This window comes from Alosa pseudoharengus, unplaced genomic scaffold (genome assembly GCF_046254945.1).
Source record: "Alosa pseudoharengus isolate Yale_2024_CS ecotype anadromous, Long Island Sound unplaced genomic scaffold, YU_APseudo_1.1 YU_APseudo_1.1_scf_19, whole genome shotgun sequence".
Taxonomy (NCBI): Eukaryota; Metazoa; Chordata; class Actinopteri; order Clupeiformes; family Clupeidae; genus Alosa; species Alosa pseudoharengus.
Genome location: NW_027468657.1, coordinates 22,855,809 through 22,907,086, shown reverse-complemented (window position 1 = coordinate 22,907,086; position 51,278 = coordinate 22,855,809). Strand labels below are relative to the sequence as shown.

The window sequence follows — 51,278 nt, the reverse complement described above, 5'->3', positions numbered from 1 at the left end:
AGTAGCTGACAACATAAAATGTATACTTCAGCTGTTTGTTATCTGTTAAAAGCAGCTTACTAAATGGACACATTCAAACTAAAAACCTTTCTATGACAGTTGCATAACTACAGATTATGTAACCTGTTAATTTCCCATATAAGTCTAGGAATACGAATGATAATTTCTGTGTGAAAATGACTCATGGTCCTATGTTGCAATGATGGGTCATTAAAAAAGGACACATTGTGAGCTTTGTGAAGTCAGATCTGAAGCACATAAATTCTTAAAGACAACAAAAATAAATCAAAAGATATTCCTTGTCATACTACATCAAAGAAGAAAGCTTTGTGTTTAAAATGAAAACTCTTGCCTGATCATCTTCATTAGGTGCCTGAAGTTCTTGTTGACGTTTTCGTCTAAATTTGGTGGAAAGGCAGGTCTTCTTCCTGTTTTTTCTTGAGGCTCTGTTGTTCAGACAACCTTCTCTGCCAGGTCCTGAAAAAGAGACATTTTGATTCATTAACATGCAGTGAAAGTCTGTCTCCCACATCAAAAAATACAGATCAAGAGAGATTTCAACAGCTGTAGTCAAGTCGAACGATGAAAATTTACTGGCATGGAGAAAAACATGAAACCATCATACATTTTTCTAAGTGGGAGATATATTACTTACTTGATGGCCAGCTAAGGGTGAGTACTCCTATTCTGAGCCTCTCACTGGACAGCCAGGCCCCTCTACAAAGTAACAAAGCAGAGCCTTTACATGATACATTAAACTGTATCAGAAACCATTCAAATGGAAGCATACTTTATATCAGACTAGAATATAATAGAAATGGCCACCACAGTGTGATTTAACCCCTTACAAGCAAGAAGCTTAGACCAACAGAATATCACTATTAATTCTAAGACAACTGCTTTGGTCAAAACCGCCATGTCTAATGACTGGATGCTTGCTTTGGCTGTACAAAGAATAGTACACAGAGAAAATTCACAAATCACTCCCTACAACCATGCAACACTCATAAATGTTCATCAGAGGGAATGTCATATTTTCTTTTCCCTTCATTTTTTTGTTTGATGTACTGTACAAATCAACCCCAGAGCCAAGAACAGATCTGCTTTGCTATTAGGAAGTGTCAGTATGGTTGAGTATGGTCTCTGACTGCCATACCAAAGAGCCTGGATCTTCAGCGTTGCGGTTTGGGTGCAATTCTGTTATCCCGTAGATCTGGGTTTGAGACAGGGTGGAGTGACTTCTCTTACTCTGCACTAAGCCATTCAATAAATGCACCCTCTGTTCCTTTAGGGAGATGATTCCAGTATATGAGGACTTATATGTAAGAGAGAACTGCACAAAAAAAAAACAGCTTTCCTCCAAGCAATTGTATTAAATGCCTTTGCAATACCTCATTGCTATCCTGGTGTATACCATCCAAACAGTTGTGACCATTTGGCCACCTGGCCACTACACTAACCTGACACTGCTGGGTCTTCTTCAGGCAAAGAAGCCTGAAGAAGACCCAGCAGGGTCGAAACGTTGCAATAAATAATTGGGAGTCAAAAGCAGTGTTGCGGACATTATATTTTCTCAAATGAGTATAGTTTTCTTTTGTCCTGCACCTGCCAGTAGGTGGGATAGCACACTACAACTGTTTGCTGAACACTACACTAACCTGCTAACTAATCTCTACATGCATACACAAAATTACATGTCCATGGTGTCCACAGCTGTCTGTACGTGTGCCTATCCGCAATGGAGTATTTTAGGCCTAAAGGTGGGGCACTACTTTCGGCAGAGCTCCCGGGTAACACAAAGTTTGCCAACATTTATGCACACACAGGCATGATGCAGACAGGCCACTCCAGGGTATAAGCTGTAGTCATATTTATGCAGCTGTGATCCTTCCAAATCGCCCCCTCCCCAAAAAAAGCTTCTCATATATCAGTTCGCACTTACACTTGAGACCAAGTCACAGGATACAGTCATCTAGCAGCATATTGGCAAGTTCCTACATTTCTGACTTTGCATACAAGTGAAACTCCCACAGGCTTTTAGGATCTATGTAAAAACCCTCCTTCATGTTGTTTTAATTTATAACCCGTTATGGGTGTACGGTTACTGAATTAAACAGAGAAAAGCCAGGTTTGTTCACTCCCCTCACTTCATCCTCTATGACAGGCAATTCATGAACAAAGATGAATGGAGGACCACACAGGTTACAGAATAAAGACTTGTCAATGACAGAGGAAAATGCCTTAAAATGTCAGTGAAACAGGGTGGTCATATCAGTATGGAATGCAAAATATAGGAACAAGGGGAAGGATCAAAGTGTGGAGAGCTGAACACATCTGAAGCAATTAAAACAATATGCTGCCAAAAAAAACATCCTTCTTTTTTTTTAAAAAAGGTGCCTTTGATAAATCACTGATTACGCCTCGTGGGCCAACCGTTAAACGGGATGTCTAGAATCCATGTTCCTATGAGACCTACCAGTTGGGTTCATAAGAGAGAGAAAAAAACATCCTCCAAATGCTGGACCTGTTGTGAGTCTTATCCAGGTACAAAACAATGTCCAAAGGCCTCTTCCAGACCCTTCTCTCCTGCACACTCTCACTAAACACACTATCCTTATTTTCTTAAGTTTATCTAAAACATCTTAAGGAGGAACAAGCTTAAAATTTCATTGTGTAATCACTGCACAGAAGACAGACCTTTGCATGGGTTCCCCTGGGCCTTGGACCCCTTACCCTTTGTGCCAGAGGGAAACGTTAGTGTATTGTTGTGTGCCAGACTAGTAAGCTTATCTCACTGAAATTAAATGAAAGGAGATTGTAGGCTTGGCCAGGCAAACTAAGGGCTGGCTTGCCAAATGCTTATAAAACTGAAAATGTAAGAGATCTAACCACATATTTCAACATTTCTGAAGAGCCTACATGGCCGTCTGACATATTTCCACATTTATTCAACACATGACCATCCCTTAGTCACTAACTCATACCCAAAAAAACATAGTGTCAACTGTCAACTCAAAAATACAGAATGCAGAAGTTTCATGGTGCAGAGAGAAGATTGTCCACCAAACAGACCACAGACATAGCCAGGCCTTTTCCTGTCTGGCATGGAACACCCCTGTCAGAACAGTCTGGACAAGCAAATGCTACCCTCAAGTTTTATGAAGTGAAACATCCATTGTCTCACTCACAGGAGAGGGGGGGGGGGGGCATCAGGATACTGAATAAGTATACCAAAAGAGTGTGGATAAGGTTAATTCTCAGTGCATGGTTACAACCCAAGAAGGCAAGAGAGTTATATCAAAATATGCTCCCATAGTTTACAGAGCCTTGACATTCTAGTTTCCAAATACAAATTTTTGTATGGTCTAGCCTACTCTCAAATAGCCAAGAGAAAATGGATACCCATTTAGAACCCAACATCTACAACTGCAGTGTGTTTGCCGTAATGTAAAATTGTGCAGGTGTAAAAGGCTCTTAAGAAACATTGTTGATGTGTGAATTGACGTAGAGAGTACTGTCCAATATTACATCAAGGCTTAGGCTGAGTAAAGCAAGGTATGGTGCAGCCATCTATGGAGAGGGTGAAAGTTAATTTTGAGCCAACAACTAGTAGTTCAATCTGCTTTTGCTATTTAGTTTTAAGTAATTTTCTGTCAACCACACACTGATGTCATGAAGACAGCCAGGCGATGATCGCAGCAGGAGGAAGAGAGGCTTATGGACATGTAAAACTGGGTGTAATCAGCATAGCAGTAAGGATACTGCGAAGTGGGAGGAGATAGATGATGAACTACAAAGGCCCCAGAACTGAGCCCTTAGGGACCCCCTTTGTAAAAACAGAGAACTCCGACTTGCACCTCATGTAAAAACATGTGTCCAGTCAGTGAGGTAGAAAGTGAATCAATAAAGGACTAAGTACAATTCTTCCAGTCGTCAGAATTGTACTTAGTGATGAGACCAGATGCAGCTTTCAGTTGGAAGACTGAATTCAGAAAATTCATTGATTTGTGGTGAGCCCAGAGTAGTCATTGCCATCGTTCTTTTAACACAGGGGTTCTCAAAGTTTTGATTGGTGTGGGCCAATTCAGGAACCCAACATTGAACTGAGGGCCGCCAAAGGGGCGGGGGGAGAAAAAAAAAAACTGGAAAAATATCCTATTTGTAATCATTTTAAAGACCAGGTTGCATCTCTACAGTTTCTATTTATTGCATTAAACACATTTTCATTCATAACTGAGGCTAAACCTGGCAAAACAATGCACACAATCCCTGGGGTTCTCTACCCTCAACAGACAAATTTGGGATATAACAGTTCTGGTTGCAGCCCATTTCAAGTACAAACTTATTTAGAACAAACAGTCTCAGTGTGCCTTGCTTCTTATCAGTACAGGCCTTATTCTGGGCCAATTCCAGCTACCAAAGCACCACTGGAAAACCTGACGGCCACGAAACACCACTAAACGGAGATTCATTCTTTTCAAAGCGCACAGTACAGTTGTACAGTTTTAACAGTTTTACAGATGTTATCAGATGTTATCGCGGGCCGCCATTGGCCCCCGGGCCGCACTTTGAGAACCTATGTTTTAACACAATAATTGAACACATCAATTATTGGTGAATTTTCTCAATTGTAGTGTTGAAAATGTTCAGAAAGGCCAAACAGCAATTCTGAATGATGGTGTTATCAGGTGGCGTAAGCACACCATTTAAAGTGGAAAGAGAGCCATTGCAGCAATGAAGCATTAGAAGCAGGTCAAGGATAGGTGCATTAGAGAATTGAGTTCCTCTGGCTAAACATTTTTGATATTGCTATACCGATATCCAACCCAATAACAGCTTGTCAGGGCCCATCCCATTTTGGCTCAGAGCCAGGATTCTGTGAGCATATGGTTAATCAAAGTAGCCTACACGTTGACACTGTGGCGGATGCTAGTAGTGCCAATTGTGCAAATAATAACACCAATGTAGAAGCTTCAAAAATGTACAATATTGCAAGTAGCATAGCAGAGCAGGTGGTGGAGAGTGTAGCCTAGTTGATGAGGTTACACGATAACAAGAACTCTGATAGAGCTGTATGTGTAAGCCATGCTGACAATGATGATTATGATGACTTATTAATTGCGATAATAATGGTATGGTAATGATAACATAGTAAGGTTGTGCTGTGATCACAATAAAATAGCACAACCTAAGTTTTCTAAATGAATGATTTGCAAGCCCGGACAGCAAAAGAGTGTCAAATCGACATTAATTATTGGACAGATTGATCAGTTTCTGTCAGACGCCCAAAATTCTATGTTGACTGCAAGGGTGGTGGTAGGTCTCTAGTAGGCCTAGAGCACCATTTAGCAGGATTTTTGAAGGCACGGGCGAACGTCAACAATATTTCGAATTATGCTGGAAACGTGCTTATATATACACTAGGGGTGTAACGGTACACAGAAGTCACGGTTCGGTTCATACCTCGGTTCGGACATCACGGTTCGGTACGAGTTCGGTACAATGGAGGGAAAAGCAAAACAAAAATGCAAAAAGCATTTTTTTTTGTACATGTCTCAGGCTGTACCACCTAGTGTCATACAGTCTCTTCCCTGAGCTATCTGCAACAGCCTGAAGTGTGTAAGATGTAGGCTAAACAGTACAATAAGTACCCAGACTCCATCTGTAACTTGTAAACAAAATAAGACAATCAGCTAAAAACTGAAAATAGGCCTACAGCATCTCTTATTTCTGAAAGTGCAAATTACATACTTATTTTTTAAAATCCACTTAAGCAAGACCTTCAATATCTGTGTTTAGTTGTATATGGAAGGGTCTACAATTTGCCTCAATATTTTTTTTTATTGTGTGTAAAGTAATAATCTAGCCTACTAACTGTAAAAATATCACACTATTTTGCCTTTTTTAAAAAAACGAAATTGCTCCTTTCATTTCATAAACAGACTACAACTAGAAGTCACGTGACTGCCCTTTGACGTTAACTCACCATAGCATGGTTTGTTTATTAGCCTGGTTAGCGTTGTCACTTTATTTTACTGTCTATGCACTTAACACTACCAGCTCCTCATGTGAGAAGTTACAAGTTACCCCAACATAAAGGTAATTACCACGCGATTTACATAGCTTTCTGTCATTACGAAATCATTTAATTTAAGCCATAGTTTTTGGCCCTATTTGTATGTGTATCCAAAGGCTGCTGATGCGCAGGGGAAGTTTTTTCCCCTCGTTTCAGTGATTGGTAGCCTACATCATCTGGGTGATGGCTTCGAATATGTGTAGCATTTTTTCCACTCACATACCCAACAACTGCTGAACAACGCCGACACACAGTTTCATCTTATCCAGCACTCTTTCGCCTGTACTAACGTTCCTTCTAACTGAAGTTCTCAAACTTGCGATATTAAAGAGACCAGCGGATCCTCTAACTTTAAAGAGACAAGCGGATCCTCTTGTGGGTCTAACCTTAGTGCTGCTAATGACTGACGGACTCGACCTACGACCTGACAAAAAAAACATAGGCGCCAATCAGAGCTTCAGAGCTAAGGCGAGGCTACAGATTAGCCGTTAGGTGTCGCTAAAGAACTCTCGCTACTTAGCTGCTAACAGTAATTGCGCATGACATTAATTAATGCGCACACGAGTTTTATGTATTTTTATACCGTGTATTCTCCGTGTAAATTCATGCACCGAACCGTGACGCCCGTACCGTTTCGGTTCAATACGAATACATGAACCGTTACACCCCTAATATACACACAACATATATAACATTTCTTATTGTGTCATGTTAATGTTACGCATCTGTCATCCTAGATTAGCATGTGTGGTAGCATTAGTGGACTAGAATTCCAGAAAAACAAATCACAAGAGACAGCCAAAATGAGTGACAGAGACCAGTGTATGGTCGGACCATTTGGACATCGGATCTGGTTGTCAGACCCATGTCGAACCATTTGTCGGATAGTGACTGGTCGGAATAATGGAGTGTCGGAACAATCCAGACCCCCCTTCATGGCGGTAGTGCACTAAGTATGCAAACTGCCAATAAACCTTATAGAAGAAGACCGGCCTTCGCCTCGTGGGCCGCGCCCGCGTTTCAGTAGCCTGCCAGCCTACAATCAATGCAAGCGGAACACTCGAAAAATCTTTGGCCATGACCACGTGCAGAATTACGAAGTCCAACTTGCAGTTCTGCATTTGCCAACACGGAATTAATTTTGAGATCAGAAACATGTAGCCTACCTACGCCCTGAAAGAAGAAAGCTAACTCTAGCATAGCCTGCGTATAAAAACAACTGCTTGAACTTGTCACCAAATGGAAAAGGCTATCACAAAATGTTAACGTTAGCTAAATCTTCCATGATCAACCATCACCACAGAGCCCAGCGGAAGTATTTGACTGATTGGAGAAGACAAACGGCAACGAACCAGACGGGCTCTGAACTAACACAACTCAGTATCAGTAACTGCAACATAATCGCTGCGTTCCAACCGCCATACAAAACGAATAAATTGTCTTAGCTCATTCCATTCGTTGTCTGCAAACCAAACCACCTCCGCCGCCAAAGAAGAACGGCTCGATCAGACACGGCGTCGGTCAAATCTTGCTGGTTAGTAGTTCGAGGGTGTGTAAGCGTTGCAGGGTATGTTCTATGGATTTTCCAGCAAATAAGCGAACAGCTGACGTTTATGAATTGTTAAACCCTCATAGCGTTAACTTTGTCTGAACGAATAACAGTTTTCAAGGCGTAAACAAATAGATTAAGTGTGTAAGTTAACTTAGAAAGAGTCTCGCACACTGACCATTCCGCAAGCAATTTTTTTTTTATTAGAAATTCCAACGTTTCGGTCTTAGACCTTCATATTTCATCAGCTAGTGCTACCTGATAAGACCGAAACGTAGTAGTTTCTAATAAAAAATAATTGCTTGCGGAATGGTCAGTGTGCAGGACCCTTTCTAAGTTTCTTGATCTGCGACCTTTGGTCATGTCCTACACACCTGCCCGACAAAAGAAGTGTGCAAAAAGCCTTCCTAGTGTGTAAGTTATACTTTCATGCTTATTTCTCATAGTTTGTCATGTGAGTTGGCAAGTTAAACTAAGATTGAGCTAGCTAACACACCTGTTCTGACGTTATGTTAAATGTTAAAGCTAAATCAATATGCTAGTGGTAATCCAGCTAGTTTACGTTACCCCTCAACACGTGTTCATTTGCCAGGACAGTCAGCTGGTCCATCGGTGATCTCTGCAACTGCTCTGGTTAACGTTTCTATCCTGAGTTAACGTAAACGATGATTGTTTATATACGCTAAGGTAATTAGGTAAATGTTAAGGAAGTTGCCCACATCGTGAAACCTGTAAAACGGCTCAGAAAGAAAACAAGCAAGCGTGCTAACGTGCTGTGTTGCTAGGCAGAGGGATGCATCTCGAGTTTTAAATCCTTGCGATGATGGACTACAAGAGCTAGTTTAAGATGCAAGTTTAAATGTGAATACATTCAAACAACCTGGCACACCAACAGTTTCCTACCCCAGAATTTACACTACTGCACTCCTCACAAATATACATAGGTGTAGCCTACACCTGATTAACAGAAGACCAGAAGACCAGCTTTTACACTCCAAGATCTCTGATATAGCATGTGTAAGAGTCCAGCTGACGTCTCTTTGATTTACAAAAAGTGCACTAACTAAAACCACTACCCCACTGGTGTTCTCTCCGTTCCCACAGATCAGATTGTAATTCGTCACGCTACAGAAGTCAGAGATGATGATGTCTCCTAACGCAAGAAAAGAGGTAATGTCCGAAACTGTCAAAATTATTGAACGCAAGCTTCAGCCTGTCCAGTTAACCCAAATGTTGGCTTCAAAGTATGTGCGTGTGAAGCAGACAGCCAAGGAGAGTTACCCCAACCTTATCCAGAACTTTCCCACACACCTCATCGATGTGGGATTGGACATCCACTTTGAGGTTCAGTACCAAAAGCAAACCTCCTCACAGCTCATGGCCTTTCTGAAGACCAACTGTAAAGCTCAGTTCATCACACTGTTGACCTTCATCAGACGTGAACTTGGCATCAATGAAAGAGCCGACACCCAGACGTACCTGATGAAAGTGGCCTCTGGCCAGACGAACACAGGCTCAGCGGCAGATCCAAAGGCCGAGGTGGCACCGACAAGCCCTCCGAAGACAGAACAAGGTGCTGGCTCACTAGACATCAGTGGGCCCGTCTTCAAAGTGAAATGTGCAAGTAACGGTACATTGATCTACAGTTGCATCATAGCCACCCGCAATGAGCTGTGGGACCTCAGCGACATCTGCACAGGGGTGAGTCATGCTCTGTCAGAGGCTCAGAGCATCTGTGGGCCTTTTTTCCCTCAGCAGGTCACGAGCCTTGGGCGCAGCCCTGACCCAGAGATGCCCCCAGCATCCCATCACGGTGAAGGAGAGAAGAACGTCGGAGGTTGTACTGACACAGGGGGGGGGTTGGGGAGTGCCACAGTTTCTTCTGTGGCAATACCTCCATTTCAGATTCGCAAGTTCGAGGAGATGGCCGTGGTGGTGACGCATGTAGTGGACCCAGGCCACTTCTACATCCAGCACCAGGACTCCAAGCTAATGGAGCTCTCCGCCCACTTGGAGTATGTTCCCACTCATTCTGTATGTCAGTCTAAAATGTTCTTTCTAAACTCGTGTCCAATGTTTCCCATTTTAATTTAGTTTATTCTGAATATAGCCATTAATGTTTTAGGTCAGTTGATTACTGTCACTTATCTCACATTTTCCATATTGCCATCCATTTGCCCATATTTGTTTTAGACCACTCTGCTACCTGCATTAACCGTATATCACCTTTTTTTCCCCTGGGTTTGCATTGCAGCTTTAACAAGTGCAACACCTGCCTTGCCCAGATGGACAGGGTTCCTGACATCGGAAGCTACGCCATTGGTTGGTTTCCCCAGCAACAGCAGTGGGGCCGGGTCCAGGTGGCCAAGATATGTGGGGTGAATGGAGGTAATTATGCAAATCATAAAATAATTTTGACATGGCAGAGTCCCTGTACAATTCAGTTCAAAGACAATACTGTTATTTGATATTGCTTGATTTAATGTTTTGTGTGAAATCTTCACCAAATATGCTCTACCAAGTTTAATATCCATTTTGGCCTTTTGTACAGATGCCTTTCATTCTTCGACTGGTTATGGAAGCATCAAGAACATTGAGGTAGAGGTGCAGAGAGTCGATTTCGGAGATTCAGCTTGCCTCTCTCTGAAGGACCTCAGGGAATTGAGCAAAGAGGTGGCAGCCTATCCTGCACAGGCTTTACAGGTGGCTCTGACAAATGTAAGTAGTAGTAGTTCTTGCCTATCAGTAGTATAGCAATAAATTATAATGACACACCAGTACGTAGTAGAGTGTTAATGTGTTGCATATCTCTGTAGGTGAGGCCATTAGATGGGGAGGGGTGGACGGATCAGGCAGTGAGCTGGTTCAAGGACAAGGTGAGCAACAGGACTCTCTATGCCAGAATCTTTCCTCAGGACCCTAGAGTCACAGTGGAACTGTTCATGGAGAGGGGCAAGATTGGAGCTATGAGGTCAGTATTTGTGTGTGCGTGCGTGTACCTGCACTCTGTTTTCATAATGTTGAAAAAATAGCGGAGCATCCTACGTCTGTGTTTTGGGATACCATTGATCTTATTGGGTCAAAATCAAAACCTTGATTATGATAAGGTATTTTGTGTGCCCCTTGCAGAAGAGGAGCTTCACTGTCTTTGAGACTGGCTCAGAATGGACACGCTAATCATAGTCAGTTAAAAAACACTGGCCTGAAGAGAAGTGAGTGCTCTTTCATGTAGTATGACATGCAAACCACTAGAGGGCAATGTGTTCACTTTAAAAAGGATTAAAAATGGTCTTCGCTGTGTTCTGTTTTCAGGTCTTGCTCAGGAGCGGTCAAGGAAAGAGGCATTGGCGTGGGAGAAATACCTCATGACCTGCTATGTCCACAACAAGAAGTGACACTCCACTTTCTTCTTTCCACTCTCCTTTGTCATATTTAATACTACTAATGTCACCTCATGGTGGCCGACCAATTCAGCCTTGTCCCATTTCTTCAAAATGCATAACCCTGTGCTGTCCATGTTTCCTACAATCACTGGCTGTGATTGTAATTCACTAACATGAAGGGCTGAGCATGAGCACCACTAACTGTGAAGGTGTCCTAAAGCGTCAAACTAGATTAGTAGTACGCTGAGCCTAAATCCAGAGGTGCATTCAAATTTGGCAAACGGAGACAGACATTCTTGGCAATTGCTTTGTTGCCCATTTTTGTTTCTGGTTTATATTGAACAACTACAAATATTTGCACAAAAATGTTCAAATTTATAAGATGAAAGAAAACATATTCATCATGAATGCTGACTTTTGCATATTTAAATTCACCTCTGGCTTTTGACCCCAATCATTAATCTCACTTTGTAGTAGGCTATAACCCTTGGAAAAAACATTGTGAAATTCAAAGCTCAGGCTGCTATTCAGCCAATCTTAAATTGAGTCATTTTTAAGTATTGAGGCTCTAGCATCATTGGATGAGCATACAGGATCTAAATAATAGACCCTGTGAACAGCTGTATCTGTGCACACCATAGTCTGTGGGCCTAGGCTTCTTCTCACATATTTGAGGGTAGTGGAGGAAATCTGGGGAGAAACTACTGTGAATACACAAACATCAGTCTTATGCTGCATTCCAGACAACTTGGATGTCGGAGGTCGGACTTCAATTCCAACCTTGAAGTTGGGGTAGATCGACTTACCCCGAGTTCAGAAGTGGAAACTCTGACTTCAAGTGCTGTTCCATTGTACCTTTTCCCAGTAGGAGGTCAGAATTCTTGTCTGGAATGAAATTGTGAGATTCCAACTAGGAAATATGTGCCTTCCGAGTTGTCTGGAATGCAGCATAAAATGCACATGTCTGTATAAAACAAGTGATGAGCTTTTCTTTGCAAAAAAAACCTGACCAGTCATTAACCCAAGTTCAAGATCTGTAACTTACAATCTTCTTTTAATACAGCTGGCATTTTATCCATTTTAAAGTAGACATTGTGCAATTGTATGTTCTGTGACAAAAGGTTATGCAAGTTGATAAGGGCGAACCTCCCCCCGTTCATTGAATGATTGCGTGCCGATTCGGGCCATTGCAACAAAGAAATCTCCCTCGCTGATTGAGAAATATCTGGAATTACTGAAGACAAGCGGCGTCTTTGTGCTGAGCCGTGTGGTTCCCTATGTTGCCTCTCGCACTGTAAATCTTTGTGTGCTTTGCCCCGTGCCCCGCTTTCTGTACGGTGGCGTTTATCGTGAACCAGCAGTTGAATAAACTGACCGTTTGAAGCCCGTGAGGGCCAGCTTGTGCTAACGGCAGTGGAAACCCAGTCCCTGTTATGGGCGGGGGGGGTTAACAGACAAGAATCTATTTGCCATCACAGAGTGAAGGCTGATTTGTGCTTCTGCGTAGAATCTGAATGCTGGGAGGGTGATGCTGAATGTTAATGCTGGAGGGGTGCTCACACAACGCAGCTTGGTGCTACAGTATACTGTATGTGTCAGTGCTGTCGCAGCATCAGTAACTCACTGAATTTGCAGGCTGTTTTGTATGGTCCATGCCGGTTGAATTCTCTGCTGTGTAAATGCCCTTGAGCTGGCTGTATTTTTGTGCTGGTCTTTTGTATTTTGTGAAAATATATTCCAGAGTAGATTCATTGCATGTTTCTTTTGTTTTTCAATATTGTGAATTATTTTGTTGACTTGACTATACCCTGTGTGTGAGAGTGAAAATCCTTTTGATCACAATAAAACTGAGTTTGTTCCAGGAGTCTGCCTATTGTCCAATGAAATGAACTGATGTTTCCTCCCAATCCAAGACCTCCAGTAGGCCTATTGGAATTTTGTGATCACAGAATACAAAATGAATTTATTAGCAACTTAGCTAATTGCAACAGTTAATTAAGTGGCTCATTGTGGCCATCCTAGATTTCAATGACATTCTTCTGTTGATGAAATGACCAGAACTTGTGCAGTCAGATAACACTGAATATGAGTGTATGAACTGAAGACATAAGAGTGCATATAAATAAAATACATATGTGTTTAGTATGTGAATCACCAAAACAGCTACTCAAGGCATGTAAGCAGTTCATATAAATAAAATACATATTTGTTTAATAGTATGTGAATCACCAAAACAGCTACTCACAACATGTAAGCAGTTCATGTTGGAGTAAACTGTGGTTTGGGTCAGAATCACCCATCAGGTTCTAGGCCATGCCCTGCCAAGCACGATAAATAATGTTGCTCAAGGCCTTTTGTGACCACACAGATTCTTTCTTCTACGAAGGGTAGGCGGAAGTCGAGGCGTTTGATCTGAATTCTAAAGAGTCTTGTTGGGGTCTGTGAAGGCCTCCATTGTATGCAAAAGAGCATATGACTTCTACGGTGCAGGGTAGTGGCCAGTGTCATGACAGTCATTAGCATTTTTCAGAGGCATGGTGTTTTCAGTCGAGCCAGCCAGTCATTTAGCTAAGCTTATCTACCCATTTTCTGGACCTGTGTGTGTACCACCTCAACCGAAGGTAATATGGCTGCTTTCTCCACTTAGTTATTTTTTTTATTTTCCCTTCAGTTACAATGCTTCCATTACATTAGTTTCCTCAATCATCTAATAGAAATTCACAAGATGAATGTAGCTCATTTTAAAACTTGAGCCAAAAAAATACTAAAATAAATTATGCTTTATCCTTGACTGATTCAAAATGATCAAATAAACAGTCCCTCAGTTTTCAAGTACTTAGAGGGACACAAGCAGAGGAGTATTTCAAAGCTCAGAGCATCAAGCTGTGGTTAACAGGTGATTGAGATGTGGTTAGTGTCTGGTAGGCGTCTGATTTGCCGTAATATATGAGATGGGGTACAATGTCACGTGGGTTCGACGACTGGCGGCCATTGGCCTTGGCGGACCTCGTCAGGTGACTGCGCGTGGCTGTAAGCCATCGCCCATGCTCTTAAACAGATGTTGGGCGTCTGGGCAGCTCTTGCCTGGGTTTGCAACTTGACCTGCCTCAATGTCCTCACTAAACCCCACGGTCGGTGGGACAGCACTTGATGCTGTGAGAGCGGCTTACAACTCTGGCGTAGCCTGGTAATTTAGCCTCTTACCTTTTTTAAAAAAAATTGTAGATGCAGCATTTGTGGAAATGTAATGTCTTGTGGGTACTTGACATGAGAAAAAATTAAGAGCAAATTGTTTTTACCTCTTGTCAATTTCAACTTCATATTAGGTGTTGTGGCAGTTTTCTGCAAACTTTCTAGCTCAACTCATCACTCTGAATGATTGCTGCTTTTGTTAAAATAACATGTTTCGAAGAAAAAAAATATGCTTAAAATAGTCCATCCACAAATAGAATTTCTGGGCATACTGGAGGAAGAAAGGTTTTCATTTAAATTTAATTGAAACATTCTTGGCGCTAGATGAATTGTATCTTGAGGCAAAATTATTACTACAAATTTCACTGTGTAACCAACTGTCATCACAGTCAGTGAAAATATACTTTTCCTGAACTGTCCTTTTCCTGAATATGTTCCTGAACTCTCATCCCTCATGTTTCCCTTGTCCTAGACCTGGAATCGAAAATGAACTGGGGGACCTTTTATGCCGTGGTAAGCGGTGTAAACAGGCACTCCACGGGCATCGGTCGCGTTTGGCTCTCCGTAATCTTCATCTTCCGCATCCTGGTGCTGGTGGTGGCCGCCGAGAGCGTGTGGGGCGATGAGAAGGCCATGTTCATCTGCAACACACAGCAGCCCGGCTGCAACAGCGTCTGCTACGACCACTTCTTCCCCATCTCCCACATCCGTCTCTGGTGTCTGCAGGTCATCCTGGTGTCCACGCCGGCCCTGCTGGTCGCCATGCACGTGGCGCACCGTCGCCACGTCGAGAAGAGGATCCTGAGGATGTCGGGCCGGGGGAGCAACGCCAAGGAGCTGGAGCAGATCAAGAACCAGAAGTTCAAAATCGTCGGTGCCTTGTGGTGGACCTATACCATCAGCATTGTCTTCCGTATCATCTTCGAGGTGGCTTTTCTCTACATCTTCTACGTGATCTACCCAGGTTTCACCATGGTGCGTCTGGTCAAATGTGACTCCTACCCTTGTCCCAACACTGTGGACTGCTTCGTCTCCCGGCCTACAGAGAAGACCATCTTCACCGTCTTTATGCTGGCTGTCTCTGGAGTGTGTCTCCTGCTCAACATCTTGGAACTGGTGTACCTGGTGTGCCAGGCGTGCGGGAGGTTCTGCCAAGGATCTGACAAGGAGGACAGAGGGCCATGGATAAGTCAGAAGCTCTCGTCCTACAGACAGAACGAGATCAATCAGCTGATATCAGAGCACTCGTTCATGGGCAAGTTCAACGTGGGTCGGAAAACCCCAGAGAAGGAGGAGAGGTGTTCTGCCTGCTAGCCTTTAATGACACTCTCTCTCATTCTTCTTCTTTTACTCTTTCACTTCCTCTCTCTTTCTACTGCTCTCTATCTCTCTCTTTCTCTCTCTTTCTCTTTCTCTCTATGTCTCTCTCCCTAAACTCTAACTGGTCACTGCTAATCATTCTGGATTACAAGCCACAGTATTGACATCATTCATTTTACTGACAAGGGCAAGATGTTGTTTTCTGTGGCAGGAACCGTTCGCTGTGTTTCAATGTCAAAGCCGTTTTGAAGCTTAAAAAAATGAGTGAGGAGTCCCAAAATACGGTGCAAATGTCCATTACTTTCATGTGGCTCCTGTCAAGAGTGCTGAGATGTCAAAACGCATTACTGTGGAAGAACTGCAGATCAACAGAATGGATCAAAGGCGGGATGGAAACTGAGTAAATTATTTTCAGGGTGAGATTCCAACGTGCTCTTCACCATAAAAAACAAACTGCTGTCAAGATACAGTACTGGCACTTTTTGACAACAAAGGCACAGAAACAAGAAAGGGGAATTTGACTTTTTGCCGCTTGTTTGTGAGTCATTGTGATTCACTCTGTTATGCAAGTGAAAGAGAGAGGAGATATACAGTTTGTACATCACAGCACAGTAAAACTGCAGAGCAGGGCTTTTGGCATCCAAACAACTGGATGAAAGCACAAGTGTGTATTTTATTATCCATAAAACTTGAGTTTGTTAAAAATTATGTTTGGATGTAGTTTGAACTAATCGCTAGATGACTTTAGAAATTCCATGTAAAGATTTTGAATGGTATAAAGTATTGAACTCTGCTTATTTAATGATGTAAATGGCAAGCATGTGTTGGGAAATTCTACAAGGGAAATTCTGATCGTTCCTATTGCTCTTTACAAGTCAGAAGTTATCGCTAGCTAATCCATCTGTCTTATTCTAGCCAGCGCGACCTGTTGACCCGTGACTAAGGTCTGTTGTTTTTACAGTAGGTCACATGGGCTAAACGTATGAATAGCATAGGCTACAATGGCAGCACCCATTTTATCATTTCAGTAACGTGTCTCACTATGACCATAAGTATATGCCTCACTTTTGGGGCACTTCACTTAACGGGAATTCATTTTTTTTTTCATGCTGTAAAAAAGTGCTGCTTTTGTAGTTGACATTGTAACATTGCTCAGAGTATTTGTAATCAAGTTGGTCTCTTTAAGCAACACCAAGTGAGCCACACAATCACAAAACCCTGCTTGAATAAAGCAAGGGTGAGATATTTATTTACCGTTGTTTGTTTTAAAGGTGGTAAAGATGTTGGAGAGAACATTCTCCTTATTAGATTTGTTTTCTCTCTCTTTCCTCTTCTTGTTTACAACATTATTAATGCTACAGCACATACCTCCGTTTTTCACTAAAACTGTAAATATGGTACATCATTTATTGTTCACTTGTGAATAAAGATGCAGAATCATTTCAATTTCACCATTCATTTGTTTGAATATGTCATGTGGATTTTCACTTGAGACTCACTTTTCTGCTGTCCTTGGGTGTCAGCCATAATGACTGATGAATGGGCCCATTTTGTTTCGCAATTTTGTTTCAAATGCCACGGGTTGCTTCAGGGCCCAAATGTTGATGCGCTTCCAAGCCACCCTTTCCCCTGATAGGAGAGACCCTAAACTCTAAATTTAACTCTGCCCAGGGTTCATTAGGGCCCAGCCGGCATTGGCCAACCGACCTGTCACTCACAGCCAACGAGTGACTCCTGAGGTTGATAGTTTACATTAGGGAGTGTGCCTGGTGCCAAAATTAACCCTGGGTGGAGGGGTGGACACAGCAGGGGAGGGGGGGGGGAAGGGGCTAGTGGTGGCGTTGGTGGTGTTCGGGTGGCCTAGAGAAGAGACTCTCTCCCTAGTTTTGTTCCCAAAGACACCGAGGCTCCTCGTAAGAAGAGAGTTATAAGGAGCACGAACGCAGGTCCTGGACCGACACTGGACACTAGGCTGGATTTGTTTGTGTTGAATTAGAAGTGAAGTAGTGGTGGTGGTGGTGGTGGTGAGTTTTTTTTTTTTTTCCCCTCTCTTCCGTCTGACAAGACAAGAGTGGCCAGAGTCCACCGGTCATTGCCATTCAAGGGCATCCGTCTGCAGCCCCCGGCGGGCAGGACGGCAGTGCGGCCTCTGGGACTGATCCGTATGGGTGCTTCCTCCTGGACGGCCCTCCAGCGCCGGACATGTGTACATTGACGAGGTGAGTCCACTTAGCTGCCTCGAGAGAGAGAGCTACACACAAAACACACGCAGACACACACACGCACACACACACACACACAGACTGTCTGAGGACTCTTCTCTGTGGGATCACACATTAGTTTGAGTATTTAAATAGTATTTAAAAAGCCATTGTGATTTTAACAGCATCTGACTGGACTATTAATAACAGGGTGTAAGTAAAGGGTCAAGTTATCCTTCAAAATGGAAATGAGAATTATTTTGACAAACATTTTGTTTAAAAAAAAAAAGCCATCCCAGCCACTATAAAATGGTTCAGGAAATGCATAATTTATCTACTATAAGCTGCACAAGATTCCTTTGATATTAGACAGATCAAATCTGGACAGCCGCTGGGGAGTGCTTTCACTTTGAAGGATTGTTTGGTCTTAGCTCTGCCCGACATATCCAGAGTTTTAGAGTTGAGAGTTGGGGGATGTGTGTGTGTGTGTGTGGGGGGGGGGGGTTCATGGGTGACTGCACACCAGTTTGCTTTCCAAAATGGCTCACGGAAAAAGGTAATCGAGAGGATTCACAGCAATTGTTTTTTTTTGTGAAATGATAAATGACGCTGCTCTGCACTGTTCACCTGCACATGCTAACTTCAATGGAATGACTAAGATTTTTTTAAAAGGATTTGTGAAGTGATGGTCATCAACATTGCAATGAATGTATTTAAGCAATGTATTCTCTTGTACAGCACAAATTCTATAAATTAATATAAAGTAAAACATTAAGAGGAGAAAGAAAACACACTGAAAGCATAATAGATACTTATTTTTCATGAGCCAAATGCATGAATGATTTCCCTTAACATCTGTGTGGTCTAATATAATATGCTTTCTGAAGAAAAGACTAGTTCTCCATCAACAGTACACTTTTATGTTGCCAAAGTGGGGAGATGAGGAAATGCACAGTGGTTTTCAAAGCATTTTAAGACAAACATTACTAAAAGTTATGAACAAAATTTTTGCTGTGTGAATTTCTTTTAAGTTTGGAAGAGAGAGAGGGAAGGTTTTGAGATGTGTCACATCAAAGAGGAATCTGCTGTTAAAGCCATCTGAGTGCAAGTAAGAGCAGAACACTGAGAATCTGTCTGATCACAAAGGTTTCCTCTGTAGCTTTTAGTTTTGGCAGCACAACCAGAAATGGTGCCCTTTTAACGCTGTCTTAGGCCTGAATGTGGTGGCAACACAGAGAACCTCACCAACTTAGAGCATTTAGTGAAGCAGTACATGCTGTCACAGTTAGAATGCAAAGGACTTCTACCTCAAACCCATTAACCAAATGTTTCCAATTATATAAATGAATAATATGTTCAAAACAAGCCAATACAATTACAGCAGATGTCACCAGCCAATGAATGATCAGACTCTGCCTCAGTTAAATCATCAGACGAGTGGTTTCTTGTACACCAGGGAGCACCACTTGCTCTGAATATTCCGCCTCTGCAGAACTCCAAGCATCTCGCAGGGTCTGGATTCTGTTTTGATTGCCGCTTCCATGACAACAAGATAAAGGCAGAGAGCAAATCAATGGATACAGATGTACTCTGTTGAGCGGCGAACGGACCCGTCTGTCTTTCCAACTTTCAGTTCTCCTTCGGAAAAGGCTTGGTTGCTCTTGTCTCTCTCAGCAGCGAGGTTCCTGATGGATGGGGCAAACTAGGCGTTGAGAAGCCACTGTTAACATCATTATAATGGGTAATATATTTCCCACAGACCTCCCTGCAGAATCCTGCCACAAACTTTCCTTTTGAATTAGGGATTCAACCTTGCTAAACAGTTCATTCAACACCAGTATTATCTTGTCATTGTAACTTCATTATCACTTTGTCATTTTTACAGGGTTCCCACACTCTTAAAACGAATGTCCAGATAAGGACACAAAATGTGTGGAAAATAACTTGAAAACAACACAACTTGCGTTGTTTTTTAACATGTTTCCATTATGTCGCCACCACTTCTGTCAATATCCTATACATATGCCTTATTTACGTTGGTTAGAACTACACGGCCAGCGTGATTTCTGCGTGTTTTCCCGCGTGTAGTGTTTGTTGCCCAAATATTTAATTTAACATATTGATGAATAAACCAACAGGTTCATGGTAAAGAGTTTATTTCAGCTCAGTTTTATGCAAAAAACAAACATAAAAAATCATAAATCAAAAGTCATATGACCAAAAATAAAAGAAAACTGACAAGACAAGTATCCTTGGTCTGTTGAGGTAACATGATTTAACCATGCCCACCCTTGAAATTTATCGACACATTAGGTCCTTGAATTTGATCTTAATCAAGGTGTAGGAACCCTGTTTTTATTTAAAACAAATTAAAAGGGCTTTAGTGTATTATATGTGCTATGGCATGAAAACACACTATGAAACATCATTATTTGTACATTTAACATGCATGCTTCTTTGTGAAGCAACACAGTGTTTTGCTTAGTGTTGATGGTGATGAAGTGCCTTGTGGATTGTCATTTTTCATGTTTAATATTGGACGATTCACTTTCCCCCTTGGGTAGTTCTTCCAGTCAGCCAACCAGACTGTTTTCAACTAATCTTTAGTAAGATAATATGAATGTGATAGATCCCGAGAGTTGACCACACAGAAAGTAGGTATGGAAACAAACACAGGTTTTGGCATGAACATTTGGATGGAGAGGATGAGTCAGTGACAACAATAATCAGCAACTCCAAATTCACAGTTTACACTGAAGCAAATAAGCAAAGCCTCCATAGAATTAGTTCCATTTTCCACATCTCTGTAAAACCACACACCTTGTGTGACTTGTTTGCTAGTTTCAATCTGCACCACTCTCTGGATTGACTCAATGTCTTTTTTTTTAAGTATATTTTTTTGGCCTTTTTATGCGTTTTAATGACAGGACAGTGAAGAATGACAGGAAGCGAGTGGGAGAGAGAGTCGGGGTGGGATCCGGAAAGGACCACGGGGCAGGAATCGAACCCGGGTCGCCGGCGTATGGTGCAGGTGCCCCAGCCAGTCGCGTCACGGCCGGGGCCAAGTGACTCAATGTCTGACAATGTGCTTTCCCCTCTAGGTCCAGACCAGGGCATCTGCAGCAATGGGAGACTGGAGCCTACTGGGGAAGCTTCTGGAGAGTGCTCAGGAGCACAGCACCGTGGTGGGCAAGGTCTGGCTGACCGTCCTCTTCATCTTCCGCATCCTGGTGCTAGGCGCCGCTGCCGAGAAGGTGTGGGGCGACGAGCAGTCGGGCTTCACCTGCGACACCAAGCAGCCCGGTTGCCAGAACGTCTGCTATGACAAGACCTTCCCCATCTCGCACATCCGCTTCTGGGTGCTGCAGATCATCTTCGTTTCCACGCCCACGCTCATCTACCTGGGCCACATCCTGCACCTGGTGCGCATGGAGGAGAAGCATAAGAACAAGGACAAGGAGCTGCTGCACCACCAGTCGCTCCAGCATCACGCCGACGACAAGCAGCTGCTAATCGCCACGGGCGCCACCACCAACGTCAAGGTCAAAAAGGCACCCGTGCGAGACGCGCAGGGTCACATCCGCCTGCAGGGCGACATTCTCCGCACCTACGTCTTCAACATCATCTTCAAGACCCTTTTCGAGGTGGGCTTCATCGTGGCACAGTACCTCTTGTACGGCTTCGAGCTGAAGCCGCTCTACACGTGCGACCGGCCGCCGTGCCCCAACCGCGTGAACTGCTACATCTCCCGCCCGACGGAGAAGACCATCTTCATCGTCTTCATGCTGGCGGTGGCCTGTCTCTCGCTGCTGCTCAACCTGGTGGAGATGTACCACCTGGGCTTCACCAAGTGCCAACAGGGACTCCGCTACAAGCAGATGGAGCTGGCATCAGAGGCGCTCTGCAAGACGCCGAGCGAGAACACTGCTGTACCCTTCGTGCCCAATTATAGTTACTACCACCCGGACCCTACCCCTTACCCCCCTGCCCCCGGGTATAGCCTCTCGCCCATGAATGGGTCGGAGTCCTCCTTCCAGCAGTACAACAGTAAGGCGGCGTACAAGCAAAACAAGGACAACCTCGCCATGGAGAGAAATAGCAAACCCGAGGAATGTGACCCGAAAACGAAAAAGGGTTCGGGGTCTGTCCCGGGGTCACCCGCCTCCACCCGCCATGGCAGGTCTGCTCGACCCCCCCGCCTCATACCCCACAAGACCAGAATAGATGACCTCAAGATCTGACTCCCATTTCAGAGGGCGGGAAATGGATGAATTGACTCGCTTTTTTTGGTGTTATATTTGCAACCTCTTATTTGAGACAAAAAGACTGTCTCTTGTGGCTTGATCAAATGTGATCTTATTCCTGTTGTGTATTCTGTTTTTTTATGATGATAATATTGTACTTGTTTGTTACTTTGTGACACAAAAGAGGTTCCTATGTGGTACATGTATGTTGTTAAGTAGCAGATGTTCATTCACATACATTCATATTTTATTTCACAAGTTAAACCTGACATTTTTGTGGCATTTTAAACAGCATGCTCTTCATATTATGTTCCCAGTTGTAGATACTGTATAATACCACACATCATCATATGAAACCATATTTCAGTGTAGATGCTGGGTATGATTCATTCCTGATGTCTTAAACAGCCCTATGTTTCTTTCTCTGTGATTTGTTGTTTTATTACAACCTGCTCTGAGAAAGGAGTAAGAAACCAGAGAGCTGGAATTCAGCGAGTCTGTATTAGGGCATTGGAAAATATTTTATTAAACCGACCTCTGCCATTGACATAATTTACTTACAGCTGTGGACTGTGTGTGCGTGTGTGTGTGTGTGTGTGTGTGTGTGTGTGTGTGTGTGTGTGTGTGTGTGACATATTATGTGACCTTGGCTTAAGTGCAGTGATTTGCAGCTCTTAATTAAATGTCACACAGCTCATTGTTATACTTCAAATTCTGAGAGAATTATCTGTCTCTATCATTGCAAATGAGTCACATATTTGGAACAATGTGAAGACAGAACTATTAAGACAAACAGGGGAGGATATAGTCTGTATTTAGGCCTATGGCTGGCAGTTTGCATATGTTAATGTCCAAATGTAGGTTAAACTTCTGATGCGCAGTATACTGTTGCCGAGAAGTCTCTTCCCCACTGAAATAGCTTTCTGACACCTGATAAATTTTCATTGCGGCAGACACTGTGTCTGTTTACAGTGCAGGCTACAGAGAATGCTTACTGAAGCTTTCCGGTGCATGAGGCAACATGAGCAGTGTTGGGAAGTCACATAATACATGTAACAGAATTACATATTTAAAATACAAAATATGAATACAATTATGAATACAATTACAATTTAAATTGGTGGTATTCAGTTACACTAATCACTTGAGGGAATTACATAGGCTTGTTAAACTCAAATCCCAATATTTCTATAACCAAAACAAGCATGCATCTTTCAGGTGCCTTCTTTCTCTTTCTCTCTCTGGTTACATTAATAGCCTAAATAAAAACATCTCAGGGAATGTAAAATCAGATTGGTTGTAGGCCAATAGGGCTTGTGTCCAGTCAACATATTTTAGACCAGTTCAGACAAAAACATTGCTGTTGCAGGGTCTATGACACAATGATGTCAATGGTCTATCAAGTATTGAGTTTGCATTGGTTGTGGGTGTAGAAACCTCACATAACCTGACATGACTGTTTCTTGCACAGTGCACAGAGGAAATATAAGAAATTCCTGATGTATTCCTGTAATATGTGGCAGAAAGTAGCCTTTCCAACATTGGATATGTGCATGTGTCAGACACATCAATGGAAAACTTAACAGATCTACATCTAGGGTTTTTTTTTTGGGGGGGGGGGGGGGGGCAGATGGGCAGATAAAAAGTAATCAATCTGGTTATCGGTTGTACTCACATTTAAATTTGAGGTTTATGATCAATAATTTCTAGTCACTGTCTGGTAGCCATATGCTCCCTTAGGGAGTCTACTCCTAGCCTACTTTAGACACCCTGCCATAATAAAAGGATGTCTCTTAACTGCTGTTTACCACGAGCCTTGTGCAATCACTAATAATACTTAGCGTTGCACCATCTAGAACCTTTGGTTTGGATAAGTCATTCAGCATGGCATGCGCACGTTGGCTATCAGAGCTTTGAGATGCATCATATTTTAAAAATATACGTTGCGAATTGGAAAGAGTGCGCAACGTGGTGTAAGGTTACTCAAATCTCGTTAGGTCTTTAACCTCTCCGGATCTCTCTTCGTCACTGTCCAGCCAATTGAGCCAAAGGGTTAAAATTAGCTGTCTTCACAACCATTTCTAAGTTGCATTCCAACTCGCACCTCCTACACAGAGTAGCACTTCAAAGATCTGCACCGAGTTAAAATTAGCTCACCCGACGCGCGCGGGGGAAGCAGAACGCATGCACGGAGTTCTTTCTGTCTGTCTTGTCGTAAGAGTGTCAACAGAGTGCAAAAGGTAGTCATCACAACTGTATTGATTTCTATGAGCTCTGTGTCAGTTTTCACGCTGGACAATATTGGCCTCTGGGGTCAGTAAGAAATGACCCCATTGAGACGAAGCGACGGTTAAATATGGAAGAGCTAGGGCCTGAGTCCTGGTGTCACGGATACAACCACCCACAAGGATGCCGCTGGTTTTAAAATAATTTCCCTAAGGGAAATGCATCCTTGACGTCTAGAATTCAGATAAACAGTCAGATATTTAGGGATTACGGAATGTAAATTACCCAGTTAAGCACATGGTTTGTAGTTTTATATTATGATGCACTAACCTCTAAATGAGACTAGGGAAACCCAAACTATTTAAATCAATGGCTAAATACATAGTTAGTGGTTTCATGTCTGAAGTGATTCCAGAAGGCGTATTTATTCATTCATTAACTTATTTATTCATTCATTTATTTATTTATTTGGATTTCATATTATACAAGCATATGTGACAGTAACTTAAAATTTTATAGAAAACTCCATGGATCTGTACAGGTAATCTGTAGATTCTCAGAATCTGTAGATTTTTTTAAACAGGAAAATAACTCATTTAATGAAAGAGCAAACTCAGCCCCAAGCCACTCGCACTGTTCTTTCTTGTGTATGGAAGTATGGGCTGATAATCAAACCAAGCCCACATGTGAACCACAAAGACCATAGTCTTAAAAGTGCAAATCTCTTCATACTTATCTTGATTTGGAACATTTCCCTTTTACGTTCAACATTTAGTTCTGAAATATCATTCCCAGTTTGTTTTAACTGATTTCCCCCTTCCACAAGCCCTGCTTGTCGTAAAATGCATCAGTTCCATCTCACTTCAAATCCATTTTGTTGGACTCCCCTTCAAAAGCAAGGTTGTCGTAGATCTGGTGAAACTCTGTCGTGGAACCCTGGTTCTGCTCTGGCTTCAGTCCAGCCTCAATGGGTTCTGCAGTTACAAAGCAAAAGGAACCATGTCATGCAAGCAACAAGTTCTTCATTTTGTGTGGGCCTGCCATGTTCATAGAGCAATAACAAAGTAATGTGGGGAAAGAGTCTTTTCTGCATCTGAACTCTGTAACACTTTATCTAAGGCCATATAGCAATGTGCTCAATATTGGCCAGAACGAGGCTAAAGGGTACACTTGCCATTACACCTCAGTCCAGCAGATGGTGGTAATGCACTCCGTTTGCAAACTGGCAAAAAATAAGCTCACAGAAAAAGAAGAAGGGTTCGCTCATAGCCATGGCTCATAGATATAAGAAAGCTAGATACCGCATTGGGCTCCAGAACGAATGTAAATTGCGACGCCATGTTGGTGGGGGCAACAATCACTGGAGGCCAATGGTGACTGACTGGAAATCAGACAGGTGTCTCTAAATGCCGGCAAATGTTGCCCATAGACAGTAAAGGTGTTGCCCCCAGCAATATGGCGGCCGCGTTTACGATGCCACCTAATACAACTCGAAAGACAATGCGGTATCTAGCTTTCTAATATCTATGGGTTCGCTGGCCTGTTCTTCTTCTTCAGTGAGTTTTTTAGTCAGTTTGCAAACAGAGTGCATTACCTCCACCATCTGCTGGACAGAGGTGTAATGGCAAGTGTACCCTGTAGCCTCGCTCTGGCCGCCAGGTGAATAAGGCGAATGGTGATCTGAGTGAATGTTTACCGTTATAGCTAAGGATATGCAAAGTTTGATTGTTGGTAGTGCAACCATTTCATGAGATAAAATTGTCTCCAATCTGCAATGAAACTGAATAAGTCATTATTCATATGCCAAAGCAAGTGATTGCTGTTTAAAGGTGCCATGTGTAAGAATTGAGGTAAAAATATCCAAAAAATTAGCTACACGCATCAAAAGAATGAGAAGAAATGAGGGCGATGAAGGTATAGTGCTGCAGAGATAACAACCTGAATTAGCATGCTAAATTTCTAGCCACAGCCCGACAGGTGTCATAATACCAGTTTCGGCCATCGGAGGCGGTATGCGGGCAACATAACCGCCAGCCAAACTGCATTACACGTTTCTCGGTTGTTACTGTAGGGTAGACCAACTCACTTTCTGGAGGTATACTGCCCCCATCTTTTATGGAATGTGGAGTATGAATTGATTTTTTAGCGGACATTACACATGGTTAATGTGTTACACAGGTCATAGGGTTAATGTGTTACACAGGTCATAGGGCTGTAAGGACCGGCTGCCTATAATGGCTTAGGACACTCACCCTGCCTCGTCTGCTGTGCTGGTGGAGTATCCTCCTCAGGGTCTGACAATGCCACCTCGTCAAGGTTTTCATAAAAAGGGCTCAGCCGCGAGTCTGGGTAAAACCTGACATCTAGTGGTGAAGGGGTGGCCCCGACACTGACCTCCTCATCCACCGTCTAGAAAAGAAAGCGCAAGAGAAAAAAAAGCATGAACAGAGTTAGAAGAGTTAGGGTGGAAGGAAAGTTTTGTGTTTAAGAAAAAAAAACAGGAGATCTGTTATTTTTTTTCTTCTCAGGTGGCATTTGCCTCAATGGAGCTGCCTGTCACCGTGGTAGCTCGGGTGGAGAACACTGACCTTCACTCCAAGGATGTTGCATTTACACATGGGACAGGTGCGATGCTCCAACAGCCACGGCTCAATGCAGGGTTTGTGAAAGAAGTGACTAGTGGGGGAGAGGAAGAAGAGGAAGAAGCAGACATTTCACTACCCTCTCATAAAGTGCCCTTCTAATGACATCATAAAACAGTGACGAGGCCCATCATAATAATAATAAAAAAAGTCATTCCTGTCTTCTTGCTGAGTCATAGTGCATATGAATAGGTGTAGGTGAGACTCTAGAATAGGAGGCAGAAATGAAGTGGCCATTCAAATGACTACAATATTATTGTGATCATGAAGGTTGAAAGGAAGAGGTCATGAGAAGCATAGGTCATAAGGCCCATTTTGTGACCTGAAGTAAAGGAACTGAAGCTTGTTCCCGCCGAGCAATGTAAGCCTTATCTGAGTCCTACAATAGGTAACTTTATCCTGCTGGGACTATCAGCTGAGGCAACGGCCAGAAACCACACACCCAAACTTTCCAGCCGGAGAGCTGATAAGAAGCCATTGGTCAAGGGGCAGTGAGTTATATGACGGGACGAGAGGCCATTACAGTGCTGTTTGCCTTGTTTTGAATATAACAGCACAGTGAGGCCTTTCTGGGCCACTAACCCAACCCATGATTGTGTGTGATAAAATAGTATTTTGTGTTTTAGAACAATTATAATGTCATGATATTCTCATTTCTTATGTCTTTGGCTATGCTCAAAGTCAGATAATTTTGGTCACGTCAAATATAGCACAAGAAATTGCCACATCTGTTGTTGATTTTTTACATGTTGAATACATTTGTGGAAATCATTATGTCACACTGAACTTTTCTGCAATATATAAGGGCAGATTAAGATACATATATGACATACTTATCTCTTTGCCATGAAATGTATAAATGCCATAACAAAAGGTAGAGAGCAAGTTCTCTGGGAAGTGGAGCTGATATAAAGTAACATACCCACAGGTTAGGATCATCACTGTTTCCAAATGCTTGTAGCCCTCTATGCACACAGCGCAGGTATGGTTGTCTGACCCTACCTCCTTTCAATACCAATACACACACACACACACACACACACACACACACACACACATACACACACACACCACACACATACACACACACACACACACACACACACACACACACACACACACACACACACACACACACACACACACACACACACACACACACAATACACAAGGAAGTTAGAGGAATCCACATGATTGATGATTGCTTTCTTTGTTTACACTTAATAAGTTTTCGTTAACAAGAATGTTGTCTCAGTAATTTTACCGAAGAGAAGAAATTCCTGCCATGATACTATTGCACCGAACAGCTACTTTCATTAGTAAGGTAAGAAGAGAGTGTCACTGTTATTCTAGACACTTGTTTTCAGGGGGAAGTTAAGCACAGGGATGCCACACAAACAGGCACAAAGGCCTGTGGCTGTGGTGGACAGGTAAAATACCATAGTACTGTACCTCATCTCCTTTCCTTAGAGTTCGAACCTTTAGCTTCTCAATCGCTTTCTGGGCCACAGATTTCAGTTGTCTCTGGGAACACACAGGCAGTTAGAGTTAGGTCACTGGCTGCTATGGGATTTTATATTTCATAGAATAATCACTGGGTTAAAATGGAAAAACAGTGGTGTACAGAATGTTGTAAAATCTACAATAAAAATTGTACTGTCTGTTATCTAAGTCTCTCCATAAAGTAATTAAATTAACAGCTCAAAAACACAACAAAGAAAGAGGAGATTGACATTTTGGAACAGTGGTCCAACCTCTTGCTCAAACAAATCCTGTTCCACATGTGACACATTGAAGAAGTGGATGGCTACAAGAACAAATCAGCACACTCGCTCTTAACCAGACACACAGTGTGCTTATTCAGACCACAGGTGTTAGTCTGAGCAAACACTGACCACCATGCCTCCACCCGCCCGCCCGGAAACTATTTCACGAATTCTACTGGAAAACAGTGTCATAAAAAAATGCAGTTGTTCAGAATCAAGAAGCTTTATCACCACGCTGATGGCATAAATATTTCAAAGAATCAATATAACCATAAAGGTGCTGTTTTGTGCCATCTAGTTTATAGTCCCTACATGTTGTGGTTTATTCATGGCTGTGTAACTACACTACACACCTCATCTGTCGTTTTTTCTAATCTATACAGTATAACCAGATAACAAGGAGAGATCTATAGCCCTGATGTACGACTCACTTTACTTTTGTTTCACTCCAGTAGACTGTGAAAAGACTGGAAGATACACGGTTTCAGGGCAGCGTTTTTATGAAACCTAACTGAAACTGTCTAATTCAGAGCCTACCTGAAAAAGCTTACACTGATAATAATCAAAGCCATTTCTATGGAGGGTTAGCAATCAGAGAGGAGCAGAATTGTTGGTCACACACAACAGCAACAACAACAACAACAACAGTGACCTTGGAGTTCTTGTTGCCCGATAGGGAAAGAGCCCTGCGACTTGTAACTTCAAGGTACGGTCTGCAATTCTGGTGAAAATGTGTTGAAGATAGATAGATAGATAGATAGATACAGTAGATAGATGGATCGATGGATGGATGGATAGATACATGCATACATAGATACATACATACATACATACACACACACACACACACACACACACACACACACACACACACACACACACACACACACACACACACATATACATACATAGACAGATTGATTTAACACGCACATTGGTTGAAATTGTTTGGTTTGATTCCCATTGACAGAGCTACCATGACTGCGTTCGAACAACAGCTGTCTTGAGCACACACGCACAATGGAAAGCTACGGTGTAAAAAAAGGCTGAAACCTGCTGGATTTAACTACCAAAGACAGACTGCACATAACGTCCCCTCCCCTCTCACCTGTTCTCTCCTCAGCATTATGTGCTGGTGGATTTTCTTCACCGAGAGGATGGTGAAGTAGGCCATGGTCACGGCGGTCACTGCAAAGAAGGTGAAGGACATGATGTAGATCCAGATTGGGTTGGCCCAGGGCCCGTGAGGGTTGCCCAACTCAATGTTCATGAAGACCTCATGCCCTGCATGGACCAGACTGGCGATGTCCTTGCCGAGTTCGTTGCCAATCATGACAACAACAACCCCTCCAGTGCCTGTGGAACAACAGCAATAGTGTATAAACACAAATTGAATATACTGTGTGATCATCAAGAACGATTTTTTGTCACATGTGCCATCTTAGTGTTAGCGGGCAGTGTTTGAGATATATATATGCTTGCCACAGAGGAAGTGGGTGACTTCACATGTGAAACACTTGAAGAAACACACACGCACGCACACACTCATTCACAAAGAGCCATTCTGCTACATATCTACATACACAGGCTCTGTCCCATGCCCTTTACATGCCAACTCTTGTCAACTCGTTATGTATTTGGCAATGCAAAGTGTTTTTGTTATGCCATTAAACACATAAGGACTGAATTAAATTGCATTCATTGATCATAATACGGCTTTATTCTGCACCCTTTGCCCCACCTCCCTTATTCTGGTATTGCTGTAGATCACTATTGATATAACTTATCACTGTAGAGGTCATTACAAAGGAGTACCCTCAAGACAAATGTCAAAACAATGTGATCGATGATTGATTACAGTAACTGATGAATCATCTCTTCCTCATGATTGAAGGCATTCTTGTTGATTGTGCATAATTTGTCGTGGATATGATATGAATATTCTGACAATGCTTAAGCCCTTCATGAAGGCCTGTCCTGATTCCTCAACAGTTAGTGTTACGCAACGTGGGAATTCTCTGACCCTGCATTTCTTAATGTAAGCAATATATGTCCTGCAGTTGGCCAGTAACAAAGGATTTATGAACAAAGGTTTCACAAAGAGTGACGCAATATTTGCATTTACGATAAGCCGCCATTTCAATACCAGCCTGGATTAACTAGTTATGAGCCGCCTCTTTTTTTTCAAGGTCAGTATGAACTGTACACTTAAGGTCCATACTGAATGAAATGAAAACCACAATCTCAAGTTAGAGAGAGTGGTGTGTTGGGTAAGTTTTTCCTATCTCGGCCTGACACAGATATGATAGCAGCATGTGTTAACAGCAACAGTCTTGCTATAACAGTGTTAAAGGTGACAGTGAATTGGAGTAATTAAACACTAAAGCTTGACAGACTCATTTGTACTTTAGAGTCGATTAGTAATCTTTACAGTAATACATCTACCTAGATGAATTCACGCATTGAGTGACCATTACAAGTAGGCAAGTTGAACTGTACAGTACTAAAAGTCAGTTGCCCTTTTCCTGTATGCAAGTGAGGAACTGTTTGATCAGCTAACACAGATCTCACATCACACACACACACACAACACACACACACACACACACACACACACACACACACACACACACACACACACACACACACACACACACACACACACACACACACACACACACACACACACACACACACACACACACAGACAAACAGAGACACACACACAGTGGTTCATTTTCCATGTTTCCTAATCAGCACACCGTGTTCGTTGATCCCTGCTGATACTCTACCTGAGTGGCTCATGGTGTTAGTCTCATTGCCGGTACCATCAAGGTTGTAGATGACCACCGCGGACGCGTTGTACTTTGTGGCAGCGCTGATCTTCTCTTTGTACGTACAGTTTCCTCGCTTGATGAGTGCGATCCAGGGCGACTGGGAGACGTTGAAGGTGGTATGGTTGCACGCCTGGGGGTCCTCGTTGGGGAGCACCACCAGACCACTCTCCCCGAGCAGCGGCGAGTCCTGGCCGTACAGGCCACACTCGCATGGCTTCGAGGTGAGGTTCCCCACTCTCACCGACACGTCGGCTGACCAGTAAAGCAGGGTGAAGCCGGAGCACTCCGCCACGCAAGCCATCAGGCAGACCCAGGCAAAAAATCGTCTCCCACTCCAGCTCATCTTTCTTTCTCTTTCTTTCCTTCCCCCTCTTTTTGTTTTCCTGAGACTATATTATGTTTGTTTGCTTTCCTTCCAGAGCTCTTTTTCTTCTTTTCCCTTCAGCTCCGGTTGCAGTGGAAATCCATGTAGCGACTGGCTGCACTGCCTACCTACCTGGCGAAAGGTAATAAGATAGGATTGTGTGGTAACCCAAGATCTCTTGACGTCAGCTCGGAGGTTGTGTTATCTCAGTGGACCTTGAACACCAGTGGAGGTAATGTGTTCTCAACCAGGGCAGGGCTCCTGACAGTCTCAAACTAAGGGACCAGAAGATACACTTTGTCAAAGAGAGATTGAGGAAGAGATTGAGAGGGGGCGGGCGTGGTTTTTTTTATTTTTTTATCATCTTTGTGGATAAACTGAGAATGCATGAAATGAAATTTTTGTTTGGTTATAGTAAGAATAATTGATTGTGGTTAGCAGTTTTAAAGAGTTTTAAAATGACAACCACAGGAATATACTTGAAGCCAAAAAGCATAATTTTTTTTTATATATATACTTATATTACTTTTTCTGCTGTAAGTGCATGTTGTGTGCGATGTCTGTATGCTACTGAGACCTTGAATTTCCCTTTGGAGATCAATAAAGTATATATCTATCTATCTGATGTGCTTGTAGTGTTTCAGTGTGGTGTGGGTGTGTAGGGGGAGGGTTAAGCTCAGCAGAAAGAGCAATTAAAGTCTCCATTTAGAGTAATGTCATTCCTTGTCTCATGGTTTTACTGACTTGATAAAAATGTTTAGTGTGGAATATTACTTGCAGCATCATAGGTCATGGAAGAAATGTTGACTAAAAAAGCAATAGGGTTTTACACTCTCGATATGGATGAGCTCTCAAAACATTATCATGTGGATGTGAAGCTATTTGAAAACGTGACATGAATCTTACAGCTGACTTAGCCGACACTATTCTCCCTGTATCTCCTCAAGAACGACATTCCCTCTAGTTCCTCGCGGAAGACAATAGAAGAGATAGAAATTACAAAACAAAGAAACACACAAACATTTCACAAATATACATAGAAATAGAAATGACAAAACAAAGAAACACACAAACATTTCATATACACTACCAGTCAAACGTTTGGACACAAATACTCATTTGACTAGTAGTGTATATATATCCTGTTCCCTTCCTCCATATGTTTTGCACTACAGGAACAATATGCAGTGTACCATATCTATGTATTGTTTAGCCTTTGTGTGTCTCATACAAGTCCTCCTCTAACAATTCACATTGCCCACCTAGTCAGTCCTACATTTACAGTATCAAAAATATGATTCTATACCTAAATCTATTTTAATTGAACATTGTATACATTCAAATAGGTTTTATATTTCGTGCCTGAGGTTGTGCACAAGCAAAAGGACAAAAACAAGGCAACAACTCTCAATACTATATCTGGTATATGTTTTTTTAGAGAGCCCTTATAGATTAGATTAGATAAAGTTGAATCTAATCTAATATAATCTATAAGGGCTCTCTAAAAAACCAGATACCAGAGCAAGATAATGTTCTGATAAATTTCACATCGTCATATGGCCCGTGAGTGTTTAGGGTTTCAAATGCCTGAGGTGAGCACACCACCAGAGGGAGCTACAGTACAAGTGAGTTGACAAGATGATCTCTGCCTTTTCTGAGAGGTGTGGGTATTAGGGGTGCAAAGGTACATTTGCCGTTTGTACCGTTAGGTACAGGATGTTAGGTTCAATACAGATGTGTACCCAATATACCAAATGCAGTCTTTAACAATAATCAACAGTAGTTTTTTTTTGCTTATGGACCTGTGTTTCAAATTCAAGTTCCTACAAAAACATATTAAGTGGCAGACCATATGTCAGTTTAGTCAATTAACGTCAAAACTACTATTTCCGTAGCACATCAGCAATATTGTCAGTAAATTTTAGGTTAGCAGTACCTACAGGCTTACCGTACCGAAAATGAACCGACCCATGACTTCAAAACCAAGGTACACATGCACCAAACCGTTATTTTTGTGTCGTTACATCTCTAGTGGGTATATATTTTTTTCATTTGCATTCTCAAAAACAATGTATAAATTCATACAATCAGGGCGTTGTGTAAATTCACATTTTAATTTACTGCTTTACATTTTCTTTCATGGTCATTGGTCTTGACACATTCATCAGCAACATCTACACACACACACACCGAAAAATATAACAGCACAGTACAGCTAGAACACAACTACTAGACTTAAAATGTCCACTTCAGTCAACTCTCTTTAGGCTATCTGAGATTCTTCAGAATATTGTGGTGTGCTGGGAAACAATGGCAGGCTAATGAAAAACAGATGAAAAAATATCACAACAGACACACACACACATACACACACACACACAATTGAGAACAATGTTTGCAGCCCCCGGGCAACTTCCGTTCCAGTAACAAACAAACAAAGAAACAAGGAAAGAACAAATGAAGAACAAGGATAGAAAAGACAAACAGCAAATGGTAAACAAGAGGTTGCAAATAAATAAACAAATGTGGAACTGAAGCCTCCTCTGCCCCTGTGCTGCAGACCAAAAGGTTTGCGCAAACAGATCTGGTGTGATGACAGAGGACAGACTGAGTTCGTGCTCAGGTGTGTGTGTGTGTGTGTGTGTGTTGTTTATGATGGTGTGTGTGTGTGTGTGTGCGAAATGATGAACCAGTACTGTACCAGATGGGCACGTTTAGGAGCAGTAATCATCTGAATCCCTTAAAGCTCGGGCTCTGGTCTACACATGTGCCTAAGTGTGCTTGCACACGCGCACACATGCGCACACACACAATTGGGTAAGAATGGAAGAGGCCTTGGGATTTGTACAGTAAACACACAGACAGACATTCAGACAGACACACAGACAGACATTCAGACAGACACACAGACACACAGACAGACATTCAGACACACATGCTGGGTAGGAAAAAATAGGGTTGAGGCTGAGACCTTGTTGACACAACACACACAAACAAACACACAGTTTGTGTATCCCCAGCAAATAAAATCCCCTACACTTCCAACTGTTAAATCCCTGTGAAATGCCAGCAAGGCAACCACACTCTGCTGATGGAGACCTGACTGAGAATCTTCTCTCTCTTTCCCTTTCCACCCGTGATAGGTTTGAGATCAGGGTGAGAAGGGGCTGCAAGGAATATCCTGTGTCTGTGTCGCGCGTTCTCTCTCTCTCTCTCTCTCTCTCTCGTCCGCCCATGTCTCCCTGGGTGAGTGTGAGAGGCCACCAAGTATCTTCCTTAGTCATGCTTGCCCTCCTTCCTCTTTGGTGGAGATCCCTCATTCCAGGCCACGTAGACGAACAGAGCAAGCACCACGTGCACGGCAAGCACAGCCACGATGGCTGCATAGAAGTAGCTGTCTGAACTAGACATCTGCATTGAGCCTACAAGAAAAAGAGGAAGAGAAAGTATCATGTTTGGTCACTGCCAAACCAAAAAATATAACACAGAACCAAAACAGAATCACTAGAAACACTATTCTAAGGAGTGGTGCATTTAGTTGAAATTATACTAAATAATGTCAGATAAATCATACATTTAGACCTACCTTCAAATATATATGCTTTTGATGCAAAGTATAGCCCAATTGGTACTGTGACCATTAGGATGGTAAAAAACAGCAGCGTCTTCAGCGCAGATACTAAGGAGCTTTCATTTCTGGATAGTGGAAGAAAACAAGAGAATTGTAGCATCTATTTACACCAATCATTGGCTCTAAGTTACTACAATAGCCTACTGATATTGAACTGTCTAATAAAATATAAAATCAGAACTATCATGCTAATATTTTGCGCTATCAATATACTCCCGTTGAATTTATTAAAAAAAAATACTGAATTTGATATGATCTGCTAAGATAAATGGTTTACTGCTAAAACTGGCTGCTAACGTTAGCTGACAGAGCATCCCTTCATAAGCAGACACCTCACCCTCTGAAGTCTGGAGCCATTGGAGTCGGTTGAGCCAGAGAAGATTTCCCGTAGTTGTCCATTATGGGGAATTATTTTCAAACGATCACCGATGCTACTTGGTACGCTTAAGACAACAGAGGCAAAAATGCTGAAAAAACTGATCCGACTGTAACCACTGCTGGTCCGGTTCCGTGTTCGCTCATGTGATCTGCCTCGATCTTCCTTATTGGTTGTTTTCCATTGTGCTGTGTCAACTTGCGCTTGCCATCTGCAGGGCAGGAGTAGCACCTGCAATACATGTGGCCATCCAAGTAGACGTGCTTTGAGACATTTAGTTTGTGGAGTACTAGGCCTAGTCTGTCAGCCCCATAAAGGATTTATTTCTCAATGGGCGAATTTACGGATAGTTTAATTTATCCGAAGCCTGTGTGTGTGTGTGTGTGTGTGTGTGTGCGTGTTTGTGTATGTGTTTTTTTGTGTGAGTGTGTGTGTGTGTGTGCGTGCGTAAAATTGCTCGCCACAACTTACAAACTTGTGTGGCTAAAGGCTTTATGACATGGGAGAATTACATGTCTGATAATGTAGGCCTATTGCCTCGACTCTTGCTATGCATTGATACAATGTGTTTTGTAGCCTTGGCCTAATTTGGATCTAAGGCCTTCACTCAAGTGAATTCCAATACAAAGAGCTATAGAACACTGTTTAGTGGCAGGATGAGACAAAGACAACAGCCTGTGCAGCCTAAGTAAGGCTGCCAACCGTCCCGAATTGTGCGGGACATTCCGTGTTTTGGGTGGTTTTGATTTGTCCCGTCAGGGACAGCTCCAGTCCCGATTTTCAGTCACAGCTCATCGGCCTTGTTACTGTAACTAGGCCACTGTACTGTAAACGCACAAAGTGTCCAGTGCCGCCGCAACCACGCGCATCTCGCACTGTGCGCACGACACCAAGGGACAGAGGGGCACCACAATGTACTAAGAGAAGCTTTACTGCAAACTACTTTTCACTCTTGATTACCATGTCAAAATGCAGCAACAGCATCTTACATAACGATGATACTTTTTGGGTCCTCTCAATCTCCATTAGCCTATATGCACCAGATCTAACTTGAAAGTTATGCTACTCGTTTTATTTGGGAACGAGAGGGAGAGGGGGTGGAAGTTTCCAGCTGGCTTGTCATTGTTGGTAATTGATTTCACCTTTTTAATAAGAAACTTTTAAAAGGAAATCATGAGAACAACAAAACCAACGCGAGGAGATTGCGGAGTTATCCGGTTCACACTAGGCTACTGACCATTTATAAAATGTGAGGGCACTTTGACATAGGCTGCAGGCACTGTGATTTGGACTGTGATAGAATATGAAGAGTGGTCTTTGCCTTTGTGCAATGGAATTGAATTGGTGAGTCTTGAAGTCTTCAATAATCCGTTTCCCTTAAACTAAGCATTTACATGAATAGGCTATGCCAATTGAAACACTTTCCAATCAGATAGCTAGGTGGCTATCGGTTGATAATTCACTTTTAATTGCAAACAGAAAATATCAAGCTAGCATCATTATATGCTTCTATTTCCACAGGAATGAAGGTTGTTTATACCAACTTAATACACTATCATTGTTAATAAATGTGGCATCAACAATGTTAGAGTTTGTGGACGACTAGCCAGGCTATATTTGAATGGAGCTGGCAAAATATTATGAATACCGACAATGCTCTTAAAGCACCATCAGCATCAAATCGGTAGTATTTCTTAAGAAGTGTATAAAAATAAAAACAAAATTACTTTGTCATTATTACCATTTGAACTGTATATATATATATATATATATATATATACACACACACACATATATATATATATATATATATATATATATATATATATATATATATATATATATAATTATTATTATTATTATTATTATTATTCTTTATTTATTTTATTTTAATTAATTTTATTTATTTATTTATTTATTTTGGGGGGGTCCCGCATTGGAAGTGAAGTGTCCCTCATTTGGGGTTGAGGAAGTTGGCAACCCTAAGCCTAAGTAGCATCAGACCTATCAGACCTACCCAGCTTCATCATGGACAGACAAAATAAGAACCAGTGTGCTTAAGGGTGTGCTTAAAATAAGAACCAGTGTGCTTAATCTGTAGTGTCAAAAATCCAGTGTTGCCAGGCCTATGGGCAGAGCAGAGGAATGTCATGGCAGAAATTAGTCCTACCAAGTAAATGCCCTCAGTGTCCTCAACAGGCTAAACGAAGACACATTCAGGAACTGAAGACCTTTCTGGTGCTTCTGTCTGACAAGTTTACTGTCCAAATGGATTTTGGTTCTCGATATGTTAAATTGACGCCAAGGCCCGTGTAATATTCATTCAAAATAGCCTACATAATAACAGCACTCCAAATGTCATAGCCTAAAAAGTCTTGTTTTGAGAGCTGAGGTTAATAGGACGTGCTGCGTTATCACGCTAGAGCAAACGAGCATTAAAGCTTATTCCAAGTCTTGGTTTCACCGAAGCAAACTGCTGGGAATTCATCAGGCAATTATCTATCCTTTTCTTTCTAGGCGCGATAGATCATGCGTATTGCGCACTACCGAGCCTATTTATAAACCCATGCGCATCCTTTGAGAAAACGGAATGATGATTGTCGTGTGGACTTTAATATTTTTAATATAACCATGTGACACATTGCACACAACCCTCATACTGCCCCGACAGCCACATCTTTAAATAATGTATACGAGCCTTGCTCCCCACCTAGGCTACTCTGCGTTTCGTGTCTAATTGTTGAAGGAACATGCTTAAAAGGCGGGATACCTTTCCCATGAAAGTGCTAAAGCAGAAGTTGGGGCACCGTGGGCTCTGCTTGTTTCTGCTTGGCGAACCGTTTCAGCACTAAGCAGACTTAACGGAGACGTGTTCGCTTTCTGCTCCAGTTGCGTCCATGCGCACGGCCCTGCAGCACAGCAGGTTTCAAGGCTGTTTCACGAAAGAAGAGGCAGTTTCGGATGGAACAGCCACAGCGCTCACTCAGCTCTCCGACTGCATTAAACCTTGTAAAAAATATAATCAGGATACAGGCCAAACTCTGATCGTTTTGGCTCTGGGTTTTTGCCAGTTTTACCCATGCGACATTTCAATTCCAGCCCATTTGTTTTATTGCCTGCAATTTGTTATCGATTATGTTTATTACAGTTATTTTCTAATGTTCTGGGTGACAGTCAGATAGGCTACCGGCTCATTGTCATCATATCAATTAAGCGTTAGGCTTACCGTGGTTTAGGAGACCGATTATTTATATCCTTCAATTAGCGGCGAATTTATATTCTCTGGAAATAGATACTGGATTAAAAAGTAATCAGTTGCGTTATTACTGTCGTCTGTGGAAATAAACGTCTAATTAGTCAATGCCACACATAGCGCGACAGACACGCAGTGCATTAGGAAAAGCCCGGGCCACGCCGACTGTCTGATGCCCTCCGCCTCCCCGTTGCTGAAAGAGGACACTATTTTTACAGTAACCGCGTTGCCATGCCAGTCGACTGAATGGAAACTTCCATTGCACATGCGAGTGAAGAATCTGTCGCTAAGTCTTTAGGGTCACATTTGGGACAGACTTGGAGAGGGGTTTCGGCGCTCTATACGAGTTTCTCATGAATAGGCCATATGAAGCATTTCCCCCAGCGACTTTTAGGAAACTCGTGTTTTATAGCTACTACGTGACTGGCAGCACAGAAGGGGCAGCAGTAGCATCTGAGCAAATAGTATGTGTGCTTCAAAATTCCATGACTTTCCCTGTTCCAATAAGCATTGATGGGACAGAAGAACTACTCACTGATTCCCTCAGCTCATGGCCACAGTCATCAGATCAATCCTTCAGTCAACACATGAAAGCCAGTTGCCTATGGCTGTGCACACTGAAATGTGCAAAAATAGAGTTTGGATTAAGGGTGTCAAGATAAATGCATGGGACTATAATTCTTCTCGAAGTGGAGGAAGACTTACATAACTGCCCTTTGCCACATAACAATCCTATATTTATATTTTCTGGTTTGCCCTCTTCATAGATTATAATGCCTCTGAAATGTGAGGTTACTATAAGCATGCAGAGAGCATGGGAAGTGGTTCTCCAGCATACACAAACAATAGGAAATTGTCTCTAATCCTTTGCCTTGCATATGATTTGTCTAAAAATAAATCCCATTCTGATGTAAACAATATACAACGCTCCCATTTCCTGTTCATGTTCCCAATCCCTTACCTAGAAAGACGAGCACCAGGGAGTCTTCCCTGACTTGCTGGGATTGTGGCCAGTGTATGCACTGCAAGGTGGAGGAACACGCTGTTCTGCAAACAGAAACAAAAAAGTGCATCATATCTGCTTATCAGAGACTTGTGTGGGTTTTAATGTCATGTGGGTCTGAGGGATGCTTTTAAAACTATGCATGTAGTGGCACATCCTTTTTTCATCCTTCCATCTTGACCGGCATGGACTACAAAGCAGGTCTTCAGCCACTGAGTAAGACATTCCATTACACACTGAGGGAAGCAAGTGCTCGGAAGGATCATGGATCCAATTTTATGCACGCGGGCACGAGAAAGAGAGAGGGAGAGAGAGAAAGAGAGAGAGAGAGAATGAGAGCGAAAGAGAGACATAAAGAGAGAGAGATACATTTTGTGCACACGGGCACGGGAAAAAGAAAGAGAATGAGAGCAGGAGCGGAGTGGCAATCGGGACGATCGGGAGTTCTCCCGGTCGGCCGACCGGGAAATGTGCGCAGTGCGGGCCGGCACAGAGCCTTTATCGCGGCCGTGAGGCGTACGCGGCCATCAAAATGATAGATTCATCATGAATTTTCCCCGAAAATCTCCATGATCTACACTTTTGAATCTTGGGAAGTCAAACCAATATTCATACCACTCGCTCACTGTCTATATGTCATTCATGATTACCCTGCACACTCATCTTATCTTAATTCATTTTTGTCTTATTTAGGCGTTACAGAACTTTCATGGTCACAAATAACAAAAAAAAAGACAATTCAATTTGTTAGTTTGGGACACCAGGCAACGTTTTCGTGTTAATTAATCATCTTCGTAAGTCGGTATATGGTAATGACTCATTATGGGGCGAATGAAGGCTCTCTCGCCCGCCCCTACTGCCTGTAGGAAGAATATCCCACTTGCAAGTTCGGTGTATCCTACCCGCCAACCAAAGCAGGATCAGTTTACAGCACAGAGGCAGGCTAACGAAATGCTAGAGCTTGTTGCAAACGTGTGTATATTGGCAGAGCCAGCGAAGAAGCAGCGAAAACCCTTGACGGAAGACCAAAGAAAAGGAAAAGAGCTTCAGACCAAGTGAGGGGGAGTTTCGTAGAGAAAAAGCATCAGGCTTGCCTGATGTCCCTTTAACGTAGGCCTAGGCTAGAATGGAGCAAAGCCTCCTGGGACTAGGGAATGTGTTTCTGGTTTATCCAATGAACCGATTGCAGGTCAAGTCAATTTACAGAAATGTAGGGGGATAAATGAGCGACCCCTCGTCTAATGGCACGACCCTACTAGCGATCAAGTTCGAGGAAAACTACAGGATTTTTGACAGTTGACGGATTTGCGTGGTTGCTTGCTGTTTTACACATGGATGGAAGGCAGAGAGAAAGTTATAGCGGAGCTAAACAATTGACGTTATTGCTAGGTGGAAACTAGCACAAGCTAGTCTTATGTTGATATTGGCCTAGTTAGTGGGCCACTCAGGCTGATAAATGGTTTGTGGAACTCGTTGGAACTGTCTATATGTAAGCCTATATAGGCCTACTTTAATAGTTCTCTACACACCTATTCACAGTGCCTGGTTTTCCAATTATTTAATTACCTGTGTTATTAGGTTGGCATTGTCTGTAGGCTAGGCCTAGGCTACTTCCTTTTTTAAATTTATACAGGTAACTATTGGAGTGCTATGATACCCAGATACATGTCCTTGCATGATGCTTGAAATTTCCATCCACTCACAAAGCTGTTTTTATACTGCACTTAAATATCTATAGTTCCTTACACATTTATTGAAAGTGCCTGGTTTGTGGTTGATTGGCTTGATGTTTTATTGCATTACTGTAGCACTATCCAGTTCCCTTCTCCAAGCCTATAGCCTATACGTAGCCTATGAGTATTTTAAATTGACATATATTTTGTTTGGGCTATTGAAGTGTGTGCATGTTGGGGAGGGGGGGTTGGGGCGTCGGGCCGGTGCTGTCAGAATTTTTCCAGTGGATGAGAGAGAGAGAGAGTGAAAGAGAGACACGAAGAGGGAGAAAGATAGATACAGAGAACAAGAGGGAGAGAAAACCCATTTTTTTCTGTGCACCAGGTGGACTGATCTGGTGAAATTGGAGCCATTTGGAGACTAAAGTCCCAAGAAAACAATTTCTCCATCAGGATGAGGGCAGAGGGAATATACGGTAGATTAAATTCCTACTGGTCAGCTAGCTGAGTATGGCACTAACGCCAAGGTGAAGGTCAGGCTGGCACCTCAGCCACACAAGGAGCAGACATATGGCCCTCCTTCCTCCATGTGCATCGTTGGAGTCGGATGGAAGCATCCACCTTTGTGATTACATGTAATGTATGGGGGATCATATGACAAATGAGTTCAGTTAGGCCAGGTAACTAAATGCACATGGGGCAAGGTAAAGGAGGGAACTGAAGATATGTGTGTGTGTGTGTGTCTGTGTCTGTGTCTGTGTGTCTGTGTGTGTCCAGGAATTCTTTATATAGCTGGTTGCCCCATTGTTGAGCGAACTGCAGTCGGGCGGATGCCTTTAAATCACCATTTTCAACCTGTGTCGGTCTGCAGCCTATGAAGAATGACCCATAACTCACTGGTTACAGAGAGCAGGGTGTTCCGAGCCCGGCTCCAAGTTGCTACCTTTCTTTAGCGCCATCCTGTGAGACCAGGCTTTGGTATTCCCCCTCCCCTCTTTAAATATTTATTTTATTATTTATTTATTTTCTCTTGACAAGACCCAGACATTTGACAAGCAGCGCCGTGAATTGCCACGCTTTCTTCAGACACCCAGTAACTGATCGGTCCTCACCTTCTGCCCCCCCCCCCACCCCATCCTCCACCTCTCTCTCTCTCTGCTTCCATATCCTACCCCCCCCCCTCCCCCCCCCCCTCCTTCTGCTGATGAATGCCTTCTGACAGCTGAGGGAGATTTACCCTCTGACTCATGTTCCCAGGACCTGCTGGGAGGAGAAAAGGGAAAGGAGCTGGCTGGTCCACCTGCATGGTGCAGAGGGAGAGCACAAAGTACCGCTGGAGGCTCCCGCATGCTCCAGACTCTTGTGTTGAATAATACCCTTTTCCCCCACTCACCGCTGGGCTCGACCACCGCGCTGGGGATGGGTGGTGTGGCGTGGTGTGTTGTGTTGTCTTTGCCGACTGTCTAGGACCAGGGGGATAGATCACACACACACACACACACACACACACACACACACTGTCCTTGAATGCCACCGCAAAGCAAAAAATGCCTCGGCAGAATAGCACGGAAATGTCAGCAGGCATCTGTGAATGTGGGTTACCCACCACGACATGGACTCCTGAAAGCCCACGAGCAAGGCGTTTAAGATAGCCAGACATTTGAGTTATCGAAAATGGCTAGCCTATACCGTCTGGGAGCTGCCATTTGAGACTTGAGTCTTGAAATACCGTACCTTTCAGAGACAGGTCCATTTATGAAATCAAACTCCTTAGAGTTACATAACTGTAATGTGATTTGCAAGCCATAGAACGCCTGAGCAGGTTGACACCTTCTGAACAATGCAGTCATCATATAATCTTTACTACATTTAAAGACTCTCTGTCAGCCTATGCATGTCCAGAGTGTTTGTCTTTGTCCAGATAGTCCAGAAGTGTATAAGGTATTTTGTAAGTGTATTTTAAAAAGTGACTCTTTTAGCAGTAGCACAAAGGGGCTTGTTGACGGAGGGACGCATCGTTGTCCAGAGCCCCGTCATAAACTCTGGCCCTAAAAGGGTCATAACCAAAACACCCGTTCTGCAACATAACACAGCTGCTGACCGAAGATGCTGATGAGGCCGCGTGGTCAGTGTTCCTTCAAGGGATAGGTGTGCAGCAGTCTAACAAGTTGACATTTCTACGTTTCTTTGCGATTTATGAGCGCAATGAAATGCCCATAAAGCCGAAATTGCCCACTGACAGCGGCATGTAAATGATGATGCTTAGTGTTGGTCATGCCGTGCCCGCACCGAGACGTGGAGGCGGCAAGCCTGCGGTCTGAGTGATGACCATGGCACCGCTCGGTGGCGCGGCGGGGGTAAGGGTTGGGGTTTCGGGGGCCGGGGGGGGGGGGGGGGGGGTATCTGAGAGGGGCTCTGGCCTGACTCATTCTCATTTGACCTTGTTGAGGCGCCCACTGGCAAAGATATTATCGCGCCTCAGCAAATGTGTGCTGTAATGTCTGCCTGAGGGGCGCTGGAGGAAGTGACCCAACACGGCACATATGCTTTGTCCTATTGTGTGAGCTTTAATCCAGACTTAGCTTTTACTTGTTGACCTTTTACAAGGAAGAATGAGACTAGAGTTTACTGTGAAATCTCTGCAGGTAGACTAAGCAAACAGGATGACCCCCACGGACGATGTTGTTTTGATTTTAAAGCAAATAGTATTCATAGTCATGAAATCATTAAACCAATCTCTCTGAACTCTCTGTCCTATTAAGCAAGTGTCTCCCCTCATAATATCAGTCAATATACAAAAGTAATAATTTTTGCCATTTAGGGTCCAGTCCCATCTCACTCCCTGGGTGCGCTGTGGGTGTGTGCATAGATGTAAATGTAAAACCACTATCTACCTTGATTTAAGCTGATTGCCAAATAATTTCAACCAATCAGCGGCTAGAATGTGTAATATTTTGTGGCTCAGAAAATCAACTAGGAGTTTCCTTTGAATGATGTTTTTTCTTCCTTTTGTTGATTTGATCGCTGTTTTAAATTGCTTATTGGGTGGAGCAGATACGTACATCAAAACGATGCAATCTACCATCTTATAAATCAGTTTCAAACGGAGATGGTATTGGAAAATTTGCCAACATTACAAGATGTCTATATTTTTCACCATCTGCCAGAAAAAAACACATACAAAAGTTAGTTCAGCTGCTCCCAGATGGCATGATACAGAAAAGTTAATGACAATCTTTTTTCATCTATTTCACATGTCCCAGTGTTTGAGTTTGCTTGGTTTTTTCTTCCACAATCCAATGAAACAAAACATGAACAGCCAGTTATTAATTCACCACTTTGCTGTTGAACTTGTCACATTAGATTTGTGTTTTTTAGCACCCATTAGTAACCTAGAGTCAAGTCCTTGCGTCAAAATCAGGAAGATTTGTATAGCTATATAATGTTATGGTGGCATAAAGTTCATATTAATTTTTGAGATTAACTTCAGAATATTGTATTGAGTGCTGGCTTGTTGGCCGGGTAAAAATGCCTGGGGCTACTCAGAACTGCCACGGCCTATATTCCCACCAGACTTATCGGAAAGTTCAACTACATCACACCAGTTCACACCAGATCTGTCACACTTGTGCAGTCTGCAGTGCATCTTTTGGTACATTCCTTATTCAATGCGTTTCTCCTTTTGTATGCCTGAACCATTACAGGCTTGGGACACTGGGACAACATACGTAATGCCTATGAAGTCACACAAACAAAATGAGTTACTGTTCATCTAATAGGCCCATGTGAAAAGCTTCAATAAAGCGATTAACTAACAGCATCATTGTCATTCTCACTTAGATCTGTGCAATATAACCAAATCCCATTTCCTGATGTAGGTCCATATTCTAAAACAATGCATTTCATGATATAGCACATGTTCTGTAAATTCAGTGAAAAGTTTATATACCTAGCCACATGTGAAGGCATGTTTCTCCTTAAATTTTGAATTACACTTGACAGACAAGGCCTGAAATGCAATAAGAATCCCACAGACTCTACTGTACAAAAGGATCAATGTAGGTCAAAACTTGCGTATCAACTAGGCCCAATCTAATCTGCGAACATATAGAAGCAAACAAATCAGGCAGCACCACAGTGGACAGCAAGGGGCAGACAAAGAATTGTGAAACATAATCTGTCTACGATTATGTGCAATAGTGATGAAAGTCTGCAGTAAAGTAGGCCTATTTTATTGACCTTGTTTATTTTATTTACTATTGTAGATTTGAACCATGTTATGGGGTGAATTTTGGCAAAACATCATCATACAACTATACTGTAGAATTGCAATATGATTAAAATCATAGGAAGGAATTATTACAATACACAATAGACAATAATGGCACACTATAGTTTATATTTTAATGTAGTTTAATCCTCTAGTCATTTTTCCCTATAAATATCATGTGCTGATCTTGATTTGTTTGGTCTGGTTTTGGGGATGTTTTCACTTAAGCTCTCATTTGTTAGCACCTTAATTTGCCTTGCATTGTCTCTGTGCCTGCAGTCTATTCTGTGAAGCTATGCGATAATGAGCCTTTTCTTAATCATTTTACTAAATTAATTACTTTGTGTATGTGTGTATGTGTGTGTGTGTGTGTGTGTGTGTGTGTGTGTGTGAGAGAGAGAGAGAGAGAGAGAGAGAGAGAGAGAGATAATGTGTGTGTGTGTGGTGTGTTTGTGAGAGAAAGTGAGAGACAGATGCAGAAGTGTATGTGTATGTGTGTGTGTGTGTGTGTGTGTGTAAGAGTGTTTGTGTGTGTGTGTGTGTGTGTGAGTGAGTGTAAATCTGGTCCAAAAGGACAGGAACTAGTTGAAGCAGGGGTGCACATGGCATAGGTACAGTATGCTTCACACGCTCAAATGGCAGCATTTGCTCAAGGATAACGGCTGAGCCCTGGCCTGCCCTGCCCTGCCCTGCCCTGGCCTGCGTCCCAATCGTGATGCAGTACCTCCCCACTCTCCCAATTTACACCCGCCATCCATCCCTTCTCCTGTCTGACCATGGCATTGTGACACCACAAAGGATGCATCACAACTGACACAGATGAACTGCAAAAGGCAAATGTGACAAAAACATCTCAAATGCGCCTTATGAAAGCATCAGTACTTTATTTTTTAGTGTCCGATGCAATCACTGATGCAGTGGCTACAGCTGTATAGCATTCCGAGCGCACCGATTCAGCTGTGGCGGTGGCAATTTCGAATTTGCATTTCTTCTCGCAATCTCCCATACGTCCCCCCAAATGCAAATTGATGAGGCCGCTCTCTTTCCGTTTGAATGGTGGGGTTTGTGCGCTGCCTGGCTGTCAGTTCTCATATTAGCTCCTGTGTGTGTGTGTGTGTGTGTGTGTGTATGCTTTTCATCTGTCACCGGACTCTAGCCACTGATGAACCTCATTTTCCTTTGACAAGTCGAGCTTAAACTAGCCAACTTTTTGTCTAGCACGCCCATCTCCAGACCGAAGACTCCTTTTCTATTTCTTCTTTTAAATTCCTCTTCTTCTTTCCTGAAGCCTTTTCATCATGCTATCAAGTTTACAAACTGCTCCCTGAAGTAACACTTTTGTTGTCAAGAGCGAGCACACAAGAAAAGGTGCTGAAAAGATAGGAATTATAATTTAGTTTGTAGACAAGCTGCCATGTTTTCAGGGATGCGAGCAGTTTCTTTCTTTCCCGCTTTAATGATGAAAGGCACAAACTGCAGAGGCTCGGGGAGATGTTATTCGATGTGTTTTTGTATCGCGAAGAGCAGCGCGCCGCAGCGCACCACGGCAACAGTATGGCACGGCCTTCTGTAGTGCGGTGCGGCGTGACGCCCGCTGTCACGGAGGAAGCAAAGCTGGGGAGACAAAGCCTTCGCCAGAGGAGACCGCGTCTCCCCGCAGCCCCCTGCTTAGGACGCCTCTCCTGGGAAAGTGGCCCGAGGGCTCAATATCTTTGGAGGATCAGAGTGCATTAGAGTGAGAAGTGTTTACACATGAGGTGACAGGCTGAGGGCATGGAGGGCCGGGGGTAGGGGGGGGTATTTGGATGTGTGTGTGTGTGTGTGGGGGGGGGGGTTGCTGCTCTGATTGCTGTCCACGAGATGTGCTCCTTATTCCCCTGGTCCGTTTTCTTGGTCACCCCCTGCAAGGTCGTTTATGTCTGACACCTCCCCGAAGACCTCCCACCTCCCTGAACACATCTCATCTCATTCTGGAATGAGTTAAGCGGTATGTCCAAGCCCCTTACACCCTCACACACACACACAAGCACAAACACGCACACACTCTCTTTCTTGCTCTCTGTCACACACATACAACCCCCCCCCCCCGCTGTTCTCCCCAGCTCAAAGCACCCCACAAATCATTGCTTCCTTTGGTCTCAATTAGACGAAGGAATTCATCTGGAGGAAAACGCTGGCCATCTTTGTTAGAATTCTGCCTATTAGATCTCTTTAACAGCTGGAGAGATACGCATATTTGGCAGTTTTGTCAGCCTTTGATAAGGGCTAATTAGAATGACAGAAAGAGAAAAAAAAATGATCAGAGGGACAAATGACAAACCAATTCCGTGCGCCAGCCACAGTAATGTCGATTTTTATTGGTGCAAATGCAAATCACACCGTAACCAGTGTGAATCCAACACGGACAAAAAAAGTTCTGTGGAGTTGTGTGAGGCGGGCCGGGCTGGACTGGGCCTGTGCCGGGGCGTGTTCCCAGCTGGACCTGCATTCCGATGATATAGATTCTGTTTGTTCGGAGGCTCATTACTGTTCCTGTTCACACGCCAGAATGACAAGGACCCAGTGAAGTGTGGTCTAAAATGATTTAGTATGTCCCTGTGACACGGGCAGAAAAAAAACTAGCCATCTGCTGCTTTCGGATGTCGTTGAAAACTGCATTAGTGTTCACTGTTTGGTCTTGCTTTTTTTCTTCAGTTTCTTCTCCTTTCCATCTCTTTTCTTCCGTTAAAGGAAAGATACGGAGTTAAAACAACCTGGGGAGGCGGAGTTTTTTAATCGGAGGAGTTTTGAGCTAAACCATTGTTTTCATTAGCAACTAAATAGTTTATAGCCTGTAGCAGCAGGCATGGAGCCACATCAAAATAAATCAAACCACTGACAAGGCTCAAAATAGGCAGCACATTGCCTTTTTTCATGTTCCGGAAGCATCAAATCAGATCTGGCCGAATCTTACAATACAAACATGCATCATGTTCAGCCAGATCTGCACAGTGCTGGCTATAACCATGTTGCTAATGCAAACAGCGGTCTAGCCCAAAACTCCTCCGTCATTTTCTCCCAAACAAACCTTATCATGATGATACAGATGAAGTCTTTTATCATCCAGAAATACACCCTAGATTGTTTTAACTCCAGATCTTTCCTTTAAGAAAATGCTGATATTGGGTTTGTGATGCTGTAATACTGAAAATATGTCAGGGATAATATATTGTTCTCTGAGGGGAAAAAAATAATCCTTCTTCAGGTAAATATCCCATTTCCATTTAAAAACACAGACAGTCGCAAAGATCACATAGTTTGGCACAATAAATAATAATCTTAGTCAAAGCATCAATTTTACTAAGTTAATCAAAATAGAAAAACAAAGGCACAATGTGATGCTCAACTTTACATTTACAACCATACAAATGTCAACAGTGTGGGAAGAAATACGGTACGTTAATACTGTTCTGTCTCACAAGTGAATCTCTGCCAGGTTGTTGTTTGTGACGACAGGTGAGGGCTTGCTTTTGAGCCCTTCTGTGCCGCACCTTGAGTTGTCCGCCAAAAACATCCTGGGTGTGCACAACGACAGGAGGATCGTTTTGTACTCCTTGCGAAAGTTCTGGTTCAGGAGCCCGTAGATGACGGCGTTGAGGCAGCTGTTGAAGTACGCCATGAAGTAGCTGGTGATGAAGAGCCACTCGGGGATGTTGGGCGCCACGCGGGCCGGGTTGATGGCCACGGCCAGGCCGATGAAGTTGAGCGGTGCCCAGCAGACGGCGAACAGCACGAACACCATGAACATGGTGAGGAAGTTGCGCAGGTCGCTGGGCTTGACCTTGAGCTTGTTCTCGGGCCTGACGCGGTGCTTCACCTGGATGACGAGCACCCAGATGCGCAGGTAACAGAAGGACACCACCAGCAGCGGAATCAGGAAGTGCACCACCACCACCGAGATGGTGTAGTAGGAGCTGACCGTCTGCGCGAACGTGCAGGAGAAGACGCGCGGGTCGTACTGCAGCGAGCCCACAAAGAAGTTGGGCACGGTGGCGATGGCGGTCAGCACCCAAGTGAGGCCCAGGTAGCAGCAGGTGTTTTTGAGGGTGTAGAGGCGGTCGTAGTGCAGGCTGTGGCAGATGTAGCAGTAGCGGTTGATGGCGATGGCTGTGATGTTAAAGATGGAGCCGATCACGCTCAGGCCCATGATGAAGCCGCTCACCTGGCAGTGCAGGTCGCCCATGATCCAGTCGTTGTGGAAGATGGCCGTCAGGACCAGCGGGTAGGGGTACACGGCCACCACCAGGTCCGCCACCGACAGGCTGACCACAAAGATGTTGCCTGAAGGAGAGGAATACAGGGTTAGGCCCGTTTGAAGGTTCAGTTAGGTTAAGAGTGGAGACATTGAGTTTGCTATCTATTTGCAGGGCTAGTAGAGAAAATATCTGGGCTTGAAGTTTTCAGAAATTTTCGTCGAAAAGTCGTTGTGTGTAATTATCAATTGTCACATCTTGAACAACTTGGTCCACAGCTGAATTCTGGCACAGTGTCTGAGAACTTTAAAACCTGTATTTGTGTTTCGCTGACTTGCTTAATTTGGCCTGTTGGTTCCATCCTACACAAATTTGGCAGCTGGTTTGTATACTGTATGGATTGGTCAAGATTAGGTTAGTTCATTAAATAATTATGCAGTCAGAATTTAGCACATATTTTTTGGCTAGTGGTAACTCTGATCTTTAAAGGGCAGTTTTTTGTCAAAACCCAGCCATACACCGACTCACTCAGGTAGATAAATCCAAGGTCGTGGCAAAGAATTTTAGTTACACCGCATGCAACCTTCACAGATTTACTAGGCAGCAAAATCCAATCCAAATCTTTGGCCAACCGTGGCTCTCTGTTGTCACACAATATGCTTCGGCCATAAATTATTGCGAATTGATAAGAAGCCAGCACATGGGGTTCTTATCAGTGCCCCTGACTGACACGATCAAGGCAAAGACGTGGCAAAAAAAAAACAATCACCGCAAATAAAAAAGTGAAAGAATTCCGACACCATTACTGGCCCCGAACTTCCCGCTGCTTTTCCATTCACTGGGACAAAGGGTGGGCCGCATTGGCTGCGTTGTGTTATATTCTTCATCCATGTTCGGCTATCTGACATCGCCGTGTGCAGGGCGGAAAAAAACAACCAAAGGGGGCAGCTCTATGGCAGCTGGGCTCTGTGAGTGGCAGACGCCTTCAAGAGAATCTAGTGGCTCATGATGAAGTGGAGTGGCGTTACAGACTCCAGACA

At 43.1% G+C, this 51,278-nt stretch overlaps 4 protein-coding genes and 1 pseudogene across 4 annotated transcripts in view; 2 read left to right on the top strand and 3 right to left on the bottom strand.

Annotated features, from left to right (window-relative positions):
• The first annotated feature begins 8,855 nt into the window (after positions 1–8,855).
• LOC143132894 (uncharacterized) lies at positions 8,856–15,514 on the top strand (annotated as a pseudogene).
• Positions 15,515–17,615: 2,101 nt separating this feature from the next.
• LOC143132484 (gap junction alpha-3 protein-like) lies at positions 17,616–21,962 on the top strand. Its single transcript, XM_076292039.1, has 2 exons — positions 17,616–17,739; positions 20,823–21,962. The coding sequence occupies exon 2, from the start codon at positions 20,847–20,849 to the stop codon at positions 21,960–21,962; it is 1,116 nt and encodes a 371-aa protein (XP_076148154.1). The 5' UTR covers positions 17,616–17,739; positions 20,823–20,846.
• A 2,682-nt stretch (positions 21,963–24,644) lies between these two features.
• On the bottom strand, positions 24,645–32,006 carry rnf128b (ring finger protein 128b). Its single transcript, XM_076292921.1, has 7 exons — positions 31,392–32,006; positions 29,708–29,955; positions 28,286–28,357; positions 27,756–27,838; positions 26,780–26,867; positions 26,444–26,600; positions 24,645–25,165 (listed from the first exon to the last, which is right to left on the bottom strand). The coding sequence occupies exons 1-7, from the start codon at positions 31,777–31,779 to the stop codon at positions 25,050–25,052; spliced, it is 1,152 nt and encodes a 383-aa protein (XP_076149036.1). The 5' UTR covers positions 31,780–32,006; the 3' UTR covers positions 24,645–25,049.
• A 1,889-nt stretch (positions 32,007–33,895) lies between these two features.
• Positions 33,896–35,967, bottom strand: LOC143133151 (vacuolar ATPase assembly integral membrane protein vma21-like). Its single transcript, XM_076292920.1, has 3 exons — positions 35,769–35,967; positions 35,387–35,496; positions 33,896–35,222 (listed from the first exon to the last, which is right to left on the bottom strand). Exons 1-3 carry the CDS (start codon positions 35,828–35,830, stop codon positions 35,077–35,079), a joined length of 318 nt encoding a protein of 105 aa, XP_076149035.1. The 5' UTR covers positions 35,831–35,967; the 3' UTR covers positions 33,896–35,076.
• A 13,425-nt stretch (positions 35,968–49,392) lies between these two features.
• The window catches only part of LOC143132482 (melatonin receptor type 1C-like), an 8,996-nt gene continuing 7,110 nt past the window's right edge, over positions 49,393–51,278 (bottom strand). Inside the window, exon 2 of the mRNA XM_076292038.1 lies at positions 49,393–50,326. Coding sequence (XP_076148153.1) covers positions 49,461–50,326 — 866 coding nt within the window. The 3' untranslated portion in view covers positions 49,393–49,460. The remainder of the gene's footprint in view (positions 50,327–51,278) is intronic.

What these genes read in the sequence shown, in the direction of transcription:
- rnf128b (XM_076292921.1), bottom strand. Translation starts at nt 31,779, where the DNA reads ATGAGCTGGAGTGGGAGACGATTTTTTGCCTGGGTCTGCCTGATGGCT. An exon ending in CTCTAAGGAAAGGAGATGAG is followed by an intron (nt 27,839 to 28,285) that starts GTACAGTACTAT and finishes TGGTATTGAAAG; the next exon opens with GAGGTAGGGTCAGACAACCA. An exon ending in GCAACATCCTTGGAGTGAAG is followed by an intron (nt 26,601 to 26,779) that starts GTCAGTGTTCTC and finishes TTTCTTTTCTAG; the next exon opens with ACGGTGGATGAGGAGGTCAG.
- LOC143132484 (XM_076292039.1), top strand. Translation starts at nt 20,847, where the DNA reads ATGGGAGACTGGAGCCTACTGGGGAAGCTTCTGGAGAGTGCTCAGGAG.
- LOC143133151 (XM_076292920.1), bottom strand. Translation starts at nt 35,830, where the DNA reads ATGGACAACTACGGGAAATCTTCTCTGGCTCAACCGACTCCAATGGCT. An exon ending in ATGGCTCCAGACTTCAGAGG is followed by an intron (nt 35,497 to 35,768) that starts GTGAGGTGTCTG and finishes TCCACTATCCAG; the next exon opens with AAATGAAAGCTCCTTAGTAT. An exon ending in AAAAGCATATATATTTGAAG is followed by an intron (nt 35,223 to 35,386) that starts GTAGGTCTAAAT and finishes TTTTTCTTGTAG; the next exon opens with GCTCAATGCAGATGTCTAGT.